Source organism: Silene latifolia, chromosome Y (genome assembly GCF_048544455.1).
Source record: "Silene latifolia isolate original U9 population chromosome Y, ASM4854445v1, whole genome shotgun sequence".
NCBI classification, from domain to species: Eukaryota; Viridiplantae; Streptophyta; class Magnoliopsida; order Caryophyllales; family Caryophyllaceae; genus Silene; species Silene latifolia.
The window spans coordinates 48,475,843-48,547,931 of NC_133538.1; the positions used below are offsets into that span (position 1 = coordinate 48,475,843).

The window sequence follows — 72,089 nt, forward strand, 5'->3', positions numbered from 1 at the left end:
CAATGATTCTCGTGTTTAGGTCTTAATTGTAATCTCCATGTTCTTAAGTGAACCACTGAGATTCTGACTCTGTAAACCGTTGAGATAGAACCTTAAGTCTTGAAGCGGAGTAGCTTTGAGCAAGAGAAAGTCTTGAAGCAGAGTAGCTTTAAGCAATTACAACCGGAGTAGGTTAGCGAGTTGTTTCATTGTAATGGTTTAGTTAAGTTTGAGTAAATTTCTAAACAAGCAATAAAATAACGGTTGGACGTAGGCTCCGGAGTAGGAGCTGAACCAATTTTTTAAACATCGTCTGGTTTGTTTATTTACTTTCACGTTCTCTTATCATTCTTCTTTTACACGTTAATCTCGCCCTCGGTCTTTGTGCAACAGATCTCTCATCTTGTTGCATAGACTGTATCGCTTGTGAACTTACAATCCATTAAGTTTCTCAAACTCGTATCAATAGATCTTACTTGTGTTAGTCATTAACCAAGTAAGAGAGAAAATTTTTAAAAAGGTACATCTAATTCACCCCCTCCCCGTCTTAGGTGTTTATCGTTCTTAACTCTTCAATTGGTATCAGAGCCTCGTGCTCTTGATATTGGTTAAAACCAAGGAGTTGATCCCATAGTTATGGACGATTCAAAACACACTAAGTATCCCATCTTCAAGGGTGAAAACTATGCCTGCTGGAAACATCGCATGGAGCACTATGTCAAAAGTACGGACTATGAATGTTGGTTGATCATTCAAAATGGTCCCCTCAAGATTGAGGTGACTAATGCCGACGACACTAAGTCTATCAAAAGTGAGGACAAGTATGTTGAGGCCGATTATAAAAAAGTCGAGAAAAACTCTAAAGCCATGTCCATCCTTCAATATGGCATCGGTGAACAAGAGATCAACCGGATATCCGGTTGTGACTCGGCAAAGGAAATTTGGGACACTCTAAATCTTGCCTATGAGGGAACGTCACAAGTCAAAAAGTACCGTGTTGATCTTCTCATGCAACAATACGAGATGTTCAACATGGGAAAAGATGATTCAATTAATAGTTTGTCTTCTCGTTTCTCTAGTATTGTTAATGACCTTAAGAGTCTAGGTAGAAACTTTGAATCCGAGGATATAGTACGTAAAATCCTTCGTAGCCTATCTGAGAAATGGCAACCGAAGGTTACGGCTATTGAGGAAGCTAAAGACCTTTCTTTGCTATCCCTTGATGAACTTATGGGCTCACTCATTGCTCATGAGTTAACTCTCATGAAGCGATCCGGTGAAAGCTCTAAAGGGAAAGGACTTGCTCTTTATGCTCTCTCAAGTGATGAGGAGGATGAAGATGACGTGTTTGCAATGTTCACTAAAAACATTGTTGGCATGATAAATGGTCGAAACTCACAAAGGCCTAATAACTATACTAGCAAACGACGTTTTCCCAAGAGAAAGTCTACTTCCACTGTTGGTTGCTTCAAATGTGGTGACAAAGGTCACCAAATCAAAGAATGCCCAAAGTGGAATGACATTAAGTCTAAGGAGAAGCGTGAGTTTGCTAAAAGAGAATACAAAAGCAAAGTAATGACTGCCATTTGGGGAATGTATGATTCTGACGAGGACGATGTCCTTGAGGAAGAATTGGACGCCAAACTTAGCATCTCGTCCCAGTCAAGCAATGATGTTCCAAAGTCAACAAAGAAAGAAAATGTTAAATGTCTTATGGCTCACTCCGTGGACTCGGACTCAGTTCGACATTGAGGTAAATAAGCTCAAGAAAAAGGTTCGATCTTTCTCTAAAGACAAGATCTGTCATCTTCTAGACCAATTCATTGATAAGTGTCGTATTCAAAGCAATAAATTAGAGGCTATGCAAACTGAAATTGAGGACATAGCCGAAGAAAATGTTGGTTTAAAAGAATGTCTAAATGAGGTAGATCAACCTAGTTCATCATCGAGTCTTGAAAAGGAGATTAAAAAGCTCCGAAAACAGAATCTGGTTCTTGCTAAAAGAATTGATGAAATACATGCAACAGATCAGTGCAATGTTGCATCTGTGTCCAACAAGGGAGAAGAGTCCCCTAACAAAGTCGTGTCCTCACTAACCAAAGAACGTGACCAACTTTTGATTGATCTTGCAAAATGTCAAAATGAAAAAGAAGATCTTGTCAAAATTTCTGAAATGCTAAATGATGAGTCAAGTCATGTTAAAAGTGCTTTAGATCGAGTGCAAAATACAAATGATGATATTCTTGTTCAAATTGAAACTCTGAAAAAGGCTGAACAAATCCATGCAACAGATGATGCAACTGTTGAATCTGAGTCTATGAAGGAAATTGAGACTCTCACAAAACATGTGTCTTCACTAACTAAAGAACGTGACTCTCTGTTAGCTGACCTCACCTTGTGCAAAAGAGATAACAAGCAACTTGAGCAAATTGGCTTATTGCTTAGTGATGAAGTTAGACATGCTAAACATGCGTTCGACAAAGTAGGTCAACTAAATCTTAATCATCTTGCTAAAATTGACAAACTAACCAAAGAGCTAGATGTGGCTAAGATGTTCTATTTGAAATGGGAAGGAAGTGTGAATGTCTTGGAGTTTCTTCTAAAACAATCTCAAGAATATGAAAACCGTGCAAAAAATGCTGGACTAGGTTTCAAATGCAACAGTTCTACGCACTGTTGCACTCGAAACCAAGACCCAAGCGTAACTGATTTTCGAAGAAGAAATTATGCTGGCCTTCCTGAGTACATTATTTGCAATTACTGTGGTAAAACTGGTCATGAGTTTAATGGTTGTGAAAAGAGAGTCCTTGACCTAGAAAGAAGTACCAAAGTGGCTAAACATGGTTGGATTAAGAAGAAATAAGTCAAAAAGGTTGTTGTCAAGAAGGAGCCCAAACTTGTTTGGGTTCCTAAACTAACTGTTTGATTTCTTATAGGCATTAGCGAAAGGCAGCAGCAATTGGTACTTAGACAGTGGATGCTCTCGTCACATGACGGGAGATGAAAACCAATTCCTTTCGCTAGAAGCCTACGATGGTGGCATGGTGACTTTTGGTGACAACAAACGAGGTGAAATCATTGGTATTGGAAAAGTTGGTAAGTCAAAGTCACTATGTGCCGACAAAGTGTTGCTTGTCAAAGGTTTGAAACAAAATCTTCTAAGCATATCACAATTGTGTGATCGAGGTAACATCGTTGAATTTCTTGCTAGTGAATGTAGAATAATTAATGGAAAAACTAGAGAACTCATTCTTGAAGGTGAACGTGTCAAAGATGTTTACATGACTAACTTACACTCATTGTCAAGTCAAACACTATCATGCATGAGTGTCCAAAAGAATGACCCTTGGCTTTGGCATAAACGACTTGGTCATGTGAATGCTAAAACACTTAACACTCTTAAGAAACTTGATCTAGTTGATGGCATTCCTAACATCAAATTTGAATTCAAATCACTTTGTGACGATTGTGTTAAAGGTAAACAAGTAAAATGCTCCTTTAAATCCAAAAAGATTGTTAGCACTTCCCTACCTCTTGAGCTCATTCACATTGACTTATGTGGACCTATGCGTATTGTCAGTAAAGGTGGAAGTCGCTATATATGTGTCATTGTTGATGATTATACAAGATTTGTTTGGCTTCTCTTCTTAAGCTCTAAAGACCAAACTTTTGATGAATTCTTAATTTGGGTCAAAAAGGTCCAAAACAAATTTGGTTATAAACTTGTCTCCTTGAGATCCGACCATGGAACCGAATTTGAGAATTTATCATTTGAGTCCTATTGCAATGAGTACGGTATTAGCCATAATTTTTCGGCCGCAAGAACCCCTCAACAAAATGGGGTTGTGGAACGAATGAACCGAACTCTGGAAAATATGGCTAGGACAATGCTCATTAGCTCTAAAGTGCCAAGAAACTTTTGGGCCGAGGCCGTTAACACATCTTGTTATATCTACAATCGAGTCATGATTAGAAAAATCATTAACAAAACTCCTTATGAAATACTACGAGGAAGAAAACCTAACATCTCCCATCTAAAGTGCTTTGGTAGTAAATGCTTTGTACATAATAATGGAAAAGACAACCTAGGCAAATTTGATGCTCGTAGTGATGAAGGTGTTTTTGTTGGTTATTCCGACCATAGTAAAGCTTACAAAGTTTATAACAAGAGAACCATGAAAATGGAAGAAAGCGTTCATGTAATATTTGACGAATCTAGTCTCTTTGTTTCAAACACTCAGGTTAATTATGAAGATGATGTGGATGACGATGATTTCGAAATTGGAATGATACGTCATGACATGGATCTAGTCGTGGAAGAGGCCGAGCAACAGTTGGAGCCAATGTTGCTTGATGAGGTCACCAAAATTCGGGGGAACTAACCCTCCCTCATCTCAAAATGAAGCCAGCTCATCCAGAGGGAATGAGGAGTGTAGTGAACCAACCACTAACCAAATTGAAAACAATCCACAAACATCCTCACACAATATTCCCCATGCAACATCCACCAAAAATCATTGCATCGAACCAACCGAAACAAATGAGGCCTCTAACACCCTTGTTCCAAAGAAATGGAAGCATCAAGGTTCTCATCCTCTATCAAATTTAACCAGTGACCTTACCTCTGGAATCAAAACCAGATCTTCTCTCCAAAATCACTGTGCTTTCGAAGCATTCATATCACAAATTGAACCTACAAATATCACAATGGCCTTATCCGATGAATATTGGGTCACGGCTATGCAAGAAGAATTGGAGCAATTTGAGAGAAACAAGGTATGGCATCTGGTCCCTAGACCATCTCAACGTACTGTAATTGGTACGAGATGGGTCTATCGCAATAAGCTTGATGATGTTAGAGAAATCGGAAGGAATAAAGCTAGACTAGTGGTACAAGGGTTTAATCAACAAGAAGGGATTGATTACGATGAAAACTTTGCACCGGTAGCTAGGCTTGAGGCCATACGCATGCTCATAGCTTTTGCATCTCATGTTGGCATAAAACTTTTTCAAATGGATGTTAAAACCGCTTTCTTAAATGGCTATCTTGAAGAAGAAGTTTTTGTCGAACAACCTCCGGGCTTTATAAACAATGAGTTCCCTAATCACGTATTTAAACTTGACAAAGCACTTTATGGTTTAAAACAGGCTCCCCGAGCCTGGTATGATAGGCTTTCCAAATTCCTATTAGAAAATGGCTTTATACGTGGTTCGGTTGATAAGACATTGTTTATCAAGTCACAAATCGAGAACTTGCTTGTGCAAGTTTATGTTGATGACATTATTTTTGGTGCAACTAACAACACTCTTTATAAGTACTTTTCGGATCTTATGACCTCTGAATTTGAAATGAGCATGATGGGACAACTTGGATTTTTCCTTTGTCTTCAAATTAAGCAAGATGAAAAAGGCACCATGATCCACCAACAAAAGTACTTAAAGGAAATGATAAGTAAGTTTGGGTTAACTAGCTCGAATCCTATGCCTACACCTATGATTGCCAAGCTCAATCTTGACAAAGACGAAAATGGTAAAAGTGTTAGTGAAAGGGTATATCGAGGTATGATCGGTTCATTGCTTTATTTAACCGCTAGTCGACCCGACATACAATTTAGTGTGTGTGTGTGTGTGCTCGTTTCCAATCAAATCCTAAAGAATCACACTTCAAAGCCGTCAAACGAATTTTTAGGTATTTGATTGGAACTCAAGGTTTATACCTTTGGTACCCAACTCATTATGACATTGATCTTGTAGGATTTTCGGATGCGGATTATGCCGGGAGTTCGTTGACGAAAAAAAAGCACCTCGGGTATTGCCACCTTCTTAGGACCGTGCCTTATCTCATGGGCATCCAAGAAGCAAAATACCGTTGCTCTATCGACGGCCGAAAGTGAGTATGTAAGTGCCGCTCTTTGTTGTGCTCAAATTCTTTGGGTACGACAACAATTGCGTGATTACGGTCTTATTTTCGAAACTACTCCTATATTTTGTGATAATACAAGTGCCATTAACATCTCGAAAAATCCAATACAACATTCTAGGACAAAGCACATTGACATAAGGCATCACTTTCTACGTGATCAAGTGGAAAAAGGAAATATATGTCTAACCTTTTGTAGAACGGAAAATCAAATTGCGGACATTTTTACAAAACCGTTAGAAAGGGAACAATTCGTAAAACTTCGGTTGGAAATTGGTTTGTTAGGCGACATGTGACATAAATTAAAATTATCTTTCCAATATGATTGACTAGAGATGAAATGATGTATATATGTTCTCAAGTTTAAAAATGTCTAAATTGCCATATAACAAGTGTACCGAAAAAAAGTTGCATTGGAACTCCACATTTTGCATTTGAATTATTTTGCATTGAGCTTTGCACTACTTTATGTCCCATCTAGCACATCCTACACCAAGCCGCCCCCTATGCCATCATTACCCTCAGTTAACACTCCACCTCAACCTTTAACCACTCCCTCCTTAATACTCCAACCGTCCATCAAACAAAACCCCCATGTAATAACCCAACTTTCCCATTTACCCACAACTTACTTCAAAATTCAAAATTCTCTCAACCTCTTTCATCTTCCAAAACCGTCAAAACCATCACCCACAAAATGGCTCCCAAAAAATCAACTAGAAGAGAACTTCAAAACCTTAGAAATACATTCAACCCCAAATATATTGCCCAACAAAAAATGGCCACTCAATCCGCTGCAAGCATTGAAAAATCTGACAAACCCACCCCGTCTCCTTCCAAACCGCCAACAACAAACCAATCAAGGTTGCACGAAAGAAATCCATGGTCATCAAAGGAAGAGGCCGTGGTAGAGGAGGCCGTGGTGGATTGAAACGAAGCCCACCAATCTCTTTAATGTTGGACTCAAATGTCGATGTTGATTCTGAGGAAGACGAGCCCACGCTCAAACAAATAGCAAGCAACATCCAAAAAGACAAAGAAATTGATGATGATGTGATTTTTGCTACTATTGTTGAAGAAGAAAAGGAAACCGAGGTTGTTGGTGATGTTGTTGAGGAGGAAAAAGAAAAAGAATCAGAAAAGGTGAATGAGAAAGATGTTGAAAAGAAAAATGAAATTGAAAAGAATGATGATAAGAAAGAAAAAATGAGTGAAAAAGATGAGGAAAAAGAGAAAGAGAGTGAACTCGAAAAACAAAAGGGAACAGTGAGTGAGAAAGATGCTGAGAAAATCGATTCCCCAAATCAAAATTCAGAAAAAGAAATCCTTCATGAGGAGGAGGTCATTCCAAACATTGAAACCACCAATGAACCTACCAATGAAGACACGGTAGCTGATGAATTTGACCCCCTTTCAACCGAAAAACCCAAAACAAAATCCCAAATCAAAATCACTGAACTATTTGGTGATGATGATGATATTATCACTGAAACCCCCATCAAATCAAAGGGAAAATTCAAGGCCGGTCTCAAAAGAAAGAAGGAATCAAAGCCGCAAACGGCTAAAAAGCCGAGGTACCAACGGAAGAAGGAGGTGGTCCTTCCAAAGGACGATGATGATGTTATTGAGGATAAAATTCCTCTCAATACATGCATGGAGTTGATGATCACCACTCACGATGAGGCATTCAAAAACGAGGTTCTTGCTCATCTCAACTCTCTCGACCTTCCGGATGACACTCTCAAGCTATGTCACGGCATGCTTGCATGTTGCTTCCACAGTGGGAGACGTTACAAGAAAACATGGTATGATTCTTCTCCGGCTTTTGCATTCTTCAAAGCTGCTATTTATGGTCAGGGTTGGTTTAATCTCCTCGACAAACATTCTCCCGTTTACATGTCGGAGTTGATTCAGTTCTATGCAACAGTCAAGGTTGATGTTGCATCAGGAAATCTCTCGGCATTCATAAACCAAAAACCCTTTGCCTTGACCATTGACCAACTTGCCTCTTACCTTGAGGTTGAAGCCGTGGGGCTTACTACCTTTCCTAAGACCACTTGGGGTGATATTGATGAAGCTATGGCTAGTGAGGTTATGAGAACCCTTCGACCCGATAATGATAGTGGCACCACCAACATATATGCCCATGAACTTCAAGCCCCCCATCGTTTCACCTTTAACCTTGTTCACCGAGCCATCTTACCAAGCAATAACAGTAGGGGACGATGTTCTCTCCTTGAGATGCTCCTTATTCACCACATTATCAAACGTTGTCCCATCAACCTTCCCCATCTAATCTTCCACCGTATCAATGAGATTGCCCCCGACCTCCAAAAAGGGAAATTTAACAAGAAAACCGTGATTCCATATGGAATGTGGTTGTCCATTGTCTTCATGAAACAGAAGGTTGTCATGAAAGGTAGCCCCGGCATTGAAAAACTCAGTGATGACATGACCATGGGTTTGCTTTCTCAAATGACTTTGGCCATCAACAATGGAAAATTGACCCGCAAGTTCTCGGGTAGGGGTAAAACTTGGTGCAACAGTTGGTTCAACTGTTGAAATGGGTGTTGTTCTCGGTAAGTTAGACAAGCTTATGAACATGGTGTCCAAATTGGTTGTGGACAATGAGACTCTTAAGGAAGATGTTGCTGAGCTCAAAACCTTGAATGAAGATCTTATTGAGCGTGTGAAAGCTCTTGGTGGTCATGTGTCCTATGATGAATAAGTCATCTGTACCTACCCTTGCCCTCCTATCCTTTTGGCTCTTTGTTTTTAATTCTTATGCAAACTATGGGCTGTTTCTTTTATATTATTTTGAACATTTGTCTTTGGTTTAATTCTGTACTACTTGAACATGTTTATGTCCTTCTCTTGATGATGTCAAGAGGGGGAAGTAGTTAAATTATGTGTTTATGTGTTAACTAACAACTCTTCGGCTAACGTTCACCGTGAATTTGTCTTAGCTATGATGATTAGATGTTCTACTTAGGCCAAGCATGTTGACCCCCATTCACCTTGATCATGTTTAATTGATATTCTTATTATTTGGTTCAAAGACCGACTCACCATGGGTTTAGGGGGAACTTCACACATATTTAAAACTTGCCATCATCAAAGGGGGAATTTGTTAGAACACACTTGGTTGATGATGCCAAGTTTCATTATGATTTAACTGTTTGCCTCTTAGTAAATGATTAGCAAATTGAAGCATCCCATGATTGTTCAAAGAAGTTCAAGGTGATCAAGATGAAGGACAAGTCAAGCATATCCATTGTCTAGAACAAATGTTGTAAACGGGGTAGTTCAACATATTTCTTTTATGCATAAGTTATGGCAAAACCGTGCAACAGTTCCAGAGACTGTTGCACCATGGTTTCTGGTACTAACGAATGGAGAATTTTCGGGAAAATTTACAAGTGTTTGAAATTCCTTAAAAAGCTTTTATATGTTCAAGAGGAACATTATTTCAAAACTGAAGAACAAAAAGAACAAAAGAATATGCTTGCACAATAATTTAAAAGATGCCAATCCCATTTGTGCAAGTTGCCTTTCATGCCAAAAATGGGTCTTATGCTTTTTCCATTTGTGGCAAAATTGTGAGTTCCCATATTTTATGGGAAACACTCCTTCTCTTTTGAAAAACGCAGCCCCTTGAGCCTCTCAAACCTGATTGTTCTTTTATATTTTTTAAATGAAAATGCATGCTACAAACTTGTGGATATTAGATTAAAGTAGTGTTTAAGATCCTTCCCTTACACACTACCTTTCTCTATAAATAGCCACTTCATTTTTCATTTATTGCAAGACTTTGAAAGAGCATTCATTGTAAACACTTTGCAAATTTTTCAGCATTAAAAGCTTTGTTCTTCAATCATTGTAATCTCCATGTTCTTCTCGTGTTTAGGTCTTAATTGTAATCTCCATGTTCTTAAGTGACCACTGAGATTCTGACTCTGTAAACCGTTGAGATAGAACCTTAAGTCTTGAAGCGGAGTAGCTTTGAGCAAGAGAAAGTCTTGAAGCGGAGTAGCTTTAAGCAATTGCAACCGGAGTAGGTTGGCGAGTTGTTTCATTGTAATGGTTTAGTTAAGTTTGAGTAAATTTCTAAACAAACAATAAAATAACGGTTGGACGTAGGCTCCGGAGTAGGAGCTGAACCAATTTTTTAAACATCGTCTTGTTTGTTTATTTACTTTCACGTTCTCTTATCATTCTTCTTTTACACGTTAATCTCGCCTTCAGTGCTGTGCAACAGTCTCTCACACTGTTGCATAGACCTGCTGTACCGTTTGTGAACTTACAATCCATTAAATTTCTCAAACTCATATCAATAGATCTTACTTGTGTTAGTCATTAACCAAGTAAGAGAGATAATTTTTAAAAAGGTACACCTAATTCACCCCCTCCCCCTCTTAGGTGTTTATCGTTCTTAACTCTTCATTTATTATTTTGGAATCTCCATAGGTATAATTCTCTTAATCCTTGCTTTAATTATTGTTAATCATTTTCATTCATTCATCATGTTTTGCCTTGTTAATGTGATTGACAACCTTGTTAGCATGTTAAACTTGATCATGTGTGAGTAGTTTTCTTAGCTAGGGTTAATGGATAATTAGGAGAAACCAACATGGGGAATGATTCATGCTTAATCTAATATGTTCACATAATTTATTTGCTTGCTTGTTGTGATTTCAACTTATGCACATGTTATGTTTGATGAAATGTGAGCCTATGAATCCTTGCATTTTTTACCCATCACTTATCTCTTCAATAAGGCTTGTAAGACATAAACCAACTCGAGCCTCATTAGACCATGCACAATGTTGAATAGGGAGGATTAAGTCGACTTGTAAGTGTTGTACAATCTAATCGATTTGGCTCCGGGACCCAAACCTTCTTAGGGATTGTAAGATATACACTAACTCGATCCCATCACAACAATAATTGTTTGCTTATAATTTGAGAACATGTTTGTATGATCAACTCCCATGTATTCCCCTATAAACCCGTGATACCCTAGTGCTTTTAGTCAATTGTTTACATCTTTATTTTATCTATCTTGATTTGTTTTTATTGTTGATTACTTTTAATTGATCTCCTATCTCAACCCCAAATTGTGACACCCTAAGACACCACCATTTACAATTGAAAATCCTACATCAATACCCGTCCCTTGGGATCCGACCTTTGCTTGCCTTTTTACTAAGAGTAGTTGGTGAAGTTATAAATATTGTTTTGGTTGGGTAACTTTTGACGACGAGTTTTACGACAAATCACTTATCTTGATTATTCAGTCGGCTGACCCCGTTGTGTTTTATAAAACTATGGTGACCCATTCAGGGATGGTGAGCAGATTATGACAGGTGATGATTACTTTTAGCTACGGGGACAAGGATGAAATGTCATCACTTTGAGTTTAGCTTCCGCTTTTACGAGTTTAGATACTTTGGTTTTGATTTATTGAGATTATACTCTTTCACTTTGGTTTTTCTTTGAGACGATGTAATCGCTAAACTTTATACTTTAATAATTGGTCTTGAATGGTTACTTTTGATATAATTACCTCGGGCAACCGAGATGGTAGCATCTACACATGTTAGGGTGGTCCTTGGTAAGGCACCTAGGTGTGTGGGGGTGTTACAAAAAGAATACTCCTTTTCTAAATAAAACCAACTGACCAACATAAAAACCAAACGTCTAACGAAATGCCCAAGATCAAAACCAATATAACTCTAACATATAAGAAAATAAAACATAGTTAAAACTTGTCTTCTTCAATCATCATCTCTATTTTCGATGCTTAAGAATACTCCTTTGTATCATTCTTCATTCTCTACTTCTTCCTCTTCTTCTGATGTGTCTCCCTATGTGAAGAGTCAAACCTTGAGTTAGATACCTTTTTTAAAAAAAAAAATAGTAGACAAATATTAAAAGGACATGATTAATATGAGACATATTTGGATATAATTAAAAAAATTAGTTGCCTCCCAGCTTCACAAAACAAGCTGTAAAATTCACAAAACAATATAAAATTCACAAAACAAGGCCTAAGAATCACAAAATAAGAGAAGTAGCAAAATAGCTGATTTCAACAACTTCTGACCAAGTTTGAGAAATATTAGCTTTGCGTTTCACAAAATAAGCTCAAAGTTTCACATATCAAAGTCTGTGATTCACAAAATAAGGCAAAGAGCAAAGTACTAGATTTCAACCACTTATGATCAAGTTTCAGAATATTATCTTCTATATTCACAAATCAAGCTTTAAGATTCACTAAAAAAAGGTCTCAAATTCACAATATAAGAGAAAGGGCAAAATAGACGATTTCAACCACTTTTGACCAAGTCTCACAAAATTACCATAATTTCACAAAAGAAGCTCTATGATTCACAAAATTACCTTCAAGGTTAATAACATTGAAACATATAATCCGCAAAATTTCACAAATTAAAACTGAAATAGAAAACAAAAAGTAGAGCTTCAAAAAAAAGAAATACTTGTTTCAATAGCAGTATTATCATCAACTATTATGATATCTATAATCTCCATAACAATTAGAGCTGCAAAATTGTCAAAAATAATGTAATAAATAGTACAAAATCGCATGGTAAAGGAAATCACTCAATGTTGATCAAATTCGAACGTTATATTTACGAAATCGCTCAATTTGATCAAATTCGAACCTTATATCATCACTTCATGAGTGATTTAACAAAACTATATGAATATATTCAATTTTCATCAAAATTATGAAATTACCTGCAAATTAATCGAATTAAAGTCTTCTAAAATTGAACAAATCACGTTCTTGTATGTTGTTTTGATGAAATATGTGAACAATTTTCCGTCAAATCGCTGCAATTGATCTTGCTGATTCGATTTTCGAAATCGCTGATCGTCGCTGCAATGTTTTTGATTGTGTTTTAGGCTTTGAGTTGTAGACGAAGTAAGAGAGAAAGAATAGTATGATAATTTGGTATATTTTAGATAGAGGAAATATTTGGGCCAAATGAAAAGTTAGCAATGACCCCAAATTTCGAGCCCAGCGAAAATCACTTCAATGATCATTGAAAATCAGTCCAATGAAGGAATTTTGTGAGGCCGGCCGTCTCGCTATAATTAACGGGCTCACCTAATTAGGCCTAAGTGTGTGTGTGTGTGTGTGTGTGTGTGTGTGTGTGTGTGTGTGTGTGTGTGTGTGAGAGAGAGAGAGAGAGAGAGAGAGAGAGAGAGAGATCATGAGTCCACCAAAGAAATTGAGTCCATAATTTCTCATCCAAGCCATTAGATCTTGGAGATGGATGGTGGAGATTGAAACACAAAAACACACTAAACACTAATTAATTACATTTTCTCTCTCTAGACTTAATTACACATGTGCTAATCAATTATCCTACCCACTTAACATTACACTTTGTCTTCTTATGCTTCCAACTTTTTACAAAGTTTATAACACTTTTACGAGTGTAACTTTAATGCTAATTACTGTAAATTTAGTATTTTACAAGTGAAACTTGAATACTAAATTATGTAACTTTAAACTAAAAAGTATTTTTGACGGATATTTTTTTAATTTTTTGTAATTTCAAGGCAAGTTTACGATATTTCATTATTTTTTAGAGTGTAACTTTAGTGTTTTACGAGTGTAACTTTAATAATAAATAGTGTAACTTTAAACTAAAAAGTGATTTTGACGGATATTATTTTGACTTCTTTGTAATTTTAGGACAAGTTTACGACCTTTCATTATTTTTATAGTTTAACGTCCGTGTTTTACGAGTGTAGCTTTAGCGAAATTGTGTGACTTTAGTCCTATTGTATTTTTATTCACTTTTGTATAACTTTTGTCCAAAATTGTGTAACTTTTGTCTAAATTTGTGTAACTTTAGTCAAAAATTACTTGGCATTTATTTAATTTTATGACAAGTTTATATAATTTGTCATACGGTAACTTTAGTCCTTTTTGTATAGCTTTAGTCAGAAATTGTGTAACTTTAGTCCAAAATCGTATAACTTTAGGCCAAAATCGTATAACTTTAGTCCAAATTTAAATTCAGATTTGAAACCAACACAATAACAAAACGAGACTGAAGTTGCGCATAATGTCATTGAAGTTGCACGTAATGTCATTGAAGTTGCGCATAATGTCATTGAAGTTCAACGTAATGTCATTGAAGTTGCACATAATGCCATTAAAATTGCGCATAATGTCAATGAAGTTTCACATAATGCCATTGAAGTTGCGCATAATTGGCATTGAAGTTACACATAATGCCACTGAAGTTGCGTATAATGACAATGAAGTTGCGCATAATGCCACTGAAGTTACACATAATGTGTAATAAAGTTGCACAGAATGCCATTGAAGTTACACAATATTAGCATTGAAGTTACACATTATTGGCATTGAAGTTACACATAATGTGCAACTTTAGTCTATGAGAGTATAACTTTAGTATAAAACAAAATGATATTTGAAATACAAAATAAAGGAGATCTGAAAAAATATTTATCCCACAAATATTAACAAATAGAAAAATAAAAATGTTAATTAAACCAACACCCAATAAAAAAAATAAATGTAAACTAAAAATCAAGATCTGAAAAAATGTAAATTAAAAACGAAATCTAAAAAATGTAAATAAAAAACAAAATCAAACATATTTGAAATAAGATATAAAGGAGATCTGAAAAAATATAAGGGTATCCAACAAAAAATAACAAATAGAAAATTTAAAAAGTTAACTAAACCAACACCTTAATATAGGAAAAAATCAAATGTAAATTAAAAAACAAGATCTGAAAAAATGTAACTTAAAAACGAAATCAAAAAAAATGTAAATTAAAAAGAAAATCAAACCAACACCTCCAACTATCGTAATAGCCACACCACCACCCCAAACACCTTACCACCACAAGATCTGACACCACCATTACCAGACCTGGCAAAAATTGTCACCACCTCGGTAGTTCGACCACCTCAGCCCCGACGCCCACCACAGCAAAGCCACACAGTCCGTTTCATTTTTTTTTTAAAAAAGGAAGAGAGGCGATCATGTGGCGGCAACAACAACCCCATCATCAACCACCGCCGAAAACAACAACAAACATCATGTAAGATTTCAAAGAAACAAAAAAAAAGTAAAATTAATAAATCTGAATAAAAAAACGAGCGACACAGCCCACATCCACATCCACGACCTCCACCATCATCATCCGACAGTAAGTCACACACGACAACCGCGACCTAGATCTGGTGTCAGCGTGATGGTGTTGTGGTTGTTGTCGGCTACGTTGTTGTTGGTGGTGAGAGAAGAGGAGGAAAAAGTGTGCGTTTGTGTTTGTTTGGGAGGTTCTGGCAGTCATGGTGGCCGATCTGGCGTGGTTTTGGTAGTGGTTGTGCGTGGTAGCGGGAGTGGGGTGGCCGTAGTGGTGATGATGTTGTCGGGTAATGGCAGGCGAGTCATGGTGGTAGCGGAAGTACTGGTGGCGAGGGGTGGTGTCAGGTGAGATGAGGAGAGATAAGAGAGGTTATTTTTTTTTTCAGCATGAGAAAGAAGTGAGTTGAGGGAGAAATGAGTTAGAGAGAGAGGAGGAAGGGTATATGTAGTGTGTTTAGTGTTTAATTAGAGAGTGGATGAGAGAGAGTGTTAAACACCCCATTAGTCATCATTTTTTTTCTTTCAATTTGAGCCACTCATCCCCAAGATCCAAGGGCTCCATAAGGACTTATGAACTCAAAGTTTATTCTTATAATGAGTTTGTGCTCATATGTTATTCTAGTGTTATTCTTATGTTTTCATAGTTCTCTAATTTTCTCGTCATATTGCCTTTTATTTCGGTGTTACTCCGGTGTTATTCTGGTGTTATTGTGTTGTAATTCCGGTGTTATTTTGGTGTTATTGTATTGTTCCTCCGGTGTTATTCTGGTATTATTGTGTTGTTATTTTGGTGTTATTGTGATGTTACTCCGGTGTTATCCTGGTGTTATTGTGTTTTTACTCTATTGTTATTCTAGTTTTATTATGCTGTTACTCCAGTGTTACTCTTATATTTTTTTATTTTTTTTAACTCTTATGTTCTCACAGTTCTCATTATGAATGCTTCTGTGAAGGATAGCTGTGGAAATCCTAGTGATGGGGCATATTCTGCACCCGCTGACCGAGTCAACATATTGAGCAAGGTCCAAAGATATCCACGAGCAAGTCAACGACTTAGACAGCCTAACCGACGCAGCCCGTCGGCCTGTCTCTTGGGTCCCGGCCGGGGCAACTAGCTTGCCGGGGCACACATCCGCGAACTCATATCCAAGATCCCTCGGCGGCGAGTCAACAGGGCCCGCCGGCCTGCCATGGGTCCCTCGGCCGAGGGTAGATCAGTCTTTCCACCTGCTAGCCACTTGGCCACTACGTGACAAAAGGTGAAAGTCTATAAATAATCCTCAACTCTCATTGAGGAAAGGATCCACAATTTAACCTAAGAATCACTATTCATCTGGTATTATCTTCCTTATCTCTCTACAATATATACTTCGCCAAGTAACAACAACTTATCTCTCTAAGTTCACTGACTTGAGCGTCGGAGTGAGTTCGCTCGGTCCAAAGCCGAGCCCTCAGTTTGTTCACTATTTCAGGAGACCGAAAGGAGGATTCAATCAAGGACGTCATTCTACAAGCACGGGTGGTAACAAATAACTGCTCCGGAATTACACCCGGAACAATTGGCGCCGTCTGTGGGGAAAGATACTAGAAGCTAGTCACATTCATTCCCAAACAAAAAAAAAACACAAAACAAAACCCACCCAAAAAGCTAAGAAGATGTCAAAACAACAAGAGGTATTCGTGACTGACGAAACCGAATTCTGCCAAGATGATACCGTCCACAATTCTGGAGTTGCGCAGCCCTCCACCGGCCGGGTAATTCAGCCGGAATACGGGATGCCAATAATACCAGATACGCCGCGGCCCGCCGACCAGGTCACCATCATGGGACATGTGGTTGATGCGTGGCCCGAAACTACTCCTGGACATAATTGGTGGTACGCCGGCTCACACTGTCACACCGACAAGAGCGGCGGAACCCGTCCAGGAGACCAGGGCCCAGAATGTGACTCCGAGAAACTTGAACGGAGCACTAGGAGAAGCTGACCATGTCAAGACGCCGGGGGAACCCAGAATGCTAGTGGTAGACCTGAGTCCTTCCCGCACTCGCGGGAGGACGGCGTCGCCGCAGCACCGACGAGGCATTCCCTAGAGGAGTGAAAGAAGTCCGACTTGCCAGAGTCAGAGAAGGAGTCCGACTCACCAGAGTCGGAGAAGAAGCCCGACTCACCAGAGTCGGAGAAGAAGCCCTTCCCGCCACGGGGAGAGAAGCCGGACTAGGGATGTGAGGAGCCGATCGCCGCGTGTCGTTCGACACGTGGTCGACAGCCCCCCTCGGCGCCTCGTCCTAGATACCCCGGTGTCGACTAAGTCAAGTTGCCACCCATAGCATACAAAGGAGAGGGCGACCCGACCGACCACACCGAGGCTTTCGAGTCTTACATGTCGGTTTGGGAGCAACCTGATGAGGTTTGGTGCCGAGTCTTCCCAACGACACTGCATGGGATGGCACAAAGTTGGTACAAGGGGCTACCCGATGGGTCGGTATACTGTTACGCCGACCTAAGGGACACGTTTTTAGCCCAATATTCTTGCAACAAGAGGAGGGCCGTTGAGACATCGGACCTCCTTACTATCAGACAGGAGGGAGGCGAGTCTCTCCGAAGTTATGTGAAGAGGTTCGACGCCAAGGTTCAGCAGATTCGTAAGCTGAACAGCCAACTCGCGGCCTTCGCGCTGATGAAAGGCCTCCCAAGAGGGGACCTAAAGAATGAGCTCATCAAGTGCGGCGGCCTGAACCTGGAGTCCGCCAGGAAGATGGCCGATCAAGCCATAAAAGTGGAGGACTACCACAAAACCTGGGTAGGCCCCAGCGAGGCCGAGCACTCAGAAAGAAAAAGCCGCCGGGAGGACAACCCGGATGAAAGACGCCGTGACAATAATAGGTCACGATGGAAGGTCCACCAGAAATGTAACTCGGCGGACGCCGGGGAGTTCGGGAACGAACCGCCGAAGCGGTACAATGATCACACCCCCCTGGTCGTGTCTGCCGCCGAGGTCTTCGCCCTGAGCAAGAACGAGGGTCAGAAGTGGGAGAGGTCTCCCAGGCCGAGGAGTGACGGTGACATAAGCCAGTACTGTGAGTACCACGGCCACACCGGTCACCTTACTGACAACTGCCGGCATCTGAAGAATGCCATTGAGGAACTGATCCGAAAGGGGAGCCTCGGTAAGTATGTTGCCAAAGGCCAAAAGACTGATGCCGGCGGTTCAAATAAGAAATCCGTCTTCGAACGGATAGGAGTAATCCATGTTGTCATCGGGGGCAACGAGAACGGTGGGTCCGCTCATGGGCACAAACGGCACCCGAACGAGCCGTATCGTGGCCATCAACTTTGTGCCCAACACACGCTCTCCCGCTTCCAACATCCCCGATATAACTATTGGGAAGAAGGACTACGAGGGAGTCATCGCCCCTCACAAAATGACCCACTCGTAGTCCACTTGGACATAGCCAACCACCTGGTGAAGAGGTGCCTGATTGACATAGGCGCCTACACAAACATTATGTACAATGAATGCTTTCTCAACCTCGGTCCGAAGGTTGAAGACTTGAGCCCCGCACCAACCCGTTGTACGACTTTTAAGGGCTTCTACCGGTACCCTTGGGTCAATCAGGCTGCCGGTGAGGTTCGGCGAGGGAAGTGCGGCCGAGAATGTTATGTCTGAGTTCGTGGTCATTGACGGCTCGTCTGCCTACAACGTTCTCATAGGCCGAGTCACCCTGAGCGAGGCCGATGCGGATAATGTCCATCCGGCTCGACATTGATGTATGTCTCGGACCGGGGAAGCACATAAGCTCGTCTCAAAGAACGAAAAGGACGAAGTGGTCAATGTCCAAGTGTCCGCCAGAGGGTGCAACATGCAATCCTTCAAAGTGGCGAAGAAGTCAGAGAGGGGGAAGAGCCCATCCTTGCAACAGGAGGGCGAACGCATGGATACCACCGTCGGCATGGTCGAAGGAGCGGAGACCGGAGAGGTGGAGATTGACCCAAGCCGCACCGTAACTATCGGTGTTAACCTGGAGCCAAAATTCAGAGCCGCCCTCCTAGATCTGCTGAGGAAGAACAAAGACGTCTTCGCCTACTCAGCGGCCGAAATGCCAGGCGTGAGCCGGGAGGTAATTGTTCACAAGCTAAACGTACCCCCCACTGCTCGCCCTGTCAAGCAAAGGATGAGGAACTCCTCAGCCGAGAAGGATGAGGCCATCAAAGCCGAGGTAGATAAATTACTAGCGGCGGGCTTTATCATGCCTTGTACCTATCCTGAGTGGTTAGCTAATGTTGTAATGGTGAGGAAATCATCGGGGGCATGGAGGATGTGCGTGGATTTTACCAATCTTAATAAAGCATGCCCCAAATATTGCTATCCCTTGCCTAGAATAGATAGTTTAATCGACGCGACGGCAGGCTATACTATGCTGAGCCTGCTGGACGCCTTCTCAGGGTATCATCAGGTGTTCATGGCCGAGGAAGACATGCCTAAATGCGCATTCATCACTGCTAACGGCACATACATGTACAAAATGATGCCGTTTGGTTTGAAGAACGCCGGTGCAACTTACACAAGACTGGTGGATAAAGTGTTCCAAAATCAAAAAGGGCGAAACATTGAGGCTTACGTCGACGATGCTATTGTGAAAAGAAAGTCTGACAGCGAGCACTTAGCCGATTTACACGAGACATTTTGTTCACTAAGGAAATACAAGATGAAGCTCAACCCAATGAAATGCAACTTCGGTGTCCGGGCAGGCAAGTTCCTCGGCGTACTTGTCAGCGCCATGGGAATTGATGCCAATCCAGACAAAGTCCGAGCAATCCTAGACCTGCCGGAGCCAAGGAATCGAAAGGAGGTTATGATGCTGACCGGAAGGATGGCGGCTCTAGCCCGTTTCATCTCTCGGTTAGCCGACAAGAGAACCCCATTCTTCAAGGTGTTGAAGGGGAACAGAGACTTCAGCTGGGGGGAGGAGCAGAGCACAGCTTTCAAGCAACTGAAAGCTCATCTTCAGACTCTCCCAACCCTGTCGAGGCCGATCTTTGGGGAGAGACGCTATATCTCTGTACATAGCATTTACCTCGCCCACGGTCGATCTTGTGATCATCGAGAAGAAGACAAGCAAGAAGACCAATCTACTTTGTCACCATACGTTGTTGCCCGCCGAGAAAAATTACCCGATTGAAAAAGCGACCTTTCTTTGTCGTCGTCGGCAAGGAAATCAAACCCTACTTCGACGCACATCCCGTGACGGTCTTAACCGACCAGCCATTGGAGAAAGCATTGGAAAAATTTGAGCAATCCGGCAGGCTTATCAAATGGGCGAGAGCTATCCTGGCCGGCATTCAAAGATGCAAGCCGAGGCCCTCGATAAAGGGACAGACGGTAGATTTCTGGCCGAGTGCACATACTAAGAAGAGCAAAACCCCGGAGTATGGGAGGTATACACCGACGGGTCCTCGACGACGAACGGCTCGGGAGCCGACATACTTATCATCAGCCCAAACGGGACGAGTTTCGATCGCCTTGAAATTTACCTTCTCGGCCTCAAACAACGAATCCGAATACGAGGCGGTGATAACCGGAGTCGAGCTAGCTAGGGCTGCCGGGGCGGAGCACATCATTTTGAAAACAGATTCACTTTTAGTGGCTAATCAAATCCGAGGAGAGTACGAGACTCGAGACGACGGAATGGTAAGATACCTGGAAAGGGTAAAAGTCGACACCTCAAAGTTGAAATCTTTTCGGATACAATGCATTCCAGTGTCGAGAACAACCGAGCCGACGCTCTCTCAAAGCTCGCTGTTCAACCATCAAGAATGTCACCAACCGTCTTTGGTGGATATCGGGAATGCCAAGAGCATTACTGAGGCCGTCGGCATGGTGGGTAACATAGAGACCGAGACGACGTAGATGACTCCGATAATGAAATACAAATTGACAAATGAACTACCGGAGGACCGCAGTCTCTCGCGAGAAGATAAAGAGGATCGCAAAGAAGGTACTTGGTGTTTGAAGGGGAATTGTACAGGAGGTCCATGACGAGGCCACTATTGAAGTGCGTCGGTCCAGCCGACGCGAGCTAATCTTGATGAGAAATTCACGAAGGCATCTGCGGCCATCACATGGGGGCAAGAACACTAGCCCACAAAGCTCTCCGAGCCGGCTACTTCTGCCCACCATGCTTGCGATTCCGGCCAAAACCAAAAAGTGCAACAATCACAAATGCATGCTCCGGTGATACATGCGCCATCCCGAGACCTGCAGCCGGTACTTAATCCCCTTCCTTTCGCACGATGGGGATTGATCTACTAGGGCCATTTCCAACGGCATCCGGTGGAAGAAAGTTCTTGATTGTCGCCGTTGACTACTTCACCAAATGGGTTGAAGGCAGAAGCAGATACACGCAAAGACGACGCGTAGTAAGAAAAAGGTAATGGGAAAATGTCATAACTCGTTTTGGGTTACCCCAAGTCATGGTATTCGACCACGGCCGAGAGTTTTGGAGTGACACAATAATGAGTTTGGCCGGAGGAACTTGGTATCAAATTTGCATACTCCTCCGTCTGTCACCCACAGCAATGGACAAAGGAGGTAGCCAATAAAACAATCCTCAATGGTTTGAAGAAGACAGTTGACGACCTAAAGGGAAGATGGGCCGATGAACTACCCGGCGTCCTGTGGTCCCTGCGAACCACGGAGAAAGAAGCAACGGGGTGCAAATTGTTCCACTTAGTCTCGGTCCGGCGATCCTGCCAATTGAAGCAACGGTGCCGACATTCAGAACGGCCACCTTTAACCCGGTTGAAAATGAGGAAGGCTTTAGAACCTCCCTAGACCTGGTCGAAGAAAGCCGAGATACAGCACGCCTCAACTTGGCGATACCAAAACCGAATGAGAAGAGCTTACAAATCGAAGAGTCCACAAAAGGGACTTGAAAGTAGGGGATCTAGTCCTAAGAAAGTCGGCCGCCACCAACAAAGGAAACATTCATGGTAAACTAACGGCCAATCGGGAGGGTCCCTACAAAGTGGTTGAAGAAATGAGACCGGGTACATACCGGCTGACCGACATGGAGGGTGTGCCTCTGATGAGCCATTGGAACACTGACAATCTCAGGAAATACTTTGTGTAGCGGCGGAGGTGTCCAAAACAATTGTTGGCACCCCAACGCATGTTTACATCTAATGAAGAATCACCCAATTTTTCCATCAAAGTGTTTATCCCCTCCGCATGATCATATCGAGGTAGACGCCACGGCCCAAGCCGGCAAATCACCCCAAGAGCGCTGTCGCGCCGTAACCCCTAGTCACCTCGGCCCACCGAAGGCCTGGCGGGGGGACACAACGATCGATACGCCAAAGAACGCTGTCGCACCGTAACCCCTAGTCGCCTCGGCCCACCGAAGGCTGGCGGGGACACAACGGTCGATACGCCAAAGAACGCTGTCGCGCCGTAACCCCTAGTCGCCTCGGTCAACCGAAGGCCTGGCGGGGGGACACAACGGTCGATACGCCAATGTACGTTGTCGCGTAACCTCTAGTCGCCTCGGCCCACCGAAGGCTGGCGGAGGACACAACGGTCGATACGCTAACATGTTCACAACGGCGGTTGGGAAGCGCAAATCCGACGCCTCGGCTAGACCGAGAGTGAAAGAGGAAGCGACCAACACGCAAACATGTTCAAGAAAAAGACGTTAAACGCAGTTGAGATACGCATTCTAGTTGCCTCGGCTAAGCCGAAGGTAAAAATGAAAAAGCGCTCAATTAATAACGCAAGAAGACAAGAAAAGACCTCGGCCAAGCCAGAGGCAAAACAAGCAAAATTTTATTAAAAATGATAACAGGTTATAAGTGAGGAGAATACGGGCGGCGTCCCCATAGGGATAAGCCAAAACGCAACCTACCAAAGTTTTACAAAAATAAGGAAAAGAAAAGCAAAAGGTTACGAGACATGATCATTTGAAGCGCCAAAGATGGCGGGGAGGAAAGGCTCAATAGTTAGCCCCCGAACTACTGACTATCCGAGATGCTTGGGTGAGTCGGTGACGACCGCTTGTCTCCCTATGCTAGTTGTTGCCCTCCATCGGCAGCAACAGCATCATCATCAGCAGCATCATCTTCGGGGGCCGGCCCAGAGGAGGGCTCGTCATTTTCACGTGCCTTTAGCCTCTCAGCCTCCTCTTCGGCCTCTTTCACCTTTGCATCGTAGGTCGCCTTGACCTCGGCTATCTGAGCCGCCTTCGCCGCCTCCGCCTTTTCCGCAGCCGCTTTATCCGCGGCATCGGCCATCTCATCCAGAAGCTGTTCAAATTTTTCCCACGGGAAGGAGCCTTCAGGAATGAGCTTCTTGATTGCCTCCCTGGTCGCTTCCTCAGCCTGATCCCGGAATTGAGCGCACATGTTAGGGATGATCTCAGTTTGAAGCATCTCAATATCTTTCTCCTTTTGGGCAAGGATAGCCCTAGTGTCCCTATGCGCCTCCGACTGAGCCAAATACATTTCCCTCCATTCTTCCCTCTTGGCAACAACGGCGTCGTAGCCGCCCTTATACCTGTCCCGCTCCTCCAAAGAACTTGGCGGTGGCATCGCGACCTCAACTTTGGCCCTCTCGGCCAATAGCGGCTTCTCAGCTTCCTCCACACGCTTCCGAGCAGCAAGGAGGTCAAGCTTAGCCTTCCCGGCTTCTCCCTTTGCAGCGGAAAGATCAAGCTTAAGCCGTTCGATCAATGGCCCAGCTTTTGCCATGACCTTTTCTTGCTCCATAATGTGGGAGCCGGCTAGTTGAGTCCACTTCGCCAACCTCTTGTATATTCTTGTACCCTCTGCCACAAGCTCGGCGGGGGAAACCTTCTGGAGTAAGGAGTCAACGGTGACATTTCTATCACCCGCCTTCTCAGGCTGCTTCTCTAATTGCCGTTCAGAAAGAACGACGGCTGCCGACGGCGGATCTACAAAAAATTCACACAGCGCATCCATGTCAACATTCATTGACACATTAGAGAGTCTGTCATCGGGAATGCATAATGAACCAGCTAAGTCTGAACCACAGGTTAGGTCCGTACCAGTCTGGACACTCTTAGATGGAGGACCGGGTGAATCATTCTTTTCCCCGGCAACGGTAGAAGCCGGCAGTGGCTCTTTTCTCTTCTTTGGAGGAGGAGGGCCCTCCGCAACGGTCACCACCTCCTCGGAGACATCGATGACCTCCACATGCTCCTTCTGGACCGTTGGGGTTGAAGAGGGAGTTGGGATTGACGCCGTCGCCGACCTGGCGCGCCTTTGGTTTTCTCTTGCACGCCCCGAGAACCCGTGCTTGAGCCACCGCGGATCCGGTGCCTTCACCGCTTATCCATAAGTTCGTTGGGAGCCAGTCTACGATCACGCGCGTCAGCCTGAGGGTGCCGCTCAACGACGTTCCCGTCCTTATCAAGCCCTAACCTCTTCAAGGTCCTCTCAGACAGATCCTGGCCAAACCGGTCTGCAAGAAACCAGACAAGAGTTACATAAAAGAAGTAAAACAAAGCTCTAAAAACAGGAGCGTAACAGGCAAAGATGGGCCTCACACCGACTCTACTCACCCTGGTTGAGGGCCGGTATGAGGCCGACGCGGCAAAGCAGCTCATCCTGAAGAATAATCTGAGTCGGGGGCACCCATCCCTTCTCAGCATCAAACAGCTGCATCGCCCGCTCCTCATCCGCACCAAGAGGAACCCTACTGGCATCCATCTTGAGCTTACTCTGGGAGACCCATTTTTCACGCTCCCTCTTCCTCTCGCACCGCAAGTTGACTTGGTGCTGGAAGGACCGGGGCAGAAGATAGTCATCCGGCACTTCGACATACACCCATCGCCCCTTCCAGTCCTTGCAGGAAGAAAGCTTATCAACGGAGAGGACACCCGGCTCCATCTGCACGCTGTACCACCCCACTTTACCGGGGGTCGATGCCCGAAGATGATGAAGCCGGCAGAATAAGTTAACTGTAGGTACATACCCCTTAAAAAGACAGAGCCACACGAAGCCAACTATCGTCCTAATGGCCAACGGATGCAGTTGAGCCACGGCGACGTTCATAGCTTTGATGATGGCCGTGACGTATTTATTCAAAGGAAACCGGAGCCCATACTCCAGGTGCCTGATATATACGCCGATATGACCCGGAGGAGGGCAAAAGACCGCCTGACCCTCCCCATGGATAACAATTTTGTACCCCTCACCGAAGGAGAAATGACCCTCGAAAAGAGTTCCGCCGGAACAACTGGCGAATTTATCGGTCCAGGCACGGTCAGGACCAGTCATGCAGGCCTCGCCGTGATCCAGGATATGCGGCCTCTCTTCACCAGAAGGAATCCTTTCCTCACCGTCATCATCAAAGTCATCATCAACATCATCATCCTCCCAACCCTCCAAAGCTTTTGGATCGACTTCGGGAGACGGAGACCTAGGGCCCCCAGACCTTATCGGGATGGCGTCTAGTATCTCCTCCTCATCAAGACGCGACGGGGAACCCCGGCGCGTTTACTAGGTCCGGCACCAGCAAAAGACATGTTTACAACAAAACTTACAAGTTAAAAAGAGAAAAATTTGGTTGTTTACCTTGAAGAAAAGTGCTAGCCGAAGTAACGACTACAAGACTAGAAGAGAAAGAAGCCCTTGAAAGTTTAGAGAGAAGAAAATTTTAGAGAAAATGAAATCGGTGCCCAATTTCGGGGACTAACTCGCCCTATTTATAGGGGAAGGCCCATGAAGAAGGACCAATCAGGGCACTGACCCATGAAACGTCGGCCAATCGGCAACAGACACGTGTCGGACATGCAACCACGGAATGTCAATCGCTTGCAACGATTGAACGTCAATCAATGCAACAGTGACCAAGCGTCTTCAACACGCCCCTTCAAATCTCTCTGCCCATTCATCTTCCTCAACAAACTCCTAAGTATCTGTTCTCCGCCGGCCACATGATCAACCAAGCTTGTCGGCACCGGTGGAGGCAATCAAAAGCACACGCGCTCACAACCTCGGTCTCGGCCAAAGACCACTTTCTTTTCCACATCTGATGTCCATTACACATCCATGTGGAGGGGGGGATATGGTACGGCCTAAGCGAGCCACGCCGAGGAAGAAGAAGCCGGGCGGAAAAAATTTTGTCTTACGCGAGAATATCGCTCAACACACATCGGAGCCCATACCACGGCATAGACTACGGCTGGGGCAAATTGATGGGGCATATTCGCACCCGGCCGACCGTCAACATATTGAGCAAGGTCAAAGATATCCACGAGCAAGTCAACGACTTAGACAGCCTAACCGACGCAGCCCGTCGGCCTGTCTCTTGGGTCCCGACCGGGGCAACTAGCTAGCCGGGGCACACATCCGCGAACTCATATCCAAGATCCCTCGGCGGCGAGTCAACAGGGCCCGCCGGCCTGCCATGGGTCCCTCGGCCGAGGGTAGATCAGTCTTTCCACCTGCTAGCCACTTGGCCACTTGGCCACTACGTGACAAAAGGTGAAAGTCTATAAATACTCCTCAACTCTCATTGAGGAAAGGATCCACAATTTAACCTAAGAATCACTATTCATCTGGTATTATCTTCCTTATCTCTCTACAATATATATACTTCGCCAAGTAACAACAACTTATCTCTCTAAGTTCACTGACTTGAGCGTCGGAGTGAGTTCGCTCGGTCCAAAGCCGAGCCCTCAGTTTGTTCGCTGTTTCAGGAGACCGAAAGGAGGATTCAATCAAGGACGTCATTCTACAAGCACGGGTGGTAACAAATAACTGCTCCGGAATTACACCCGGAACACCTAGAAATCAAATAAGCATGGAGAACGGAAAAGGTGATGAGCATACATCGTAAGAATAAAAGAAATGATAAAAAGAAGCAATAATTATTCTTTTTCTTCATTCTTTATTTTGTTGAACAACACAAGTGGTGGGCAATGGGAATACATATCAAACATGCCAGATCGAAGAGAGGCAAATAAACGAGGTCTTATGAATGACTAACCACAACATCTAATTGGACGAATGGCGAGGTAAATCCAGTTAAAAAGCCAACAGAGAAAATGATACAACATCGTATATAGATGTACGATACAGTTTAAAAGTACTATTTCAGTATCTACATATATATAAATAATAAAGGAAGTTTGGTCATTACAAATAATTAAAAGTCGATAAAGAAGAAAAAACGTCAATATAATGTCATGTAAGCTTTCATGTTGGTACCCATGCGTGACATGTTGGCACTTAACGACCAAAATTGACGGTTTTGGCTACTTTAGTCACGGATGGAAATAACTAATAATGTTTAAGGGCACAATTAGTATTATGCAATACCCAGGGGTACAGTTGGGAAAAGTGAAAACTTCAGGGGCACAGATGAGAAAAACCCATTTTTTTATTTAATATTATGAGATTTAATCTCACCCTTTTATTTTTGTTCATCTAATGGACTAGATTAATGAGCACCAACTCAGCATAAGAACCAAACTCACCATATATATATATATATATATATATATATATATATATATATATATATATATATATATATATATATATATATATATATATATATATATATATATATATATATATATATATATATATATATATATATATATATATATATATATAGGGTTAAGATCCTATGAGAACCCCTTTCCCATGAGAACCGTGAGAACTTGGGTTCGGAACCTTTGTACTAAAGGTTCAGAACCTTTATACTAAAGATTCATAAGTTTTGTACCAAAGGTTCGAGTTCGAGACGCGACGCAATTGAGAACACTTGTCATGAGAATTGTGATTCGGTCCTCCTTTCTTTTTCTCTTGAAATCGATCGTAACGGAAACGAATCGATGGAAATACTTCAATGAGGTCGTTGGTAATACTTGGGACACAAGACATATAATTTAGGGGTCGCCACTCGTGCGTTTGTTAAGTCCATCAACACGAGTTTTACGATGATGTAAAATGTAATTGATTGTCTATATAAATTATGCTTCATGAAATGGAAGTTGTGTGTTTAATATATTTGAGAAGATGTACAAGGTTGCAAGACATCATTAGGACATACGATGATATCGAGAAAATGATCATAAATTGAATTATTCTTTATGTTATTTATCTTATTTCCGAAAGCTAGTCCAGTTTAGTCCACTGTTTGAACAAGTGTTGGGAAAAGTTATATTTTCCAAAGGCAAATAAATAGTGTAGCATAATTTAGAAAAAATAAAAAAAAGTCAACCAAAATTCATGTTTAATTGTCGAGGGCGGTAGTGCGGTACACTTACTGTACTATCATGAACAACTTTTATCCATTTTCAAGTTCAACGTTCTTTATATTTTAGAAGAACATTTTTTTAATATGATTTACATTTTTGTTTTTGTGTTTACGATAGGTGTGTTAGCAATAAAGATGAAAGGTAACTAACTCAATCCACTTGAACCTTTGGTACAAAAATTCTAAATTTTTGGTATTGAGGTTCGAATCTTTAGTACAAAAGTTACGGACACGAGGTTCTCATGGTTCTCATATGAAGATGGTTCTCATAGGATCCTAAATCTATATATATATATATATATATATATATATATATATATATATATATATATATATATATATATATATATATATATATATATGAGAGAGAGAGAGTCGAGATCTGGTGAGAATGATCACTCGATGAGAACAGTTAGAACAAAAATCTAGGAAAATAACATAGCGTCACCCGGTGGTACTAAAATTCAGTGCCACCGAGAATATAATCGTTAAATTCGTTGATAAAATTTTATTTCCCACCTTGCATTTTCGAATTTCAAACTAATTTACATAAAGGGTAATTTGGGGATTAACTAAAACAATTAATAACACATCAAAAATTCAATTAGCTAGTCAACTCTTATCAGTTAACATCGTTTGCTAATTTTTCCCCACAAAACATTGAGATGGGAAAACAAAATGCACAACTCCATTGAAGAGTGTTCAACGTCAAAAAAATCAAATTGATACCTGTTAATGATAAGCATTAGTGGAAATGGTGAACTTCTCGAGAATTTATTAACGAAAATCACGAGTGCAGAGGTTGAACATTAATCTTTTGGTTGCTAATTTTTATGTAGTTCTTTATATGCTTGATATTTATGTTAATAAACGCTTCTGATTGATTGGTTAGATCAAGAAAACCGTAGTGCCGTTGCATTTTGAAATTAAAATTTAGGTTTATTAACAAACATCAATTAATTTTTCTAATCAATGAATGAAAGAATTTCATTCTTTCTGATAATCTATGATTAGCATGTAGTATAGTAGTAGCGACCATGTATAGTGAAACTATTAATACATAATATCTTTTCGATTAATTAATTCATTAACACACATTTTACGTCTTTACCCTTAAGTGTTTAGCGCAAAATCGAAAACAAATTTGTTATTTTGGTATTTTATCTTTCGATCCCGTTAACAAGCGCCCCAGGGTGCTTAATAATGTAGATAATCTTTTATAATTTATAATTAAATAATAGAATCCAACTATACTGTTGCCTATAAATTAGGAAAATTTCACTAAACCTACCAACAAGCAATTTCATGTTTCGGTGGCTGCCCTTTATTAATGATATGTATTAATCCGTATATCTGACTGTTGTGTTCTTTTTTTTTTTTTTGAGTATTTTGTACTACCTAAAATAAAGTTACCCTTTAACGTGTTTGTTATGGTATTGATTTTTATTTGTTGTCACTCATTATTTTCACTTTATACACCATGTTGATGTACTACCCTCAAAATTTAAACAAAATAATAAATCAAAGGCAAATATAATTATTCTTTGCAAAAAAAAAAAAATAACATTACAAAAAATAAACTTAAAAAATGTTCGTAACAATAATAAAACCACACCCTAGCATCCAATACTTCAATGAAAATATGGGGTTCAAGTCTTTGTCATTTGACGCAACTTTCTTCTTCTGCTTTTTTAATGTATCGACGGGATCGACATTATTTTCCTTGTTTATAGGACAATTATTTCCGTAATGACCAGGATTACAACATATAGAACAACGTCTTATCTGTTTTGCGGTCTCTTTTCCACTTTTTAGTCGCTTGTTCTTTGGACGACCCTTAGTTTTGGATTTTCGGGGACATGAAATATTCTCACCGTCCACGGTATTTGTTCCCCCAAGGCTTTCAAAAACATCATCAGTCGAGCGACATTCTTCGAGATTAGTATTTCCCATATCCAAAATGTCGGCCATATGACATGTATTCTGATGATCTTCAAGTTGCCAACGAATAGGCAAGTAAATCGAGGGAATGTTATGGCAGTCGGTTTGAATAAAAACTCGTAATATGTGACGAAAAAGTATTCCAAGGAACTCAAATTGTTTACAATTGCACATTGCGATCTTTCCATCCTAAAAAACTCTCCGACTTCGACCATTTTCACCTTGATAATAACTCACAACAAAGTTATGGGTGTCTGCATTAAATATTACATAATGACTTGCCTTTTGATATTCCTCCTTAAACTTTTGAAAAGAAAATGGAGTGAGCACTTGAGCAACTTGTCGTTCCAATGGTGTTGTAACCCTCAGTATATCCGCCCTAGAAATGGCTAACATGTTATCATGGAACTGTTTTTGCATGATTTCTTGAACAACAACATCAACCTGTTAAATATAGATCAATATTTTAGGGGTACAATACGTTATTAGTCAATCGAACTCAATCAAAATAATAATGAATAAAATTAAATATCCAATAAGTATAAATAGTATTAGTTATGTACCTGTTTGGCGAGATCAGTCAATGTGTAGCTAGATGAAACAAATCTCTTAATGAAACCATTTATGTACTCTGATCTACCGGTGGTCGTCATTCCTTCAAAATAGTAACCTCGGAGATAAGCGGGCACCCAAGAATGTTTTATTTCATATAATCCTTTTATGTGCTTGTTGTCTTGCAAATTGTATTTGGCGATTATAAGAGGCCATTGGCTCTCGAATTCTTCAATATCCTCCAATTTATAAAGTTTATAGAAATCTTTGCACCAGTTTTGGTAATCATGACAGAGAATAGATGCAAACCACCCACTATACTTGTATGTTATACGCCATATGCAAAAAAAATGTTTAGTAAATGGCAACTCTTGGGCTATTGCTTCCGTCATCCATGGATCTTGATAAGTTATTATTGTTTTTGGTGCCTTTTTCATTACAGCTAAAAATGTCTACGTACCAACAAAAAAGACTTTCATTAAAAACTGCATAGGAGACAATCTGTTAATCGTAAAAATAAGTAACGAAAACATTAAAGATTAGCCTAAAATCAAACGAAATGGATTCACGTACAACAATAATTCATGAGCATTGACAATACTTGATTAAAGCAATCTAACACCACGTACAATATTAATCTTTAGCATTGACAATGCTAAATGAATAGAAGTACTCAAGAATAACATTACTAGTTAATTTAAGCGTAGGAAATGACAATAATGTAGAAAAAAAAAACGTACCTTCATTAACCATGTAAAGGCTGATGTGGTCTCATTTTGAAGAAGCGCAAATCCAAATAATACCGTCTTTCCATGATTATTGACTCCAACAAATATTCCACAAGACATGTTATATATGTTAATCTTCTAAGTTGTATCAAAAATAATACCGTCTCCGTATCTTTGATACCATTCAAAACATTGAGGAGGACACCAAAATACGTGCTCTAATTTTTTCTCATGATCAACTTTAAGAACATACTTGAAGTTGTTATTTTTGTCTTTGCAAGCTTTAAAGAAATCTAACAAGTTCATAACATCATTTCCTGCAACTTTTTTCTTGACTCGGCAAAAGAGATTACGGACGTCTCTTTCAAGAAACGGAAGATCCCCATGATTTACATTTTTTCCTAGTTTAATCACACGAATAATTTGACGAACCGCGAGTCATGCCTCTTTTAAAAGAAGTATACGTTTCTCATCCTCGAAAGTTATGACACGATTGACGGGAAGAAAACGAGTGTATGATGGAGAAAGCAAATCATGGTTATGAACAGTTATAAATGTCGTAACATGCGACTGTTCAGGAAAAATATCGTTAGAACGACGCCATTTAATGCGCATATGAGCATTACACATACATTTGGAAGACAATCTATTTTTTTGATCCTTGTTTGGATCGATTTCTTTTAATGGTTGACATCCACCTCGATGACAAAAGAAGTCTTGTCTCACAATTTTACCATCCTTGTTTTGTGTACGATCTTTACGAATGCTAAAACCGTGATGTCGTGCATAATTTTTATATAAAACAAACGCTTCTTCTTCACTTAAAAACGATTGACCAACAAATGGCTCGAATGCAATGGCTTCTACAGACGAAGTTTGGATGCTAATAAGCGTATTAATAATTGATGTATTTTGATGCTCCTCTGTTGGTAATTTATTGAGATTAAACATTATTTTCTTTTTCTTAATCTAACATTAAAGTATTTATCTCTACAAAAAATGGTTGGGGTGGAATAAGTTGGGGTTAGCAAACTAATATAGACTACTGTTAAATATATATAATAGCAGCATAATATTATTCTAAAGGACATTATTGTACTTTTATTAGCAAATAACCTAACTAAATCCATATACGGTTGTTTCCTCAATGAGATTTAGTGGGATGAGTTCCTATTTCCAAGGAAACAGATAGTTTCAGTCAATTGAAGCCTATTTCTAAGGAACTTTAACTGTAAGTATAAGGAATTATCTACTTTATCAATTGCCCCTCGGGCGCCCGTTAACATTTCGACCCCGTTAACAAGCGCCCCCGGGGTGCTTGATAATGTAGATAATCTTTTATATTTATAATTAAATAATAGAATCCAACTATACTGTTGCCTATAAATTAGGAAATTTTCACTAAACCTACCAACAAGCAATTTCATGTTTCGGTGGAATTCTTTGGCTGTTAAATTTACATGTCTGCCCTTTATTAATGATATGTATTAATCCGTATATCTGACTGTTGTGTTCTTTTTTTTTTTTTTGCTTTGAGTATTTTGTACTACCTAAACTAAAGTTACCCTTTAACGTGTTTGTTATGGTACTGATTTTTATTTGTTGTCATTCATTATTTTCACTTTATACACCATGTTGATGTACTACCCTCAAAATTTAAACAAAATAATAAATCAAAGGCAAATATAATTATTCTTTGCAAAAAAAAAAAAAAACATTACAAAAAATAAACTTAAAAAAAGTTCGTAACAATAATAAAACCACACCCTAGCATCTAATACTTCAATGAAAATATGGGGTTCAAGTCTTTGTCATTTGACACAACTTTCTTATTCTGCTTTTTTAATGTACCGACGGGATCGACATTGTTTTCCTTGTTTGTAGGACAATTATTTTCGTAATGACCAGGATTACGACATATTGAACAACGTCTTATCTGTTTTGCGGTCTCTTTTCCACTTTTTAGTCGCTTGTTCTTTGGACGACCCTGAGTTTGTGATTTTCGGGGACATGAAATATTCTCACCGTCCACGGTATTCGTTCCCCCAAGGCTTTCAAAAACATCATCAGTCGAGCGACATTCTTCGACATTAGTACTTCCCATATCCAAAATGTCGGCCATATGACATGTATTCTGATGATCTTCAAGTTGCCAGCGAATAGGCAAGTAAATCGAGGGAATGTTATGGCAGTTGGTTTGAATAAAAACTCGTAATATGTGACGAAAAAGTATTCCAAGGAACTCAAATTGTTTACAATTGCACATTGCGATCTTTCCATCCCAAAAAACTCTCCGACTTCGACCATTTTCACCTTGATAATAACTCACAACAAAGTTATGGGTGTCTGCATTAAATATTACATAATGACTTGCCTTTAAATATTCCTCCTTAAACTTTTGAAAAGAAAATGGAGTGAGCACTTGAGCAACTTGTCGTTCTAATGGTGTTGTAACCCTCAGTATATCCGCCCCAGAAATGGCTAACATGTTATCATGGAACTGTTTTTGCATGATTTCTTGAACAACAACATTAACCTATTAAATATAGATCAATATTTTAGGGTACAATACGTTATTAGTCAATCAAACTCAATCAAAATAATAATTAAGAAAATTAAATATCCAATAAATATAAATAGTATTAGTTATGTACCTGTTTGGCGAGATCAGTCAATGTGTAGTTAGATGAAACAAATCTCTTAATGAAACCATTTATGTACTCTGATCTACCGGTGGTCGTCATTCCTCCAAAATAGTAACCTCGGAGATAAGCGGGCACCCAAGAATGTTTTATTTCATTTAATCCTTTTATGTGCTTGTTGTCTTGCAAATTGTATTTGGCGATTATAAGAGGCCATTGGCTCTCGAATTCTTCAATATCCTCCAATTTATAAAGTTTATAGAAATCTTTGCACCAGTTTTGGTAATCATGACAGAGAATAGATGCAAACCACCCACTAAACTAGTATGTTATACGCCATATGCAAAAAAAATGTTTAGCAAATGGCAACTCTTGGGCTATTGCTTCCGTCATCCATGGATCTTGATCAGTTTTTATTGTTTTTGGTGCCTTTTTCATTACAGCTAAAAATGTCTACGTACCAACAAAAAAGACTTTCATTAAAAACTGCATATGAGACAATCTGTTAATCGTAAAAATAAGTAACGAAAACATTAAAGATTAGCCTAAAATCAAACGAAATGGATTCACGTACAACAATAATTCATGAGCATTGACAATACTTGATTAAAGCAATCTAACACCACGTACAATATTAATCTTGAGCATTGACAATGCTAAATGAATAGAAGTACTCAAGGATAACATTACTAGTTAATTTAAGCGTAGGAAATGACAATAATATAGAAAAAAAAAACGTACCTTCATTAACCATGTAAAGGCTGATGTGGTCTCATTTTGAAGAAGCGCAAATCCAAATAATACCGTCTTTCCATGATTATTGACTCCAACAAATATTCCACAAGGCATGTTGTATATGTTAATCTTATAAGTTGTATCAAAAATAATAACGTCTCCGTATCTTTGATACCATTCAAAACATTGAGGAGGACACCAAAATACGTGCTCTAATTTTTTCTCATGATCAACTTTAAGAACATACTTGAAGTTGTTATTTTTGTCTTTGCAAGCTTTAAAGAAATCTAACAAGTTCATAACATCATTTCCTGCAACTTTTTTCTTGACTCGGCAAAAGTGATTACGGACATCTCTTTCAAGAAACGGAAGATCCCCATGATTTACATTTTTTTCTAGTTTAATCACACGAATAATTTAACGAACCGCGAGTCCTGCCTCTTTTAAAAGAAGTATACGTTTCTCATCCTCGAAAGTTATGACACGATTGACGGGAAGAAAACGAGTGTATGATGGAGAAAGCAAATCATGGTTATGAACAGTTACAAATGTCGTAACATGCCACTGTTCAGGGAAAATATCGTTAGAACGACGCCATTTAATGCGCATATGGGCATTACACTTACATTTGGAAGACAATCTATTTCATTGCTCCTTGTTTGGATCGATTTCTTTTAATGGTTCACATCCACCTCGATGACAAAAGAAGTCTTGTCTCACAATTTTACCATCCTTGTTTTGTGTACCATCTTTACGAATGCTAAAACCGTGATGTTGTGCATAATTTTTATATAGAACAAACGCTTCTTCTTCACTTAAAAACGATTAACCAACAAATGGCTCAAATGCAATGGCTTCTACAGACGAAGTTTGGATGCTAATAAGCGTATTAATAATTGATGTATTTTCATGCTCCTATGTTGGTAATTTATTGAGATTAAACATTATTTTCTTTTTCTTAATCTAACATTAAAGTATTTATCTCTACAAAAAATGGTTGGGGTGGAATAAGTTGGGGTTAACAAACTAATATTGACTACTGTTAAATATATATATAGTAGCAGCATAATATTATTCTAAAGGACATTATTGTACTTTTATTAGCAAATAACCTAACTAAATGCATATACGGTTGTTTCCTCAATGAGATTTAGTGGGATGAGTTCCTATTTCCAAGGAAACAGATAGTTTCAGTCAATTGAAGCCTATTTCTAAGGAACTTTAACTGTAAGTATAAGGAATTATCTACTTTATCAATTGCCCCTCGGGCGCCCGTTAACATTTGCCTTTATCTTTTTATTTAATTAGTGTGACACTAAAATGAATCCATTTTTAAAATAATGCTCAAAAATAAAGTATTTGTCGTTTTGGGTCGGTTTTGAAAATAATTGTCGAAATGGTGTCCACGTAGACTCGGGATTGCGGAACCTGAAAATTGGGATAAACACGCCATAGGGAGTAGCGTGTTTATAGTTATTATAAAAGTGTACTTATTGGGAAGTAAACGTAAGGAAACACGCCAACACGAATGGCGTGTCTTACTAAATAAACAAGCCACTTCTCCTGGCAGGTCTTACTAAATAAACACACGCACTCCAAATCAGCATCTCATCTCCATTACCAAATCATCTTCAACACCCACCACATTAATGGATTATCATCTCCGTCACACCCCAGCCACCATGGTTCGCTTCAATCGAGTCATTATGGCTCGGACTAAGCCACAACCAATGAACCACACACAAACACCGCCACTGATCTCCCTTGTTCCACTACTTAAAATCGAAACCCCACTCCGCTGCTCAATTACGATTTACGATTAGCCCAGATTCAACCTTCAATCAATCCCGTCGGAATCAGAATCGAGTTAATTAGCATCACCATAGCTGTTCAATTCAACAACCAGCCCGACCCCGCTGTCGCTCACCTCGGTCCAACACCATCGAAACGAAGTTAGAGAAACGAACCACCTCTGCATCTCCAACAAACCAGATAACCACCACTTGCACCTGCTCGCATACAACCCAGAAATGCCGAAAACGTGTCATATCGTACCACCATCAGCGGCAGCAGCTTAAGTTGTGTGAGGTAAGGAGGATAAGGAGGAAGCATGGTTGATTGGCATAAATGTTACAGTACGCGGTACTGTTTTCAGTTGAAAATTTTTAATCCATGAGCCACGCCACTATTAATGGCGTGTCTCCTCAAGTATACCCGCCGTTCCGTGTGGCGCGTTTGGCTTTCTAGTTTATTTCGCTACTGGCCTTCTTGGTAACTATAAACACGACATTCCTTATGGCGTGTTTACCCCAATTTTCAGGTTCCGCAATCCCGAGTCTACGTGGACACCATTTCGACAATTATTTTCAAAACCGACCCAAAACGACAAATACTTTATTTTTGAGCATTATTTTTAAAATGGACTCCACTAAAATTCAGTGTCACAGGGTGGCTCCATATCGGTATCCAAAAATAAATCATTAACTTAACTCCTACAGTTATGCCAAACATTCACACAATTCTTAAATCTTGAGTACCCCTTAATTGCCCATCTCCACTTATCACGTGCCTGCCACCACTAACCACCACGAAAACCACCGCCGACACACTCTTTCCACCGTTGGTCCTTTGCTTCGTCGACTTATCTCATCAGAAACCTATACCTCGATCGCTCTTACCACCACCGTCTCCGTCACCACTCTTTCTCTTCTTCTCGCATGTACCACTTCTTGTGGCCGTCGGAAAACGATGGTGATGGCAATGGAAATACAAAGTAGTCGGAGCACCATAAATTCCAAACATACCTAATTCTCGAGCACCAGATTCCGATTTTCCTTCACCTGCGATGAGATCCGACACCACGCACAAGTAGTGCGACATTATTATCAACAATTTAATTATGTAATCAAATTAACTAATTCCATCGCACCTCAATTCCTCACAATCAATAGAATTCTGATCGTCAATTTCATTTCCATGCCGACACTGATGTGGCAGTCGATGTAACACCCCCTCATACCAAGGTACCTTACCAAGGACTACCCTAGCATGAAAGGCTGTTACCATCTCGGTTTCCCGAGGTTAGTATATCAAAGTTACAATTTCCAAACAACATTTATCAAAGTATATAAGTTAAAGATTACATTATCTCAGACCAACTCAAAATAAACGTACAAGGTCTCGATATAAATGAAATCCAAGACATCTAAACTCATAACAACGGAAGCTAGACTTGACGTGGTGACTCCCCATGACTGTCCCATAGCTAAACATCTGCATTACCTGTCACAATCTGCTCACCATCCCCGAATGGATCACCGCAGTTTTACAAAACAACAACACGGGGTCGACTACTCAATCAATACAAGACAACAACAATACAACCAGGTGATCATCGATCTCACACGATGAATCCGACTACACACCGAAGTGTGTAGCCCTGCCAGATTACCCATCGCAACAGGTAATCCTCGCCGCCAATGGGTGACCGCAGACCCATCCCCACCTAGTCCAGCTCATCAACGAGCGACTAACAATCCCTGTCCCTTAATGTGCACATCCCCTCCCGTGGCGGGTTCCACGGAGGGCGAACTAGGGTGTGAAGCCACTCCCGCAAGTGACTCCACCACAATCACAATCACATGACATCACAACCATCTCAATCCGCTCATACCAACATCGTCACAACAATCCCCATACTCCGATGATCAGCAAATAACAACAATTACAACAAGCACAATCTCAAATCAATTGACAGTAAACTGAGTAGGGAAACCCTACCTTAGCAATCAACAGTGGGAAAGGACTTGAACACTCAGAAAGGCTCCTCTACGAAGTCTTCTCCTATAACATAATCATATCACACAATTACACATTGCACAATCCCCATATTTCCCAATTCCGTAAACACACAAGAACCCCAACGAATACAAACAACATAGAATAACACTTACCAACAAAAAGAGGATGAGGAAATGTACGTAAGGACTCCGAAGGTTTCGCAATCAACAAAGCAAAGGGGTGATTAAGGAGTAATTAGGGAGAGATTAGGGTTACGTAAGAATGATGAAGTAGAAATGATATTTTGAAAACTGACGCGGATATAAAATAAATCTTAAACGCTCCCTAATCAAACCGTCGAAATAACACTTCGCCAAACCGGACACTCGGTCGAGTAAGTGTATACTCGGCCGAGTGTCCCATACTCGGTCGAGTGTTCACTTTACTCGGCCGAGTGTTCCTCGGCAGAACCAAAACAATACACAACCTCAGCACTACTCGGCCGAGTAGGTTCTACTCGGTCGAGTAGTCACCAAGGAAAATCCGTAGTGTTACAATCTTCCCCCTTAAAAGGACTTCGTCCCGAAGTTCACACTCTACTATAAAATAAAGCACAACACTACGCCACAAGGCTACACCAACCACATATAACAACACCAAGGAACTATACAAGTCACCACAAAAATCATTATCCCGAGTCAAAGCAAAACAACAAACAAAACGAAACACGACCGCAAAGTTCCAACCCAACCTATAAAACATGGACACTTAACACCAACTCCACAAACTACTCTTCCTTCCACAACATGGCTCACGATATCGTCTCAACTATAGCATAGGCTCTCAATACTGACTCCATAACATTACTTCCATAACACTCAATAGCACTCAATCCACAAAAGAAGATCAATCATCAAAACGGAATGTTACATTCTATCATCCTTAAAACGAACTTCGTCCTCGAAGTTTACTCAAACACATAAGCATCATCTTCCAACACAAAACTATTAGACTCATAATCATTATCATTCAACTCAACAACACCGTTGAAATATTCTCTCGTTGCTAAACATCGAACTACAACAAGCACGGTCATGACCTTTAATAAAATCAACACAAATATCCGTCCTTTATACTACACCAACACTCTACTTCCAATTATACTACCATATGCACAACCATCAAAATCTCTTTTATCGCATCCTACTCCTCTTAAGATAAATGTTACGTCCCCGTAACTCACTAATACTAGATCCTTCGTTATACCTCTCATTATCTTCATCACCACCACATGTCAAAGATAACCACTTATAATCTGAACAGTCGCCATGCATATATCTTAGGCTCTCTTACTTAAACAACTCTCATCCTTCAATTCACTCGTCACACCCCCTAACCTATACCTCAAAATCCTTAACTTAACCCAAAACTTCAACTCTTCCACATTACCGCAACATGACATATATCTTTATATAAACTATATAAAACTCATATCACCAAAAGCATAATTCACACTCCACACTTGTTACGTACACTCACACTAGATCCTCAAGTTCTTTTCTTTCATTACCGCAAAACTCATACATAATCGAACATGACACTAATTCCCAATATCCTGCACTCACTATCTCAACAAAAGATTATGAACCACTTGTCGCTTTCAGATCATTACAACACATATTCCACGAATCACTTGCCATGACTATGACTACCGATGCCTCATCTTAAAACAAGATAAAAATTACTCAACAACTTCTCACAACTGTGTCCCATCAACATAATATCACTATACCATGACAACAACGAAAACATATACAACTCTCTTTCACATCATACTCTACCCTCATTCCCAAACTCGAAACGGTAAGAAACATCACAAAACAAAACAACGATCTTTATGTTCAACCAAAACTCACAAGGAACAATGACAAAACAAAACAACAATCTATGTTTAACTGGTATGCACTTACGAAAACTCGTATTATAGTCATCTCACCTACTCCACCACAACCGGTGACAACATCGCAACATTGCCACCAACAGCCGCACCACAGTGCGAAAATACCCGCATCACAACAGTAAGTACCGTGCCATACACAATCCCATAAACACTGACTCAATATAACATCTTGGACAACAAACTTACTCAAAACTGCTTTACCAGATCACAACACCATACATAATACGGAATAAATAGACAAGAATCTCATGCATACCATCCATACTTTTCATGGATTAAACCTATATCATGAATACACATGCAAGTATAACCAGTCTTGTCAGACCACCCAAACTATCACTTTTTTTTTTTGATCATCATTCCATTAAGTTACCGTATCCAACATATATTACAAACATTCATATAACAACTTTATGACTATCACACCATACCGCATCTCGTGAGGTCACAACCTCACACAAACATTTACATACTCCTAAGACCCATAATCACATCCAAATAGCCAATCCTGATTACGTAAGTTACCACTTGACAATGAATACCTCTTATCCTGGACTTAACTCGGGTGCCCTTCATAACATATCTTCTTTTACACACAATTATCACCACCCGTGAACGTAGCCATATCATCTCACCCAACTACTAACGAATACCTCATATATCCATACCTTAAAATCCCTCACAACCAAACATTAATCACCTTCACAAAATCAACCTCATTAGAACAACTAACTTCCCCAAAATAACATCATCCTCAACCACTAGTGACAATACTATGACACCAACATTTTTCATGTGACTACTCTCTTACTATCACTTCTTAATATAACAATCCTTTTCCTCCCTTTGGTTCTCATCCCAAACGACAAACATCAAATATATCAACAAAAATCACCTCAACACTATTTCCAATTTCATCCGTAATCGTATCGTCACCCGACTCACCACCAAAATCTCATATCGTGCAAATTCTTTACCCAACTTTTGCTTTCTTTAATTCCTCGAAACTCATGATTATCATGTTGTCCTGGAACTTCTATATAACTGTAACTCAAATCCTCATGATAGTATCATACATCTCTACGATTCCTTACTTTTATATCACATATCCTCAGTGAACATGTTCCTAGTTTTACTCCCCTATTCTTTTCTTTTACCCTCGACAAACTCCCTTAATGATTCAACTCTTCATTATTTCTGTCTAACTCTTAAGTGCTCCGGTTACCTTCACATTGCTCCAAACTCAATCCCCATTATTTTATGTCGATATCATCTCACTCTTTCTTACCATGGGTCTTCTCTCATTATACTATAACTCCCAATTGTCACTAATCTATCCATAAAATCAACGTTTAAGGTTCAAACAATTGCATCTCCCTTTTTACATCACTAGGAAACCAAAATTCATCTCATAACGTTAGCTGCCCAAAGAATTACTCACTAGGCTCACATCGTGAAAATTCCAAATTCCCAAACTTGGTCACCATCTACAAATCCACGTCGCGACATAACTCTATCTAAGTTCACTATATAACCCTCTTCTCCATCCCTCTAAAGCAACCTTTCATTACATATATCCTTAAGCAACACAATGCTAACCGTCTCCCTCTATAGGTCCTTACACATCCCGAAATGTCACTATTCGTATCTCTCATCTCAATCTTTCATTCTCATGCTTCTTTGCACTTACATCACCCTTGCCCATATACACTTACTTTTATACTACTCAATACATGACTATTTCACTCATCATATCTCACAAAACATGCTCTTTACCTCGATTAGCTCATCATTTTTTTTTTTTTTTTTTTTTTTTTTTTTTTTTCACTATCTCTCACAACCACATTAACACATGTCTTCCTTATCCAACACTTATCTCTCATAACCCGGCATTCTCCCTGTCATACCTTCCGGTAACTTACGTATCAAGACCGTCTCTCATATAAAAGAATGCGTTAAGACTCAAAACATACATGTGTATATACCCTATGACTCAAAACAATGAAAAACATAGCCACCGGCTCAAAACAAAAGTAAAAACATAGCCACCGACTCAAAACAAAAGTAAGAACATAGCCACCGACTCAAAGTGGCCGCCCAACGAGGTACTCGGTCGAGTACATAACATACTAGGTCAAGTACAAGGTACTCGGTCGAGTAACTATATTACTCGGTCGAGTTTTCGACTCCGAAGCAACTCGATTGCCGCGAAGGATTACTCGGTCGAGTATTGGGAATACTCGGCCGAGTAGACCTTACTCGGTCGAGTATAAGACTACTCGGCCGAGTTCACGACTCCGGCGCTAAACGGTATTATCACGAAAGATTACTCGGCCGAATATGGAATACTCGGTCGAGTATAAAAGACACTCGGCCGAGTAGGGACTACTCGGTCGAGTATAAGGCGCGATTCTCAGCACCGTCCAGTTTTCGTAAAACAATCATATCTCACTCGTTACTTGGTCAATCTGGGCGTGTGACCTATCGTTAGAATCGTAAGAGGACAAGCTATCACCTCAACTTGGAATCACAGCAATATCTTTTCTAGAACTCGACTTATGACAGTTTTAAGACAACCCTTCCAAAATCGATTTGTATACAAATCAAAAATTTCTTTTCAAAACAACTTTAACATGCATAAAACAAGCAATAACGACCCAATGCTTCTAAAAACCAGTACATAGTTGAACATTTATCATATTCACATTAAAATTAAACACCACATTTACATATACAGACGCATGACCTTAATCACATGCTTCTACCAACAATCAAGCATTAAAATCATCATATTCATATGCACATGTACCACTACCATACTTTATGCTCAACATTGTATTAAACAGGTAACATGATCACATTCTTCATGCTCAATATCAACCAGATACAATTTCACAATTCACTTTTCATCTTTTACCATGTTCCAACACTTAACATGCCAACATATTCCATGCTCAAAGTTTCAACATCAACAAATCGTCGATACATCTTTCAACTACTACCATATTCCACTTCTTTCCTCATTTAATCCAACCATGCACAAGATTCAAACTACAGATATCAAACACACATAACTCAAACATACAACAGTTTCCCCCCCATGTGACCGGCTTGAGATCGTAAGGGCCTTAGTGCGACTCCGGGACGTCTCCCAAGTCTTTGCGGTAGCTCCAAACAACTCTCCCCGGGTTCATTTTATTTAGACTCCCTAAGTTCATTGAGTTCATTAGTTTTAGGTGCCGGAATCGTCGGCTCTGATACCACTTTGTAACACCCCCTCATACCAAGGTACCTTACCAAGGACTACCCTAGCATGAAAGGCTGTTACCATCTCGGTTTCCCGAGGTTAGTATATCAAAGTTACAATTTCCAAACAACATTTATCAAAGTATATAAGTTAAAGATTACATTATCTCAGACCAACTCAAAATAAACGTACAAGGTCTCGATATAAATGAAATCCAAGACATCTAAACTCATAACAACGGAAGCTAGACTTGACGTGGTGACTCCCCATGACTGTCCCATAGCTAAACATCTGCATTACCTGTCACAATCTGCTCACCATCCCCGAATGGATCACCGCAGGTTTTACAAAACAACAACACGGGGTCAGTACTACTCAATCAATACAAGACAACAACAATACAACCAAATGATCATCGATCTCACACGAGAATCGACTACACACCGAAGTGTGTAGCCCTGCCAGATTACCCATCGCAACAGGTAATCCTCGCCGCCAGTGGGTGACCGCAGCCCATCCCCACCTAGTCCAGCTCATCAACGAGCGACTAACAATCCCTGTCCCTTAATGTGCACATCCCCTCCCGTGGCGGGTTCCACGGAGGGCGAACTAGGGTGTGAAGCCACTCCCGCAAGTGACTCCACCACAATCACAATCACATGACATCACAACCATCTCAATCCGCTCATACCAACATCGTCACAACAATCCCCATACTCCGATGATCGAGAAATAACAACAATTACAACAAGCACAATCTCAAATCAATTGACAAGAACGAGTAGGAAACCCTACCTTAGCAATCAACAGTGGGAAAGGACTTGAACACTCAGAAAGGCTCCTCTACGAAGTCTTCTCCTATAACATAATCATATCACACAATTACACATTGCACAATCCCCATATTTCCCCAATTCCGTAAACACACAAAAGAACCCCAACGAATACAAACAACATAGAATAACACTTACCAACAGTAGGATGAGGAAATGTACGTAAGGACTCCGAAGGTTTCGCAATCAACAAAGCAAAGGGGTGATTAAGGAGTAATTAGGGAGAGATTAGGGTTACGTAAGAATGATGAAGTAGAAATGATATTTTGAAAACTGACGCGGATATAAAATAAATCTTAAACGCTCCCTAATCAAACCGTCGAAATAACACTTCGCCAAACCGGACACTCGGTCGAGTAAGTGTATACTCGGCCGAGTGTCCCATACTCGGTCGAGTGTTCACTTTACTCGGCCGAGTGTTCCTCGGCAGAACCAAAACAATACACAACCTCAGCACTACTCGGCCGAGTAGGTTCTACTCGGTCGAGTAGTCACCAAGGAAAATCCGTAGTGTTACAGTCGAGGAAACAGACTGTTTCTTTGGGTTCACGGTTGCAGACACCGACGTGAGCCCTGACATGGTGTTTAGATTCATCCTGGTGTTCTGAAATAGTTGTTCAATCCAGCTCGTTTCCCAATGTGTCGATTATGGAGTTTGAGCTTGACTTGTGGCGGTTTAGATTACACGAATCGACTCAATCTGACTTTGCCTCGGCTTTGTATGATGGCAGACACTCGGTGGAAATGAAAAGTTGGTGGAAATGAAAAGTTGTTGACGTGTATTTAGGTATGGGGTATTATATACATTAATTATAAACATTAGATACATTAAATATATCTCGTAGAAAGTGTACCTAGGATAGAAAAAAGTGTATCTACATTATTACCAATTAGTTTATGTAATGTGGCCTATAAGCTAGTGTCTAAGGTAGTTGATAATCGGTTGAAATTATTCTTAAGCGATATTGTGTCGGAAAATGAAAGTGCTTTTACGCCACGGAGGTTAATTTCTGATAATATCTTAATCGCTTTTGAAGTATTTCATTATATGAAGAATGCAAGTAGTATGGAAGGTCACATGGCTATTAAACTTGATATAGCCAAGGCTTATGACCGGGTTGAATCGGAGTTCGTGCACGAAGTTCTTGTCACTATGGGGTTTAATCGAGGGTGGATTTCTAAGGTCATGGATTGTGTATCAACGGTCACATTCTCGGTTCTTATAAATGGCGCACCATCAGAGGAATTTCGTCCAACTACAGGTTTACGACAAGGTGATCCGCTCTCTCCTTATTTATTTATCCTTTGTGTGGAAGCCTTGTCGAACCTTATGAGGCGGGCGGTTGAAGATAGGTCACTACATGGTATTCGGGTGGCTAATGGAGCTCCTTTCGTTTCCCATCTGCTCTTTGTGGACGATAGTATCTTCTTTACTCGGGCTACGATGGGTGAGGCGGAGATAGTTAACTCTTTTTCAAGGCGATATGAGGCTGCGTCGGGACAGCTTGTAAATCTAGATAAGACCATGGTGTCTTTTAGTAGAGGGGTTCCGATTGCTCAGCGAGAAATGATAGCTAATTGTCTTGGGGTTAGGGTGGTGGCCGAGCAAGATTGATACTTGGGATTTCCTACGGTTGTTGGAATATCGAAAAAAGGCAATAACGGATATCATTCGGGAAAAGCTCAGCAAAAGATTATAAGGTTGGCGCGGGAAAATTTTGTCTAGAGCTGGTAAGGAGGTTCTTATAAAGGCTGTTGCCAATTCACTCCCTATTTATGTGATGAGTGTGATTCAAATCCCGGCTAATTTTTGCGATGAGCTTAAGAAAATGGTGTCTCGGTTTTGGTGGGTTCATGAGGAAGGACGACGGGGAACTTCGTGGGTATCTTGGAGGAAATTGGTCAGACCGAAGTGCGTTGGAGGGATGGGATTTCGGGAGTTCCGCCTATTTAATCTTGCTCTTCTTGGAAAATAAGCTTGGCGCCTCATTGTGAACTCGGAGTCTTTGGGGGCTCGACTAATGAAAGCTAAATATTTTCCTAATGGGGATTTTATGGGTGCTGAGATTGGTAACAATCCAAGATATACTAGGAGAGGTATTGTAGGAGTGAGGTCGATCCTAGAGAAAGGCATGAGGTGACGTATTGGTAATGGTCGAGACACTTTGATCCGGGGTCATGCGTTGATTACTTGTACGCAATCAGGACGGGTCATGTCACCTTGCCCAACTGGCTGTGAGATGTTGACGGTGGCTGAGTTAATAGAACCGGACAATAGGGGGTGGAAAACCGAGAAGCTTGACTATCTCCTTCTACCGTTTGAGTGAGAGCGGGTCACTAATATCCGACTTAGCCCGAATGAAGCTGATGATGTATGGTATTAGGCTCACGAGAAGGATGGGTTTTATACGGTTTGAACAACTTATAAGATGTTGGCTGGGGACACGGTTGATATGGCTTACATGTCGAACTTGAATAGGGAGAAGTGGTTATGGAACAAGCTCTGGAAGGTCCTGGTTTGGCCACGTGTGAAACTGTTCTTCTGGCAGATGTGTAATGAAGCTTTGGCAACAAGAGCAAATATCGTATCTCGAGTTGGAGGTGAGTCTTCTTCTTGTCCTTTTTGTCATTCACAAAATGAGTCGAGTGTTCATTTATTTTGTAATTGCGGGGTGGCAAATTGGGCATGGGAGGGGGTAAGGCCGCCGTGTCGGGAGGATGAGATTAGAGGGAGTGGCGTGAGAGAATGGGTGGAGCATCGTTGGAAGGAGTTAAGGGTGACGGAGTATGGGAAGTTTATGGTCGGGTGTGGGCTCTATGGGAACATAGGAATAAGATGGTTTTTGATGGTGTGGATGTTCTTAGTGAAGAGAGTGGCTGGTTGGGGACGGGATGTCAGAAGCGTGGTGGTAGAGGGCGAGAAAGGGACAATTAAGGAGCTGAAGGTTGGGCTACTCCATTGAGGGGGATGGTGAAGATGAATGTGGACGCGGGTGTGAAGGATGGGACTGGTTTAGGTACAGAGGCGATTTGTAGGGATGAGCACGGTGCGACTTTCTAGGGGAATGGCTATCGTTCGTGCATAGACTTAGGAGTCGGTAATAGCTGAAGCGGTCGCGGTCCTTGATGGTGTACAAGAAGCAGCGAGGAGAGGGCATCGAGACGTGCTGGTGGAAAGTGATTGTTTGCAGGTTGTCAAAGTTTTAGAAGGAAGGAGAGAAGGACGGAGCATTTTTCGGCCATTATTTATGACATTTTAAATCTGTGTATTTCTTTTAATTCTGTGCGGTGGTCTCACACTAGTCGAATTAATAATAGTGTGGCTCATGCACTCGCTCATTTTAGTTCTAGTGTCGTAGGGAAGACGGTCTGGGATGGTGAGTGGCCATCGATCGTTAACAATGCTATCTGTTTTGATCTTTCGTTATTGAAGTAAGCCTTTTCGGGTGTTTTCCTAAAAAAAAAAGTGTATATAGATTTCACGTAAAAATTGCATCTAGGATATGAACAAGTGTATCTACATTCTTAGAAAGTGTATATAATTTTCAGGTAAAAAGCATACCTACGATATTCTAAAGTTAGGATCCGGTGAGAACGATAACTCCTACCATATATAATACTTCCTCCATTCTAATGAGTTGTATACGTTTGCTTTTTGAGCATTATTCAATGGTGAGGAGAATCTTCATTATAACTTCTAATATATAACATAAAAATAATCATGTGAGATATTTTTTTAAATTGTTTATCGAGTACATTATGAATGTCAAATTTTTATAATTTTCAGTAATGTGTAGCTAAAGATATGAGCAAAAGAAAACTACATTATTGAACGTGTATAAAGCATTGTATATAACTCATTGGAACAGAAATAATATATATCATACATATATTGACGTCACTTTTGCCGTTTCATTTCTTTCTCTACAGCTATAACTTTATTCACCTTCCTCATCTACAAACATCCACTACTACGAACAAATTGACAATCAATTCCTCAAATTACAACTATAACTACATCAATTATGATTTTGAATTGTTAATTAATTTAATAATTTAGGTTAAATTACAATTATAATTACACTGATGTAATATCCACTGGAATACACGAGTTAACCTCCGACAGTTCTGCTCGACACCTGCTGCTGTTCGTTTTTCTTCGAAACGTCGTCGTTGTGAAGAATTCTAAATGTTTGTTCGAAACCTAGAAAATGATTTGTCAAAAAATCAGAAAAAGAGGCGTCTGGCAACCAACTGGCCAACAATGGTGATTGGGGATGAGAGAGGTTGCCGGTCTTAATATGGATGTCAACGGCCGGAGTAGATGTACCATGTCATGTACGTCGTTGATCACCTCACTGGAAACACCACTCAATACCGGCGACATCACCCATGCTCCGAATCACGACAGAGATGAGGAACTACATCATTCACCATCAGTTCGGTCCTTTCGAATCAGAATCGCCATCTCGAGTCGATGTCAGCCGATCGCTATTTGATATTGTCTGGGTAAAAGTTGATTGGCGAGTAATATCAAATCGTAGCAAACTAGCAATTGCTTTGTTAATACTTATATATTTTGTTAATGAAAAACTTGCCGATTAACTTCTCAATTAACAAGTACGAAGTACAAGTAATTTTTTATTCCCTAGCTTATTGAAATTTTACAGAAGTATTTTGTTAGTTTGTGTGCTTGGTTATAGGTGAGCGTCGTTATAATTTTAACTATTGATTTATTTGAAAGATTAAAAATGCTATTAGATACGTTAATTATAATATCATGTACATAAATCATATTCGATAGAAAATGTACAAAAGAGTTAGAAAAAAGTGTACGTACAATATTAAAATGTGTATATAGAACTTACGTAAAAAGTGTATCTAGGATAGAAAAAAAGTGTATCTACATTCTTCAAAAGCGTACCTATAATAGTCTGAAGGGAATCAATGTTTGTTAAAACAAAATATATATATATATATATATATATATATATATATATATATATATATATATATATATATATATATATATATATATATATATATATATGGTGAGATCCCATACAAACTATTGTGCGATGTGAACTGTACGAACTTAATGAGAGCCACTAGATTGAGTCAAATAAAAGGTCCTAATTACCCGTAAAATAAATCCCTAAACCTGACCTCTTGTTTTCTTCTCTGCCCCGTACTCTAACCTCCCTCCACCCACCTCTCTCATCACCTACCTCACCTGCCGCCGACGCCGTCGACCGTTGCCGACCACACACCAGTAGCTGCAATTATAATGTCGTCGACCACACAACCCGCATAATCGACCCATTTTTGGAGAGAATGGTGAAGAATGACGGCAAGGAGAAATATAATGGGGCGAGTAATAAGAGAAAAAGTGAGATCAGGTTGCCGGAAAGGTTAACGGTGTTGTTCACGGTTATCGGCGTTATCATCAGCGAGGATGGTGTTAGGGCGTGGTGCTTATCTATCGAGATTGGTATACTAATGGTGGTGTTGGTTGCTCGAATTAAAGGGGTAGCTGTGGTTGCTACGGTGGTGCTAGTGGAGGAGAACGACGGTTTTAGGGTCAATTGCGCCTTCCTATGGTGTAGTGGTCCGCTTTTTTAGTGACTAGACACAGCAGCGGAGGAGGCGTGTCTTGCGCTGCTCGGATGTGGTGTTATGAATTCGGAGTTTGCTGGGCTCCTAATTCCCAGCTTCCGATTCAGTTACGTTGTTGAAATAAGAGTAATCAATTGACTGTAAGTTTAATGATCATAGTAAGCATTACAAGTATTCAGGCTCGTTGTGGGACTCCAAAAGTGGGAATTGGTCAGAATCATAACCCAAGATCTCCTAATTTAAATGAATAATATTGGTTTTTGGAATGTTAGAGGGTTAAATAGTGTAAATAAGCAGAATAATGTTAAATGGTTTATTCATAATAAGGATATAGGTCTGTTTGGACTTATTGAAACTAAAGTAAATGGTGCAAATGTGAGTAATATTTGTAGTAGTATGTTGGATGGATGGTGTGTAACAACCAATTCTAGATGTCATAAAGGAGGCAGGGCGAGGATATTATGGAGGCCTAGCCTTTTTGATGTTCATATACTGCAGTATGATGCCCAATTCATACACACCAGAGTTACTGTAAGAGTATCCCAGCAGCAATTTTATCTAACTATGGTATATGCCTTCAATGAGGGGCTAAATAGAAGGGATCTTTGGAGAAACTTAGAGAGGATTTCTGGAAAATGTCATGGACCCTAGGCACTTGTCGGGGATTTCAATACTGTAATTAATCTTGATGAGAGACTTGGTGGAAATATAAAACAAAATGATATGGATGAGTTCATTGACTGCCTTGCAACCTGTGGTATGACTGACATTCCTGCCACTGGTGCTTTCTATACCTGGAACAATAAGCAAGACCCTCAGTCAAGGATCTATAGTAGGTTGGATAGGTTTCTTGTCAACCAGGAATGGCAAACAACTTTTCCTGATATGATGGCTCACTTCCATCCTGCTGGCTTATTTGATCATAGTCGATGCACTGTCGGTGATACTAAGCTAGTGATGACTAGAAGAGCGAGTTTCAAGTATTTTAACATGTGGGGAAAGGCTCCTGATTTTATAACCAGAGTGAAAGAGGAATGGGATAAGACTTACCCTGGTCACAAGATGTTTAATGTGGTCAAGAAACTTAAGGCCCTAAAACCTAGGCTCAAAGAACTGAACAAAGAATGCTATTCTAATATTGAAAATTCCACTAGTATTGCTGAAAGTGAACTAGCTGCTGTTCAACTACGGATTGATCCTGATCCACAGAATGCTGAGCTCATCCAGAAGGAAGTGGATATTACTACAAGATTAAAACAACAACAGCCAGCAAGGATTAGTTTCCTTAAACAGAAGGCAAAGACTCAATGGCTTGAGGATGGGGACAGTAACACTGCATACTTTCATGGTGCAATCAGCAAGAGATGTAATTTGAACAAAGTTATCCAAATTGAGAATCAGAGGAGGGCACTCTGTTGTGACAGCAAGAGCATTCAGGAGGCCTTCCTAGACTACTATGAATCCCTCTTAGGTAGTAGGAAGGCCACAGAAAAGGTGAGAACTTAGGTCATTAATCAAGGAAGGTGCTGTAATGTAGAGCATATCCAGATGCTTAGCATTCCTGTCACCAATGAGGAGATTAAAACAATATTTTTTAACATTCCTATTGAAAAATCTCCAGGTCTTGATGGCTATACTAGTGCATTCTTTAAGGATAGTTGAGACATAATTGGTGAAGATATTTGTGATGCAATTAAAGATTTTTTTTAACTCAGGTAAGTTGTTGTCTCAGGTGACTGCTAAAAACATTACTCTTATCCCCAAATGTGAGAGGCCTACTTCAGTTAAACATTTTCGACCTATAGCATGTTGCAATATGATCTATAAGGTTATTTTAAAGCTCCTTTGCAATAGATTGTCCTTGGTCCTTCCTGATATTATAAGTGAGAACCAGGGAGCATTCATTAAAGGGAGATCCATTATTGAAAATGTGTTGATTTGTCAAGATATTGTCCAGATGTATAAGAGGAAGGCTATATCACCTAGGTGTCTTTTTAAAATTGACTTACAAAAAGCTTATGATACAGTTGAGTGGAAGTTTCTTGAGCAACTTCTACATGGCCTTGGATTTCCTGAAGTTTTCTCCCAAAGAGTTATGACGTGTGTGACCTCCACAAGATTCTCCTTATGCCTGAATGGTAGTCAATTTGGGCACTTTAAAGGGCAGAGAGGGCTTAGGCATGGGGATCCTATCTCTCCCCTTCTATTCACTCTATGCATGGACTACCTTACTAGGATGATAGGCTATGCCACTGACCACTGGCCTTTCCAGTACAACCCTTCATGTAAGGGGATTAAGCTCAATCATTTAATGTTTGTAGATGACTTGCTAATGTTCTGTAAAGGCAATGCACAGTCTATTATGCTCTTGACAAGGGCCTTTTCTTCCTTCTCCAAAGCATCTGGACTCACTATGAACAATACTAAGTCTGAAGTGTACTATAATGGGGTCTCCTTAGAGCTGAAGAATGACATTCACCAGGCAACATAATTTGTGGAAGGATCTCTACCTTTCAGATACCTTGGTGTCCCTATACAAGCTGGCAGGTTATGTAAGAAAGAATGTAATGCACTAGTGGCGAGAATGATTAATAGAATTAGGAGTATTGGGATAAAGAAACTTTTTTATACAGGCAGATTAGTTCTAATCAATTCTGTGATAAATACTCACTATTCCTATTGGGCAGGGATGTTCATTATCGCCAAGGGGGTAATCAGAAGAATTGAAGGCATCTGTAGGAATTATTTGTGGGATGGTAGTTCAGATTGCCATAGAGTTCCCTTTGTTGCTTGGGATAAGGTTACTTTACCAAAGGAGGAAGGTGGCTTGGGCATAAAGAAAGCAGAACTATGCAACATAGCAGCTGTGGCTAAACTGGTAGACTGGGTGTATAACAAAGTAGATAAGCTATGGATTAAATTGATAAGTCAGGTTTATCTTAAGCAGTAGGACTGGCACACTTACACTCCTACAGCTGGTGTAGCCTGGTCCTGGAGAAGTATTTGCAAAGTCAAGGAAATAATGAAGGCTGGTTATCAGAATGATCAATGGACTGCTAGCTCGAAGGGGTACTCTATCAGAGATGGGTATGAATGGCTTAGAACCAAACAGCCTAAAAAAGATTGGGTTCAACTAGTCTGGAATAGTTGGAATTATCCAAAGCATGCTTTGATTTCGTGGCTTGTTATGAACCAAGGTCTTAATGTTAAAGCCAAACTGTTTCAGTTTGGGTGATGTCCTGACAACAGATGTTGTATCTGTGACCAGGACCCTGAAACTCAGGAGCACCTCTTCTTTGACTGTTTATATAGTACACAGGTGCTGAGGTTAGTTGAGCAATGGTGTGGTTTTAAAGTTGCAGTAGGGTCTTATGTTAGCAATGGTAGAAGTGCAGGGGCAAGACTGAAGAGGCAAACTCATTATCTCATTTGGTCTTCCTGTTACTACCATATATGGTGTCAAAGGAACAATTCGAGGGTGCACCTAATCCTTCTCAGGCCTGAGAATCTGGCTGCTAAGATTAGGGAGGATGCCATGAGAAGGATCAGATCAAAATTTGGATGCTCTGCAGGAAGTGAAGAAAGGTCCTGGCTTCACAAATGGGGCATTGTGGGCTATTAACTGGTTGTAGTTTGTTCTAGTGTTGGTTGTCAGGGAGTTAGTTTGTAGTAGAATATGCTATCATAACTCTCTTGTAGTTGTAAGTGTTTTGATATCTATTTATATATACTCACATTTCACAAAAAAAAAAAGTATCCAGGTTCTTGGTCGCACCAAAGTAACAAATGCGTACTCGAAAGAGCATTTTGACAGCAGGTCAAAATATGAGAGCCTGTTATTGGCATCATATCTTGAGCTACACTCAATAATATTTTGTTATATTCCGGTTGGAGATGATAGCCAACTCATCTAACTTCAATTTGGTATACGGGTCACCTCGTGGTTCATCTTGACTCAAAAGTTATGCCATCTGAAAACTGCCACTGCGTGCTGTTCAAGTTCAGCCTGACCTGTCATTACTAAAAGGATCATAGCTCCCAAACTAGACAACATATTGGGGTAATTCTTTTTGGAGGTGGTAACTAACTTAAGTAGATTTCATTTGGTATCTATGGGGCATTTTGAATCATCATGAGAAGCAAGTTATGTTGTCTGCAAGAAGGGTCTGATTCAAGAATGCCACTGAACTAGTCTGTTTTGGCACCTGTCTAGAGCAATGTCATTTCTGCCTTCCTAAATGTTTTAAATGCCCTGTTTATGGATGAATATTGGTCCTAAAATAATCTCAAGTATAAGAGCATCACATGGCAGCCAAGGGAGTCATTTACAAGTGACAAATGCAGCTTGTTTTTTGGAATTTTTTTCTTAAATGGGTTTCAAACCCAAAATAATTACGAAAATAGGGTTCATTTCAAAGTATTTACAAGAAATGAGTCCACGTCATTAATCTTTATTTTTTTCGTAAAATTGAACTTTTCGCTACCTCACACAGCAAGTTGTCATCAGTTTGCTATTTAAAAAGTCCCTCGACACTCTAACTTCGTCGTCTCCGTTCTCCTTGCTCCGACCACCAAACAACAAACTACCACCGCCATTCTCTTCTTCTTAATTTGCTCATAATATAAAAATATTTGTTTGAGTTATTAGTCTTGTAGTTAGGACAGAAAATGGCCCGCAATATCGCCGCTCACAAACTTACTTTTACGTTTTCGGGTTTTCTATGAAGCCAATTTTCATTTTCACCTAATCTATTGGGTTCAAATCTTGAAGATTGGTTTTCTAAGAAGCAACCTATTCTACTCAACAATCCATCATAGCGAATGCTTGTACATTTACAATCAACCTTCATAAACTTCAGAACTTTGATTTTTGCCCCAAAATCCCCAATTTTGTATCTAAAATTTTCTAGTGTTTGCCCTAAAATTTTGATTTTTGCCATTTAGAACTTTTGTAGGATCCCTATAAAAATTAAATTGATGCTAGTAATACTCCACCAAGTGTTTACCTTGCGTTTTTTTATAGAAAAATCCGTCTTCAACTTCGTTTTAAAAGAGAATAAAATCGAAATTTCCCTCTTGATATTGTGGGAATTCCGGAGTTTTTTTCTTGAACTTGTATTCTTGCAGCATGCCGAAAGCTAGAGCACCTCCCAAGAACAGGACCAGCGCCAATACCTTAGTGGATCAAGGACAATCGAGCGAGGAGCCGCTTGTTCCTCTGGTTGACCAATATCCGACGGTAATATTCGCCGATTTTGAACAACGGGCCGCTTTTGTCGCTTTAATGGGTCATACAATGAGACCAACGTGATGTGTGGATCCGGGTATCTTGAAAGACTTGGGAATTGAGTCGGATATAACTCATATATTCGAAATTTGGGCATGGAGGGGTTGTACCATCTCCGCAAGAAGTCCTATCCTTTCCTTATTTTGGAATTCTTGAGTTCTTTTAAGTATGATGTGGGTGGGAGGACCGTCCGATTCCGTCTCATGAACACCGACCTTTATTTGACCCTTGAGCAGTTTGCTGAGCATTTGGGGTTGGAACCCGAGAAGGAGTGGTATTTGAAGGATGTGGTGACGGAGAGCGGGGTCCTAGCTACCTTCCTTATATCACAGGCAGACCTGTCCCTACCTCTAGTGCCATGTTGATTAACGATGTCAAACACCTATCTCTTTCCATCTTCTTAAGGATGATGACCTGCTTGACGTATAGCCGGCAGGATGTGAGCAAGCTTAACACCTATGAGGTGATGCTCTTGATGTCTTATCTTAAACCCCTCCGGAGGGAGCGATTCTACTACAGTGCTCCCTGTGTGGTGTGTGCTAGCTTGGCACTTATGAACCATTCAAAGACCCGTGACCTTAGCTGCGGGGCCATAGTGTTGGAGTATGTGTCCTCAACAATGGTGCAATCACATTATTGAAACTCATGATAAGAATACGTAAGGGATGATTCATTTATATATGTCAACTGATCAACATTAATCGATAATGATTGGCTGACTAGAGTTTGACATTACTGTCATTTAACGGTGGTGATCAGTTGATCCTTTAAGGTCACACCTAAAGGATGATTCCCTCAATTGTAAAGTTAATCGATTGTATGACGATACAGATTGATTAAATCATTAAATTGAACAAATTGATATATAAGAGAGAATATTATATCTTTTTGTAATATGATTAAATAAGACTCAATTTAGTAATTAAAATGCTATATTAGTAAAATTGATTATTGTTTATGAAATATTTGAGAAAAGAATTATTAGTTAGTTATAATTATAAAATGTTGTAGATTATATTAACTAGGTTAAAGATGACCCATTTTACACACATGTAATTATGAATTACAATGTAAATTATCATGTGTATATTATTTAATGAATAATGATATTTAATTAGTTAAATATGCATTTATATTACTAAAGATATGTTACATGTCACATGTCACACATTACAAATGACAAAAGACATTTTGTAAAATGGATGTCCATTTTATCCCATCAAACCCGGTTTTATGGGTTGTAAATGGGCTTTGATGGTTTTGTTTTTTAAATGTTAAAAATAGACATCATGATAACCATCTTACATATCTATTCACTAGCTATTGTCTTGATAAGAGAAAAAGCAATGTATACCTCTTTTAAGAGAGGAAAACCGTGCACCCCATGAATACTAGTGGGTGTGTTCTCATTTTTGTAGAGATTATTCTTATGCTTATGCATGTTTATTCTTTCCTCTATATTCTCTCCAAAATACATAAAAATAGTTTATGTCCATTTTGTTCTTAACATCTAATAAATAAATAAATATATTACTATGGTAGTAATGATATTAATATTAGAATCAATATTTAAGGTCACTACTCTTATTATCTAATTAATAATATTTGTAGTATTGAGGGATAGTCTTGGTGCAATCAAGAGGAGGATCTCTACTTTGGGATCTTGTTGGAGGATCATCCTAATATATTTTTTAGCTCAAGATCTAGATTTGGAAGAAGTCGAAATCTAGTGCCCATTAATCCGTCTCATATAATGTAAGAAACATATTTTTTCTTCTTATTTTGTATAAAATCATCTTGCATGCAACTAGATCCACTAGTATATAAATTATGGGTAATTTATAAAATGTATTAGATCAGTCTAATAGGGGTTTATGAACCTAACACATAGTGACCCGGTTGGCTTAGAGACTGACTGATGCGTGCATTTTATATAGGCATTTTGTACTTCATTTGCACGCATTTTTATGCATTTTGTGTAGTGTTTAGCTCCAAATGTCCCCCGAATTGTCAACTTTGTTTTGTCTTGTATTATTTGCAGATATGAACCGGAAATGAGCATAATCAAGGTTGATACATGTCTATACGTGCATTTAGGACATGAGTGGCATATATATGATCGTGACACGCCTTGTTATCTGATCAACAAAAGGTACACGAATAAGATGCCAACAATCAAATGTTTCCAGTGGCGTGGGCTGTAGTAGAGTCAGAATCTAAAGAGAGTTGGTCTTGGTTTCTCGAACATCTCATAAATGATCTAGACATGAAAACTGGGGAGAAAGGGACCTTGTTATCTAATCAACAAAAGGTACACAAATAAGATGCTTTCATTTCTCTATCGAATATATTTTTATTTTATGTGCTTTTGACGCATAAACTTTATTACTAATACCTTTTTTTACACGAATAAAAACAGGGTTTGGTACCTACAATAGCCGACTTGCTACCTGATTTTGAGCATAGGCTATGTGCAAGACATATCTTTAGTAATTGGATTAAGGTTGTTAAAGGTGCTCCTTTACATAAACTATTTTGGAGAGCGGTGAAAGCATATACAAATGAAGACTTTGCTGATGCAATGAATGAGTTACAACAACGAAGCTCAAAGGCTCATCTTGAAATGTGCTCAAGAGATGTGAAAAAGTTATGCAGGTGTTTTTACAAAAGGTGGGCATGTACTAGTGTTACTTGCAATAATATGGCAGAAACCTTTAACTCATCGATTCTTGAAGCAAGAGAGAAGCCTATACTCACAATGTTGGAAGAAATAAGACGAAAGGTTATGAGTAGGATGCTCGAGAAGAAAGTGCAAGCTGCTAAATGTAGTGGCATTGTTACGCCTAGAATTCAAGCAAATATAAAAGATCACATGCAAGCTACAAGGAACTGGAAAGCTATAGAGGCGAATCAAAATGTGTATGAAGTACAACATGTTCATAATAGTACACTGACCTTTGCTGTTGGATGAATGTAAGTGCACATGTTGATATTGGGATATAAATGGGATACCTTGCAAACATGCAATAACAACAATATGCTCCATGAATGAAAATCCAAAAAGTTATGTGACATTTTGGTATAGTAAGGAAGCTTATGAGACATCATATGCATTCTCATTAGAGCCACTGAATGGTCAAAGTATGTGGAAGAAAGTTGTTGGGAGTTCAATTATACCAAGTGATCCTAGAGTGAAATATGGGAGACCTCCAAATAAAAGGAAAAGATCATATGGGGAAGGCAAGAGAAAAACGTACACTTACAGAATTTCAAAGAGCGGAAAACAGTTATGTTCCATGTACAAAGAATCAGGACACAAAAGTAGTACGTGCAAATATAAAGTGAACTCTGATCAGCCAGAGAGCATTTAATCTTCTTTAGAAAGGTTATTGGATCCAATTTACTATTCTAAGCTCAGTTATCCATTCACTTTCGACTGCCTCGTGTTAAGCATCCTAGGCTGATGAATGGGAGCTGCTATTGTTATTTTTTTTATTAGAAATGGCACTGCTACGGCTACTTTTTATTAGAAATCAATGTTAAATTAGAAATGCTACTGCTAGTTTTTATTTTATTTTTTTCTCGTCTAAGATGAATTAAGCTTGGTTACGCGAGTTTGGTTATATATAATGACTATAATCATAATGAAATGTTGTCTATAATGATGGGAGTTGAGCAACATGAACTGGGAACAATACTTATTCTACCCAAACCGATTATTTGATTATTCTACAATCATACACATCAAACTTCTATGAATTAAATCTACTACTCCCTCCGCCTCATTCATTTGTGTATTTTTTTTAATTGTGAGGGGTAGTTTAATCAAAGCTAAATAAATGATTGAGGCGGAGGGAGTAACAATTACCATGAAACTAAATTGTATAAAACATCGAGTTCAACTATTATACCATAAAATAATTACATCTTCAAAAAAAATTCCTCAATTGAATAGCAAAGTAAGATCATTACATGAGATGAGACAATAACACAGAAAAAATAAAAATAAATAACACAAGAAATGAAAAAAACTAGATGAAGATGTAGAGATCATACTTTTGATGTTAGAGTTGCAGCTTATGAATACGATTAAGTAAGCTTGGAACAAATCTATTAGGATCATCAAGAAATTACTCGTAATGTAAAAGGAAAAAGATGAGATTCAAAGATAAGGATCATTATTTTTGTTTGGCAAAAGTTGAAAAAAGGACAAATAAATTGTTCATGTTAGGTAGTTGGGTGGAAGACAGGAGGACGAGATAGAAAAAAAATTAGGTCATACGAATTGTTGGAATGGAATAAAATAATTCGGCAGATTTGGTACATATCTACGTACAGTATCCCAGTATAACATTGACTGATTATACGTATAATATATACCAATATGAGAAATTGGTGAGAAAATGAAAAATCCGGTGAGATTTTGACCGGAAAAATAGAAGGGGGTTGATGTCACCTTATAGTAAAGTAAAGGGACTTGTTTACTCCAAAGCAAAGTTAAAGGGGTTAATCTCACCTTATATCAAACTTAAGGGGGTTATTTACCATTTCCCCCTATTTTATTCTTATCATTTGAGGAGTTGTTGTTGTTTGGTTAAGTGAGTTTTGCGCCAGTGAAGGGCATATGTTCTTTATTCTATAGTCGGCTGAGAATAGGATGGTCTCATATGGACCTGTTTAGGTTCAAGCTTGACGCTTTACCTCCACATTTCCAAAACATGTTTTGCCTTTTCTTACCCGTTACCTCACTTTCCCATATCATTTGTAAGCCCTCGGTTGTGACGGACCTTGTTTGGTTGGAATGTATGATCGGTAGCTAGAATTGTCTATCATATTAGTTGCATGCATGTTTATGTGGGTCGTAGTTTAGGTGAGCGACTATTGTTTTCCTTATTCTCTTACAATTCATATGCTTACCCTTTGCTTCTTGAGAGAAGAGTGACCCGTGAGAGTCCATCATCAAAGGTCTTGCAAAGTCGACAGTTCAGCTTTATTATAAACATCCTACAACTCGTTTGCATTTGACATTTTCGCTATAAGTATTAGTTGCTGCATTAAATTGGTTTAAGTGGACAATTTGTAGCTAGCTCTGAGTTTTCTTTTCTGTTCCATTAGTTTTGCATATAGTTTGCTTGGGGACAAGCAAAAGTTTGGTTTGGGGAGATTTGATGCGTGCATTTATATAGGCATTTTGTACTTCATTTACACACATTTCTATGCATTTTGTGTAGTGTTTAGCTACAAATGTCCCCCGAATTGTCTACTTTGTTTTGTCTTGTATTATTTGCAGGTATGAACCGGAAAGGAGCATAATCAAGCTTAATACATGTCCCTATACGTGCATTTAGGAGATGAGTTGATTCAGAGCTAGGAAACTACTATTTTGAGGTGCGCAAAGAAGTAAGGTAGCTAGGCGAGCAAATGAAGAATTTCAAGCTACTAGTGCCTACTTTGTAGAGCCATATCTCGAGTTCTACAATATATTTTCAGGTGATTCCAATTGGAGATGAAATCTTGTCCTCTTATCTTTCGAACGCCACCAAAAACGCCTTTTTTGTTCAAGTAACGAAGAAATGGCAGCTGTTTGAAGTTCAGTGCGCGAAGCAGGAATTGTGCGCTGGAAAGTACTTGATCAAGTACAATCTTGTTCGATCGAGTCCTTTTTCTACTCGATCGAATTGCTTATTTTTGATAGTGTTCGGTCGAGTACCTAAAGTCCTCGATCGAGAGGTTTTATTTTGGATTTGTTTGATCGAGTGATATAAAGTTGCTCGATCGAGTAGTTTGCTTTAATACATGGGTTAGTTAGTCCGTGATTAGGTTTATATTTGTAAAATCCCGCTTCCCTATAAAAAGGAAGTTGGGATTAGGTCATAAACACACCTTTTACATTTCATACACTCTTAAAACACTGTTTTTCTCTCTTAATTGCTGCTACTTTGTTCTCGCATCTCTTTACTCCGGATCTTAACTTGTAATTCTTTCTTTACTCTCTTTAATTTGCAATGGTTATTATTTCTTTACCTCTTGTTCTTGCTTTATTTATATTTTTGCGTAGCTAATTCCCTAATGCTAGGATTAGGGGAGTCATGGTAAAATAGCGATGATGCTTTAATTGGTTAGGAGATTTTATGTGGGAATTGTTTCATTAACAATTTAATTATAATAGTTTGGTTGAATGCATGAAATCGAACTAGTTAATCTGGTTAAGTTCAATCCGAGATCGGAAGATTGGAATGAATAGACCTGTTATGAGCAATAAACTACACTAGTGAGGGCGGAAGCTAAGCTAGTTGTATTTTAGGGCGGATAGCGGACAAGAAGGACCTTTCCTTTACCCTTCTCACATTAGATTGACTGACCTATCTTTAGCTGAGCTGTGAATCTATCACGATAACCCGACATCCTGGAATTTTTCTCTCTTTTTGATTTCTCTCTTACTTCATCCCTTGCCTTGCCTTCATTAGTTTAGTAACAACACTTCAACCCCCAAATTGTGACCGTAGACGGATCGAATTGACAATTAGATAGTGACCGCCTCCCTGTGGAGATCGACCCTACTTACCGCTGACTTCTGTTAGTAGTACTTAGGTATTTATTTTTGGTACCTGACGACGGTACCACTGACCGACTTTGAAGCCCCTATCGGGTCGACCTCTGCCTTGTTTGAGACCGCCCCTACCATAGATGAGGCTTACTTATGCCACACCAAGTGGTTGAGGAGGTTGGATGATGGAGACTTAGCATAGAGGGTGATGGGAACTAGATGGATGAGATTGCCCGCTCCAGAGCACCTACCCATAGTTGATTATTTGGGGGAGTATGATCTGGAGAGTGGGGAATCCAAGCCTCAGCCACAGTTTTATCTTATCGCTCCCGAGATCCTTGAGGACTTGCCTGAGCCGATTATTGCGTCTAGTAAGAAGAAGGCTGTCCCGACATGTCGTGAGCCTCGTGGGGGTGAGGGTGACTGGAGAGTTGGCGACCAAGGCTCCTTACACCCCACAGAGCTTCTATCCGTACCAGTACCCATCCTATCCTACAGTTTATGACCCTAGGATTGATGTGACTCATATTTGAGCACATTAAGTCCCCGAATTATCCTCGTTCCTATGCTTTATAACACTTATTTGGGTCATTTACTATCTTTAGTTTCCCATTTTGCATATTCTTTGAGGTTTTGTCTCCTTGGTAGGAAAGGATTGCTAACCTTGCATTTATGAGGCGAAATGGAGCTAAATGGATCGCATCCAATGACCAAGCATCAAAGAGAAGACGAACACTAGAGGCCTAAGTAGTTAATAAAGTGAAATGGGCAATGATGAAAGGATCCTTGCATCCCCGACATGATCCTTGCGGATTGTTCAGGAGGAAAAGAAGAGAAGCACTCTGCCCAAAAAACCGAGCGCATCAAGTACGATCCGAGCGGCTCAGAGCACCAGGGTCCGACCATCTTGTTCCCAGGACGAGCGGCTTGCAGTGCCAAGAGCCGAGCGTCTTCCCTAGGATCTTTAGTATAAATACCCCTTTGTACTACCTAGATTATCATCAAGTTGTAATCAATTAGTAAGCAATCTTAATGCTATGTTAATACTCTCTTAATCTTGTAAACAACTTTTAATCTAGTCTTAATATAAATCTCAATACATAATCTTTTCTTAATTTCTCTATTGTTCTTCATTTATTTTGGGTAATTAGAAGATTATTTGGGTTTATTTGGAGGATTGACAACCTTCCATCAATCATCAAGTACTTCTATTATTCTTTACTTTATTATTTGGAATTATCTTCATAGGTATAATTCTCTCTTAATCTTGTTTAATTATTGTTAATCACTTTCATTTATTCATCATGTTTTGCTTTGTTAGTATGATTGATAACCTTATTAGCAGGCTAAACTTGATCATGAGTGAGTAGTTTCCTTAGCTAGGGTTAATAGGGAATTAGGGGAAACAAACGTGGGGAATGATTCATGCTTAATCTAATATGTTCTCATAATTAAATTACTTGCTTGTTGTGATTTCAACTTATGCACATGTTATGTTCGATGAAATGCGAGCCTATGAATCCTTGCATTTTTTACCCATCAGCTATCTTTTCAATGAGGCTTGTAAGCTTATACACCAACTCGAGCCTCATTATACCATGCATATAGTTGAATAGGAAGGATTAAGTCGACTTGTAGGTGTTGTACAATCTAATCGATTCGGCTCTGGGACCCAAACCTTCTTAGGGATTGTAAGATATACACTAACTCGATCCCAACACAACAATAAGTGCTTGCTATATAATTGAGAACATGTTTGTATGATCAACTCCCATGAATCCCCTATGAACCCATGACACCCTAGTGCTTTTAATCAATTGTTTACGACTTTTAATTGCCTTGCTTTGCTTTCATTACTTTACTTTTTTTTGTTAATTAGTTTAGACCAACTTCATCTCAACCCAAATTGTGACACCCTTATACATAGCTACTTGCAATTGAGAATCCTACATCAATACCCGTCCCTTGGGATCCGACATTTACTTACCTCTTTACTAAGAGTAGTTTGTGAACTAATAAATATTGTTTTGGTTGGTAGCTTTTAACGACGAGTTTTAACCCGGACCAAATATGGCGCCGTTGCCGGGGACGGTGTTAAATTGATTTGATTTTTTTTAAATTGCTTATTGTTGAGTCTTTCTTTACCTTGGGGAAGTAAAACTCCTTAAAGTTGTTTTAATTGTTTTCAAGTTGTTTGATATTTTGCATGATTAGGAGATCACAAGGTAATTTATTACCTATTGATTTCGAGATTGAAAGAAACTTAACCAACAATAGAAGAGTTGCTAGAGGTACTTCAAGAGTTGTAGGTATTAGAGAGATTGTAGACATTCAACCAAATAACATTTAGTTTACCAACCATTTTGCAAGAGAAGGAGAGGACAACCCAATGCAAAACCCACCACAAAATCAACCCATAATGCCTAAATTTTCATCACATTCCGTACCAACTGAGGAGAACCTACCAAACGGTACTCCTACACCACCACATTTAACCGATAATTTCATTTCCAAATCCGCATCCATACAACTAGTTGAGAGAAGTCAATTTGGGGGGATGCCTAGTGAAGATCCCCATTCACATATGGAGACTTTTGTGACTATTGTGATGCGATTTCTCAAACCGGAGTTACTCAAGACCAAATCCAAAGGGTACTATTTCCTTTTTCTTTGATTGGTTCTGCAAAGCAATGGTTGAAGAGCCTAGAAAAGGCTACCCTTAGTATTAATTCATGGAAGAAGTTAGCACTTGCTTTTTACAAGAAATTCTATCCTCCGGAGAAGACTAACATGTTGAGAGCCCAAATCACCTGGTTCAAGCAAAGAGATGAGGAATCATTGTATAAAGCATGGAAGAGATTTAAGGACACACTTGTCGTTCTTGTCCACACCATGGACTTAGCGAGTGATTCCTTGTGCAAAAATTTTAAAATGGTCTATATGAAGACTCCCGCAACATTCTCAATATGGGATCCAATGGAATGTTCACCGAAGTTGATGACAATCAAACATGGGCCAAAATCGAAGAGATGGCGGTTCACAATTCACAATATAGTAGGCCTCGAAAGGCTACTAGAGGAGGAAAACATGAGGTATATTCCATCACTCAATTGGGTGCTCAACTAAGTGCTCATATTGACACCATCAATTTGAAGTTTGAGAAGGCCATGGCTAAGCTTGATGAAGCTTCCAAATCACCCAAACAAGATGTTAATGCTATGGTGGCATCATCCTCAATTCCATGTGGAGTATGTGAGAGTTGTGGAACTTTGGGACATGACCAAAGTGAATGTAGGGGAACAAATGAACAAGTAAGTGCTTTCCAAGCATACAAAAGTGGCACCCCTTATTCTAACTATTACAATGAGAATACCAAATTCCATCCAAATCTTTCATACAAGAGCCAAAATGTTCAAAACCCTCAACCAACATACACCCCAGCTCCAATGAGAAATCAAGCTTAAAGACCTTTTACTGTTGGAATATGTGTCCTCCGACAATAATGCGATCACGACTGTTGATCATGATGATCACATGTTTAAATCTCATTATAAAGAATACAATTGGGAAGTAATATTGTTACTGTCAACTGGTCAACATATATCGGTAATGATTGGGTCGACTAGAGTTTGACATTACATCGCCGTGCGACGGTGGTGATCAGTTGACCCCCTAGGTCATACCTATAGGGCAACACTCTTAATTGATTATTTAATTAATCGTATAATGTTACGAGTTAATTAAATTACTTGAAAATTGACGGACGATTTTTGGAAGTAAAATTTACGTATCAAATTAAAATGTAATTATATGAGATACGGTCTGAGTAATTGAATTGTATCATTACTCGAATGAAATTAATGTTTAAAGAAACAATCGAAATTGAATGAATTATTATAAATACAATCTGTTGTGATTTATAAATGGTAAAATATTGTGGCACAAGTAATTATGAAATTACTAAGTCGATTTTTGTATGTGACGTATTTTTATTAATACGTTGATTTTTAATATGTTAAAAATACATAACAAATTTATGTCACATATGACATGTGACATATTGACAATTGACAAAAATAATATGGAATCCATATTATCAAGTGGGCCGAAAATTAGAGGGTTTTTAAGCTAATTATATGTTGATTGTAATTAGTGGAGGGCATGATGATTACCCTAGTCACTAGCCATGCAACCCTATTGTTTATTGTGAAGAACAATTTTTTCATGCATTGGCTCCCCAAAATCCCTCCTCTTACACAGTTTTGAGAAGACAAAACTCATCATGGTTTTTCTATAATTTTTACCTAATAATATACAAAATGTTGTAAATTATCATTCATTCATTCACTCATTCAAAAAATACAATTTCTAGAGAGAATAAAAATCCTCCTCTTCTTCTCTCTATAAACCGAAATATTTAAGTGTTTTATAAATATTTTTCGTTCAATTTTCTACTAGATTAATATTATACTAGTACTTATAATATTAATTTGAATTAAGAGAAAGCTTTGGGTATTAATCCTAAGGAGAGATCCTACACTTGGATCTTGTTCTTCCATCTTAGGAAAGCTCAAGAACAAAAGAAAAAGGAGATTTCTTTTGTGCCCAATAAAACCGAAATCCAATGTAAGAACATGATTTCTCCTCTATTTTATCATATTGTTTGCATGCATAAAATCCGTATTTAATTTTATGACAAATTAATTTCGACATATATGAGTATGTTAGTATGTATATAGATCTACATTTCCTTCAATCGGTATCATGAGCCACAGTTGTTTGCATGCAAATCGGTTAAAAGTTTTTCCGAGTTATAAGAATAACATATAAAACTTGAAAAATTTGTGTTATTATGAGATATCACGAAATTAATCCATGCATATTAATATTTCTGGTCCTAAAATGTTTTAGAATATTTTGGTTAATTTTTCGGATTTTTATTGTTCATATTATACAATAATGGCATTTAAATATGATTTTATGAGTAAAAATGTCATTTTTGGTCTAAAATTAGCTATAATTCGAATTTTTCATTGATTTTTGGATATGTTGTCACATATATCATTTTCAGATAACCTGTAAATTTTCATAATATTTGGACTTGTTATGCTCGAAAAATGGATTTTTCATTGTTAAATTCGGATTTAAGTGAAAAAATAGGTTAATATGAGTTAAATTTCGAATCTAGTCATAGAAAATTAATATGTTGTCACATGCAATTTTACAAGATGTGTGTAAAATAATTGGCTATAAAGAAGTCTTTTTGCATGATTTATGAATTTTTGAAGAAAAATAGCATAAATAGTGACATTATTAGTGTAAAATTAATAAAACATAATCTATGACTTAGGAAAAACGTCTAATGTTGCAATTTATTATCTTTTTCAGATCTAAAATTGAAAATTTAATGAAAATAATTTTTCCATATTTTTATGATTATTTTATTAAAAATCGATAAACCGCAACATTGTTTTTCCGGGAAAATTTCGAAATTTTTAACCTAAGATTTTGAACATTATGAGTGTCATGGTATTTTTCCAGAATGTTCATGAATTTAAATTTCAAAATTTTAATTTATTTGAAATTTTGTGATTTATTTGAAGTTTATGGCTTATTTTGTTAATTTTTGGTCCATTTATGAACAATTTTATAAAATATGGGTTAATTATGGTCAAATTATTAGTGAAGACTAAATTTTGAGTCCTAAGAGGTTAGTGTAATTAACTTATGCATAAATATCAGTTTATGTATTTTTGTGATTATAAAATGTTGAAATCACGCAAATCCGTAAAAACCGAGTAATATACGATATTGGCTAATTAAAGGCGATTTAGCATAAAATTGAGCATGTTCATACATATTATAATGCTGCATTTTTCTTTATGATTGTCATAATTTTTATTTATGTAATTTTGAATTATGTAATTTTACTTAGTATGGCCTTAGATTTTAATTGGTATTTCCCGAAATGTATGGGAATATCGATTCGGTTGTAATTTTATTGTGATCTCGTATCACCGTTTTGTAATTTAATAGATTTATTTTATTTTAGTTACAAATGTATAATAGGAAATTATGTAATTTATTATGTAATTTTATTCATTCCGGAGTTCCCAAAGACGGATTTCTTCAAGAATGGCGATACATAAAGACGGTGTTACCTCGAGATGCGTGCCACAACCGAAGTTCAAGGGACCAATGGAGTTGGTTTCCGAATATGTAATAGTTAAATAGTTTTTCTATTTTAGGAAAGGCCATACTAGGATTTATTTATCTTTATGCTTGCATTTTATTTTATGTCACATGCATCGCTAAATCGCCATAACTAAACATGCATTGTTATTTCATCGAGTTTATCGACCGTGTCAATTAAAATTATCGTAGTTCACCGCTTTAGTTCACTTAAAACGTGATAGATAATAAATTGACATGACCTCTCGCTAAAACAATTAATTGAGACATAGCCTTACCAAATAGTAGAAACCATGAAAACCTATTTCGCGAGGGAGTGCGCTCGGCCCCACCGGGGTACAAACCTTGTTACGTAGGGGAAGTGGGTGATGAATGTTAATCCACCGAATTCATGTTGATAAGGGATGTATCGGCCACACCGTGCCCAAGTTAATGTGAGTTTGGATCATGGACACATTTATTCGAAATTTGGATTGAACTCAACAAAAGTTTTTGATAAGGGATGTATCGGCCCCACCGTGCCCTTGTCAGATGTGTTTTGGGCTAAAGATAATTGTTAATGTACTATTATCGACCAAGAGTTCTAAAAGTAGAATCGATTAAACGTTAATCCACCAAGTTGTATTGATAAAGGATGAATCGGCCCCACCGTGCCTAAGTCAATATGAATTTGGGTCTTGGAATCATTTATCTAGTTGGGTAGAGGTCACTAGAAAAATGCATAAAACTTGTTTAAATCATACATTTTTACGAGTATTATTAAAACGACAATTGTTTTACTCCTTATATTTTGTTTTGTAGACCACTTCTTTTTCATAACAAATGGCAACACCAACACCAACTCCTAATGCCACACCTCTCGCTAGTTCGTCATGGCTCCGATCCTTTATGGATCGATGTAAACTTGAAAAGAATGGGTCAAATTTCTCCGAATGGGATGCCCAACTCAAATTAGCCGCCGAAGGTGACGACAAGCTTCGTTACCTTACCGAGGCCTCTCCACCCGAACCCTCCACTAGGTCCACCGCGGCCACTAGGGAAGCATATGAGGCTTACCAAAAGGAGTCCGCCGCAATGAAAAATGTCTTGATATTTGCGATGGAGGCGGACCTCCAAAGGAGAGCCTTTAAAATGGGCAATGCTATTGAGATATACTCCAAACTTGTGACCATGTTTTCAAAAACTCCGCGGATCGTCCAATATGAGGCGGCCGCGGCATTCTTTGATCTCGACTTCAAAGAGGGCCAAAAGGTTAGCCCTCATGTGCTCAAACTCATGGAGCTTGTCGAGACCTTGAAAATTCAAAAGGTTGAAATCCCCAAAGAACTCATCGTAGATAGGATTCTACACTCCTTGTCCAAAGTCAAGGCATATGTGCAATTCCGGGTGAATTTCAACATGCAAGACAAGGATGTGTCTCTTGAGGAGTTGCACAAGTTACTTGTGCAAGCCGAAAGGGACATGGGGTTAAATGTGAACCCTCCCAAGGATGTGCTTAACATAAGCACTAAAAGTAAGGGGAAGTTCAAGAAGAATGGGAGAAAGGGCAAGAAGCTAGCTCCCACATTCACCAAAGCTAAGTCTTTTGAAGCTAGCACCTCAAAAGTCAAGAAGGGTCCTCTTGATAAATGCCATTATTGTAATGGCATGGGACATTGGAAAAGAAATTATTCCAAATACCTTGGTGATATCAAAGCTGGAAAGATCACTCCAGTAGGTAAATGACTAACCTTCTTTTATGTTTCTAATTCAACTATGGTATTATGATGCAAAGTTGTGATAATGTATCTCCCTTTTTATTGTAAATAGGGCCTCCACCAAGCAAAGACAAGGGAAAGGAAAAGCAAGCATAAGAAACCATGGAGAAGCTAAGGATAGCTTTTATGGAGCTTTGCTTTTCATTGTCTTATTTTAAGATTATGTTTTGGATTTTTAGAACTTTAAGATTCCATGTTTGACATGGAAAAGTATTTTGGATAATGGTTTGTATTTTGGATGATGGTGACTTGGTTTGCAACCCAAGTCACCCGTTTTATCATTTATCCTTTTATGTTCTAAAATTCATCTTTAAATGCTTGCACTTTGAAACATAAGATTAGTCACTTAAAGTGATCTAATAGACAAATATAATGACGGGTTTCATTATATGTCCACATGCTTAAGGCTTGTGTATGATCATTTATAAAGCGATTTTGAGTCTATGAACTCTCTTAAAGAAATGTCAACCACCAAGTACACATATGAAATCAATAACTATTAGTCTATCTATGAGATAGTTCTCCTTATACTTCAACATCATTAATTTGTGTCTCATATGCTATCTTTGAATGTTTAGTGTATTTATTCTAAAGATAGAGTGGGAGAAAAATGAGGACACAACACACAAGGCAAGATAAAATTGTATACTTGTGTATATGAAGATCTACACAAGAGAGAATGATTTGAATGAAGGTATATTTATTTACATAGTATGCCGAATAGATGAGATCTATGGTCTCAAGTTAGTTCTATATGACTAAAGAGACCAAGTGTAGTAATCATAAGAGATTATTCTCAAGATAACTACACGAGGAGACCAAAAGAAAGTTTTGGAAGAAAAATGACTAATGTAAAGTCTTAACAAGTTTTTGACTTAGTTTATGAAACATTTGACCAATAGTTTCAACCTTGAGATTTACTTAAGAGCCTAAATGAATCAAAGTTACACACTAGTTATGATCGAGTTGCAAAGATTGATATACCGATATCTTCAATGACCAAAGTTTTAACCACGCAAATGTCATTGCTTAACCTCACTATGAAATGGTTAAACCTCCTTCCAAAAGGGTATTTGCGAAGGACGTATTCTAGATATTGTTTATATTTGAATAATGACATTACTACACATCATTATGACATGAGTGTGTTGGAGATTTAAAATCTCTTTCCGTAAGGTTAAGATGAGACCACTTCAAAATAGGTATTTTGAAAGGATATGATGGGAACATATATGGTTTTATCCTAATAACTTGGCAATGCAATTTATATTTCAATTCTTAATAAAATTTTCGATTGAGAAGTCAATTTCGAAATATGTAGAATTGAGTGGGAGTTTGGCAATTATCATGTCCAGACATGGAATTTAGTGGGAGCTATCATCCTTTGAATATTTACGACTCATCACTCATTAAAAAATGACGAGCTAATACCTTCTTTCATAAAGAAGCATTTGAGTTTTCAATTCTGGATGAAAATGGACAATGATGAATCCAATTACATCAAGGGATGTCAGATTAGTATTAAGAGATACACATCGTATCAACATTCACATAGGTTATTCATGTAGATGAAAATGGAATTGCCATTAGCAGTCATGGTCGTTCATTGAACCTATGAACGGTTGATCTCATGATTATTAGTAACTAATGTTTCCGCCATTAGAATAATCATGTACATGTCCAATTATGAATCATATGCATAAGAGCATGATGATTGATTGGTGAGCCATAATAGAAACGTCATGAATTCTCAAGTAGAATCCGATGAGCGATTTCGGTGTTTGACGGAATACTCCATTATGTCATAAGAGGTTGCACATATTATAGAAAGTCCGAGCACATGTAAGGATTTATGAGAATCCCAAATCTTTCAAGCCTAGAAAGAGAAATAAGAAGTTTTGGAAAGATGCTTGGTCGAATAA

General features: G+C 39.2%; 2 protein-coding genes and 2 pseudogenes across 2 annotated transcripts; 2 read left to right on the forward strand and 2 right to left on the reverse strand.

The window, feature by feature from the left end:
• Positions 1-29,931: 29,931 nt before the first annotated feature.
• LOC141628000 (protein FAR1-RELATED SEQUENCE 11-like) lies at positions 29,932-32,522 on the reverse strand (annotated as a pseudogene).
• An 823-nt stretch (positions 32,523-33,345) lies between these two features.
• LOC141628001 (protein FAR1-RELATED SEQUENCE 11-like) lies at positions 33,346-37,828 on the reverse strand (annotated as a pseudogene).
• Positions 37,829-50,102: 12,274 nt separating this feature from the next.
• LOC141628002 (uncharacterized) lies at positions 50,103-52,875 on the forward strand. Its single transcript, XM_074441196.1, has 4 exons — positions 50,103-50,348; positions 50,883-50,951; positions 51,036-51,878; positions 52,117-52,875. The coding sequence occupies exons 1-4, from the start codon at positions 50,103-50,105 to the stop codon at positions 52,873-52,875; spliced, it is 1,917 nt and encodes a 638-aa protein (XP_074297297.1).
• A 4,975-nt stretch (positions 52,876-57,850) lies between these two features.
• Positions 57,851-58,642, forward strand: LOC141628004 (uncharacterized). Its single transcript, XM_074441197.1, has 2 exons — positions 57,851-57,982; positions 58,091-58,642. The coding sequence occupies exons 1-2, from the start codon at positions 57,851-57,853 to the stop codon at positions 58,640-58,642; spliced, it is 684 nt and encodes a 227-aa protein (XP_074297298.1).
• Positions 58,643-72,089: the final 13,447 nt, after the last annotated feature.

Coding starts and splice junctions, on each gene's coding strand:
- LOC141628004 (XM_074441197.1), top strand. CDS start 57,851: ATGTTTCCAGTGGCGTGGGCTGTAGTAGAGTCAGAATCTAAAGAGAGT. Junction 57,983..58,090: donor TGTTATCTAATCAACAAAAG/GTACACAAATAA, acceptor GAATAAAAACAG/GGTTTGGTACCTACAATAGC.
- LOC141628002 (XM_074441196.1), top strand. CDS start 50,103: ATGGTGAAGAATGACGGCAAGGAGAAATATAATGGGGCGAGTAATAAG. Junction 50,952..51,035: donor AGCAATTTTATCTAACTATG/GTATATGCCTTC, acceptor CATGGACCCTAG/GCACTTGTCGGGGATTTCAA. Junction 51,879..52,116: donor GTAGGAAGGCCACAGAAAAG/GTGAGAACTTAG, acceptor TTGTTGTCTCAG/GTGACTGCTAAAAACATTAC.